The sequence below is a fragment of the Dasypus novemcinctus genome, chromosome 22 (genome assembly GCF_030445035.2).
Source record: "Dasypus novemcinctus isolate mDasNov1 chromosome 22, mDasNov1.1.hap2, whole genome shotgun sequence".
Lineage (NCBI taxonomy): Eukaryota > Metazoa > Chordata > Mammalia > Cingulata > Dasypodidae > Dasypus > Dasypus novemcinctus.
The window spans coordinates 810868-882956 of NC_080694.1; the positions used below are offsets into that span (position 1 = coordinate 810868).

Here is a 72089-nt window from a genome sequence, read left to right on the forward strand (position 1 = left end):
AATGAAATCTTTGAAAAAGATGCTCCATGCTAACAGTAACCAAAAAAATCATGTCCTCTACACAAGTAAAAGAAAAAACTTGCAAACTTTGATGAGTGATTCTGCAGTTCTTTGGGATTTGAGGGTTCTATGACAATGGAAATGAGGCCACTGCCTCTTGTGGTTTAGAAAAGCCTGAGAGAAGAGAGAGAAGAGGCAGGAGGATGAGGGGGAGGAGGGGGAGGAGGAACTGGAGGGAGGAAGGGAGAAATGGGACATAAAGAATGCCAGGGAAGGTTCATGTGGTCAGAGAGGACCCTGCAAGGGCACTAATAGAAGAGGGGAAGCTTAAGTGAGCTAGGAGAAAAACCCTCTGACCAGGTTCTGTACTAGAGCAGAAAAGAAAAATGCTTTAATTGGTTCTAGTAATGAAGTCTAGCAAGAGACTTGCTCAATTGCAAAATTCCTTTTTCCTCCTAATTCATCTTGAGTATGTCTGTGTTGATAACACTTGTTTAACATAATACCCTAGCTTTTAGCCATTTTTAGAACTAGAGAAACCTATTCCTTGTACAGGAACCAGTCAGGATTTTTGTGGCTCCTTTGCAATGTAGGCACACCTTGTCCTTTTGGATGGCATGGAACTCTACCATCAGCAGGTGACAACTCAGAACTGTGCAGGTGAGAGATATAGTAGAAAGAAAAGCATGATAAGAGCATTATAATTATGAGAGTTTCTTTTTCCTCCACTTCACATTATCTGTATATTTTTTGTTAGGTGAAAGCGACATAACATAAAATTAACAATTTTAACAGTACATTCTGTGGCATTTAGTATATTCACTATGTTGCGCATCAAATTTATCTAATTTCAGAACATTTTTATCCATTCTGAAGGAAATCTCATAGACCCAAAAGGAGTTACTCCACCTTTCCCACTCCTCTCAACCCCTGCCAGCCATTAATCCTCGTTCTGTCTCTCTTTATTTGCATAGTATAGTGGGGGATAGGGGGGTGGGAACCTCATATTTTTAATGTAACATTTGTGCTCAAGGTAGCTTAAAAAAAGGCAATTAAATAAAAAATTTTTTAAAGTTTCCATTTATATGATAGTTTTTTGACATTACAGGAATAATCTATTTGGAGAGATTACACAAGTCCCAAAAGATGAATTACTGGTAGTTTGTCACAAGTATTGCTCCAAAATATTCCAAGTGTTGATTCACTTATAACCATAGCATTTCATAGGTCTTAATTTCCCTTGAAGATTTTCCACTTTAAAATCCTGTGTATCTTGGGAAATTACAATAATTCTGTTCATTTTAACTATTTTTATAATCTTGGGTTCTAGAATCACGACCTGTTAGTTGAAAAGGGGCCAGTAACCATCTGTTTACAATGAGACTTCCCGCTCCCCCCCACCCAGCGCACCTCCTGCTGCCCTTTATTGCGCTGCACCCTGAGCTTCAGTCTTCTGTGACAAAGAAGAATATTTATCTCACAAGGGGGGTTGGGGCTGACAACTCCTCCCGGGAGGCGTCCCCATACCTGGTCAGGAGGATCTGCGTGGCTGCCAGGCGCTGGCCGGATGTCAGGGGTGGGGAGACCCTCCTCCCGGAGGATGCAGGTAGGGGCCCCGAAGTCTAGTGGGACTGGAGCGGGCAGGAGCCCTAAGTGCGCAGGCCAGCCTGGGGCCGCGGCAGGGGTGGGGCTTCTGTCAAGGGCGTGGAGGGCGCTCAGCCCCGCCGCTGGCCGCGCAGCGGCTTTCCCCACCGCTCAGCCCCGCCCCTGGCTGTTTAGCCCCGCCCCTGAGGCCCCGCCCAGCACGCGGCGCAGCGGCTGCAGCTTTCAGACCCTCGGGGGTTCCAGTCCCGGCGGTGTCCTGGTTCTTGGGCCTGGCGGAGGCTCCGCGCGCGGCAGCGAGCACTGGCCCGGAACCCTCAGGCGGAGCGCACGGTCCCTTCTCAGATGCCAGCCTGCTCCTGGCCCGGAGCCCAGTACGTGTGCGGACCCCACCAGGGGACGCGGGGCTGCGGGGGCGCGGGGCTGCGGGGGCCGCCGGCAGCGCAGAAAAGCGGACGAGCGGCCGACCCCGCGCTGCGCTGAGGACGCGCCCGGCTGCACGGCCGCCAAAGCTCCCGCTGTGCGGTTGGGGGCTGCCTTCGCGGGGCCCGTGGGCGGCGGGGGACCTGGGGCCTGCTTCAGTCTTTGGCATTTTTCCATACACGGATAACTTGTTTATTCTGTGAAAGTTAGTTGAATGAAATTACCTCGTTAGAACTGCAGAGCTATTTACGATGTACCACCTTCTCTTATCCAAGCCCCGGTTGATAGGCATTTGTATTTTTTTCCCCAGTTTTGGCGGCCATGAACTTGCTGTGGGAATCATGGTACAGCAATTTGTCTTGGATAGATATCTCGAAGTGGAACTAGCAACAATGATGTAAGTTTATATTTTTAAGAAACTGACAAAATGTTTCCCAAAGTGGCAGCACCATTTGGCATTCTCACTAGAAATATATGAGGGTTCCAGGTTTTCCACATCTTCTTTAACAGTTGGTATTATCTGTCTTGATTTTAGCCATTTTACTATGTCTATATGATAAGTCATAGCAGGTTTTAATTTGTATTTCCCTAGTGATGAAAAGAATTGAATGTTTCTTCTCTGGTGAAAGTGTTATTTACATAGTTTCCCATTTTTAAGTGCTGTTTGTTGTTTTTTTTAACAAATCATTTTTATCAATACTTATCAACAAAGCATACAGTTCACTGCACAATCAGTGGTGTTTGGCAGCATCACATAGTTGTGCATTCATCACCTCCATCATTACTAGAGCATTTTCCTAATTTGAATAATAATTTAAAAAGTAAATCCATCACTTCTTCATCTGTGCTTCCCCTACTGTTCACAGCTCCCCTTTTTGGCTATTCTTGCACAGATACTTTTATTTCCCCTCTATAAATTGATTTATATTTATGTTTTATGTAAATGGAATCATACAATATGTTATACATATTATACAATATATTTAGTTCATAGCGATCCTCTGTTTATTGTATTTGTCCTTTTGTGTCTGGTTTGCTTCACTCAACATAATGTCCTCCAGGTTCATTGATGTTGTCAAATGTTTTAGGACTTCTTTTCTTTTTTTTTAAGATTTATTTTTTATTTATTATTCTTCCCTTCCCCACCCCACCCCCAGTTGTCTGCTCTCTGTGTCCATTTGCTGTGTATTCTTCTTGTGTCCACTGGTAATCTTGTCAGCGACACCCAGAATCTGTGCCTCATTTTGTTGCGTCATCTTGTTCTGTCAGCTCTCTGTGTGTGTGGCACCACTCCTGGGCAGGCTGCACTTTCTTTTGTGCTGGGTGGCTCTCCATACGGGGTGCACTCCTTGCACGTGGGGCTCCCCTATGCGGGGGACACCCCTGCGTGCCACAGCACTCCTTGGGAAAATCAGCACTATGTATGGGCCAGCTCATCACATGGATCAGGAGGCCCTGGGTTTGAACCTTGGACCTCCTATGTGGTAGGCAGATGCCCTGTCTGGCCAAATCTGCTTGCCCATTTCTTCTTAAGTACTGCATAATATTCCATTGTGGGAATATACCACTGTTTGTTTATCCATTTGTCAGTTGATGGGCACCTGGGTTCTTTCCAGCTTTTGACATTGTGACTAGCACTGCTATGAACATGAGTGTGCAGATGTGTATTTGTATCACTGCTTTCAATTCTGGGTGTAGACCCAATAGTGATAGTGCTGGGTCACTGGCAAATCTATATTCAACTTTTTTTTTTAAAAAAAAGATTTATTTATTTATTTATTTCCCTCCCCTCATCCCCGCCCTGCCCCAGTTGTCTGCTCTCTGTGTCTATTTGCTGCATCTTCTTCTTTGTCCACTTCTGTTGTTGTCAGCGGCACGGGAATCTGTGTTTCTTTTTGTTGCATCATCTTGTGTCAGCTCTCCATGTGTGAAGCACCATTCTTAGGCAGGCTGCACTTTCTTTTGCACTGTGCAGCTCTTCTTCCGGGGCACACTCCTTGCATGTGGGGCTCCCCTATGTGGGGGACACCCCTGCGTGGCAGGACACTCCTTGTGCACATCAGCACTGCACATGGGCCAGCTCCATATGGGTCGAAGAGGCCCGGGGTTTGAACCACAGACCTCCCATGTGGTAGACAGATGCCCTAACCACTGGGCCAAGTCCGCTGCCCTATATTCAACTTCTTTAGGAACTGCCCAACAGTCCTCCACAGTGGCTGTACCATTCTGCATTCCCACCAATTGTGAGTAAGAGTTCCTATCTCTCCACATCCTCTCCAACATTTGTAGTTCTCTGACTTTTTAATTGTGGCCATTCTGGTAGGCGTGAAAAGATATCTCTTAGTTATGATTTGTATTTCCCTAATCATTACTCATATTGAACATTTTTTCACGTGTTTTCTCACCATTTGTATTTCTTCTTTGGACAAATGTCTATTCATGTCTTTTGCCCATTTTTTAATTGAGTCTTTTTTTATTTTTGAGTTGTAACATCTCTTTACATATGGATATTAATCCCTTATTGGACATGTGATTTCCAAGTATTTCCTTCTGCTGAGGCAGCTGCCTTTTCACCCTTTTGACAAAGTCCTGTGAGCTGTACATGTGTTTAATTTTGAGGAGGTCCCATTTATCCATTTTTTCTTTTGTTTTGTGTGCTTTGGATGTAAGGTCCAAGAAACCACCATGTAGCACAAGGTCTTTAAGATGTTTCCCTACATTTTCTTCAAGAAGTTTTATGGTCCTTTTATATCTAGATCTCTGATCCATTTTGAGTTGATTCTTGTATGGGATGTAAGATAGGGGTTCCATTCCATTCTTTTGGTTATAGATATCCAGGTCTCCCAGCACCATTTATTAAAGGGACTTTCCCCCCATTAACATGGACTTGGTAGGTGTCTGAAAAACTAGTTGACCATGGAGGTGGGAGTTTATTTCTGGACTCTAAATTCTATTATACTGATCAATGAGTCTCTCTTTATGCCAGTGCCATGCTGTTTTGGCCACTTGTAGCATTGTAATATGTTTCAAGGTCTGGCATTGAAGTTCCTCCCATGTTGCTCTTCTTTTTTAGAATGTTTTTGGTTACTTGGGTGCATTTCCCTTCCAAATGAATTTGGTAATTGCCTTTTCTATTTCTGTCAAGTAGGCTGTTGGAATTTTTATTGGTATTACATTGAGTCTATAAGTCAGTTTAGGTTGGATTGACATCTTCATGATATTTAGTCTTAGAGTACATGAACACGGAGTGTCATTCCATTTGTTTAGGCATTTTAAATTTCTTTTACCACTCTTTTGTAGTTTTCTGCATCTAGGTCCTGTACTTCTTTGACTAAGTTGATGCCTACATATTGAGTCTTTTTGTTGCTATTGTAAATGGAATTTTCCCCTGATTTCTCCTCAGACTGTGCAGTACTACTGTACAAGAACACTGATTTCTGCATGTGGATCTTGTATTCTGCCACTTTGCTGAACTCATTTCTTATGTCAGGTAGCTTTGTTGTAGACATTTCAGAATTTTCTAAATATAGGATCATGTCATCTGCTGATAGTGCAAGTTTTATGTCCCCTTTTCCTATTTGGATGCCTTTAATTTTTTTTTCTTCTCTAATTACTCTAACTAGAACTTGTAGTACAATGTTGAATAGCAATGGCGATAGTAGGCATCCTTGTCTTGTTCCTGATCTTAGATGGAAAGCTTTCCACCTTTCCCCACTGAGTACAATGTTGGCTGTGGGTTTTTCATATATGCCTTTTATCATATTGTGGCATTTTCCTTCTATTCATACCTTTTGAAGTGTTTTTTACCAAGAAAGAATGCTGGATTCTGTCAAATGCCTTTTCTGTGTCTATTGTGATCACCATGTGTTTTTTCCCTTCAATTTTTTTTAATGTGGTGTATTATGTTGATGGTTTTTTTTTTATGTTGAGCTAACCTTGTAACCAGGAACAAATCCACCTTGGTCATGATGTGTAAGTCTTCAATAATGCTGCTGGATTCAATTTGTCAATATTTTGTTGAGAATTTTTGCATCTCTGTGTTCATTGAAGAGATTGGTCTGTACTTTTCTTTCCGTGTAGTGTCTTTTATCTGGCTTTGGTGTTAGGGAGATGTTGGCTTCATAAAAAGAGTGGGGTAATTTTCCCTCCTCCTCATCATGTTGGAAGAGTTTAAACAGGATTGTTGTTAATTCTTTTTGAAATGTTTGGTTGAATTTATCTCTGAAGTCATCTGGTCCTGAGCTTTTCCTTGTTGGGAGGTGTTTGATGATGGATTCAGTCTCTTTAAATGTGGTTGGTTTGTTAATTCTTGTATTTCTTGTAGTGTCAGTGTAGGTTGGCTGTGCCTTTCTAGGAATTTTCCCATTTCTAGGTTGTCATTGTTGGCATACAGTTTCTCATAATATCATCTTTTGATACTTTTTATTTCTGTGGGGTCAGTCATTACTTCCCTCCTTTCATTTCTGATTGTATTTATTTGCCTATTTTTCTCCTTTGTTAATCTTGCTAGCGATTTGTCAATTTTACTGATCTTCTCAAAGGACCAGCTTTTGGTTTTGATTTTATCTATTTTTTTTTCTTGTTGTTGTTGTTCTCAATTTCATTTATTTCTGCTCTAATCTTTATTATTTCTTTCCTTCTGTTTGCTTTGAGGATTGGTTTGCTGTTCTTTTTCCAATTTCTCTAGGTGTTCAGTTAAGTCTTTGAGTTTAGTGCTTTCTTCTTTTTTAATATAGGTGTTTAGGGCTATAAATTTCCCTCTCCAGACTTTGCTGTATCCCTTAAGTTTTGGTAATTTGTGTTCTCATTTTCATTTGTCTATATATTTACTAATTTCACTTGCAATTTCTTCTTTGATCTACTGATCATTTAACAGTGTGTTGTTCAGACTCCACATAGTTGCAAAGTTATCTTTTTCCTGTCTATTCTTGATTTCCAATTTTGTTCCATTATGATCTAAGAAGGTGCTTTGTATAATTTCAGTCTTTTCATATGTATTGAGACCTGCAGTGTGCCCTACATGTGGTGTATCCTGGTGAAGGATCCATGGGCACATGGGAAGAAGGTATAACCTGCTGTGTTTGGATTCAGCATTCTGTGTGTCTGTTAGGTCTAACTCATTTATTGTTCTTTAAGTTCTCTGTTTTCCTTGTTGATCTTCTGTCCAGTTGTTCTGTCTCATAATGTGAGTAGTGTATTAGAGTCTCCAGTGATTATTGTACAGATACCTGTTTCTCCCTTCAGTTTTGACAGAGTTTGTCTTATGTATTTTGGGAAACCCTGGTTAGGTGCATAAATATATCTTTCTGGTGGGTCGTCCTTTTAATTAATATGTAATGGCCTTCTCTGACTCATAACTTTTTTTCACTTCAAGTCTGTTTTGTCCAATAATAGTATAGCTGTCCCTGCTCTTTTTTGGTTACTATTTGCATGAAGTATCTTTTTCCAACTTTTTACTTATAGCTGGTTTGTATCCGTGAGTCAAAGGTGGGTCTCTTGTGAGCAGCATATGGATGGCTCATGTGTTTATTATCCATGCTGTCAATCTATGTCTTTTGTTTGGTGCATTTAATCCATTAACAATCAATGATAGGACTGTAAATGCATTGTTTACTTCCTACATTTTATTCTTTTGTTTTCATGTGTCATGTCATATTTTGGTCTGTCTTTTTTCTCTTGATTATCCTTTCTGCTCTTCTTTTTCCTCTACTCTCCTCCAGGCCTTTCTCTTCTTTTTCTTTCAGGCTCTATGGCTTCCTTATTATTTCCTGCAATTTGGATTCTTTTTTACAAACTCTCTTAGTTTCTGTTTGTGGATATTTTATACTCACCTTCATATTTGGAGGACAGTTTTGCTGGGTGCAGAATTCTTGGCTGGCAGTTTTTCTCTTTCAGTCTCCTAATTGCATCATACCACTGTCTTCTCACCTCCATGATTTCTGATGAGAAATCCACACTATTACTGGGCATCCCTTGTATGTGATGATTTGCTTCCCTTACTGCTCTCAGAATTTTCTCTTTATCTTTGACATTTGACATTCTGAAGAATATATCTTTTGGAGTATGTCTATTTGGATTTATTCCAATTAGGATAAGGTGGGCTTCTTAGACATGCAGAGTCATTCCTTTTGTGAGCATTGGGAAATTTTAACTATTTCCTTAAATACTCTTTCTGACCCTTTTCCCTTCTCTTCTCTTTCTGGAACTCCCATGACATGTATGTTTTTGTGTTTTCTGTTGTCATTCATCTCCCTGAGGCTCTGCTCAATTTTTTTTCCCCATTTTTTTCCTCCCTCTGTTCTTTTCTCTCTTCAATTTCAGCTGTTCTGTCTTTGGTATCACTTCTACTTTCTTCTGTCCTTTCAAGTCTGCCTGAAATTGTTGTAGACCTTTAATGTGCTTTTGATGTCGCCTATTGTGTTTTTCATTCCCATGAGCTCTGTTGCTTTTCTGTTCCACATTTCAAATTCTGTTTTTTGCTTGCTCAACGTCTTCTTGATGTCATTCATCCCTTTAGCTGTATTGTCTTTCAACTCATGAATTTAATTTTGGAAATTGGTACACATCTCATTAATTAGTTCTCTCCAATCCTGCATCTCTTCTGGGACTTTGATATATTCCTTTTCCTGGGCTATGCCTTCCATTTTCTTATTCTGGCTCATAAATTTTTGCTGATGTCTAGGCACCTGATTAGTGTGTAGTTTACTCAGATGCTCAATTTCTTTGTCTTTTATTGGGATTTAGTGGCAGGAGGCTGTGTGTTACTGTTGCTCTTTGATTCTTGATGCAACCTGAATCATTAGGGTTGTCCCTGTTAGTTGCTCAAAGGTGTGCTCTGCACCCAGTAATGGGTTGCAGACCTACTTCCTAGGGCCTTGGGAAGAAAGCTATGAAAGTCAGAAAATGCCTCATTTATTTTTTATTTTCTCATATGTACTTCCTAGTTCTGCCAACAGATGGCACTCTTTGACAGTCCTCTCAGTTCAATGCATGTTTAGAGTGTTTTTGCTGTAACACAGCCTGGATCAATCTGAAAGGGTCCTACCTGGAGCCTAAGAGCCTTGTAATTTGAACTTTCTTATAAAAAAGTCTCTAGCCTTCTCTGGCAGCCCCCTCCCATTTTCTGGGTAAGAAATAATTCCACTCCCTTCTGCATCTTCAACAATCAGTCCCCCTTCATAGAGGAAATTGAGAGGGTCAGGTTTCTTTACTCCCTTGCAGCCTCCTAAGGCAAACAATAGCAAGGCCTCCCTGGCCTGGAAGGGCCCATGGGACACAACAGACCAAATTTGTGGGTCAAAACCTGAGTCAGCCTTAGATCTTGTCCCTCTCTTCCCTGTTTTCTGGGAAGGTGCATCCTCAACAGTCAGTGCCAGCTATAAGAGAGGGAGATTGAGAATGTTGGATTTCTCCAGTCCTGTTTAGTGTCCTAAGGTAGACAACAGTGTGGTCCCACTCAGCCTAGAAGGGCTGGTAGGACACAGTAGACCAGAACTGTGGGTCAGAAGCTATCAGCTAAGCAGTGTCCCTCTCTCTCCCCTTTCTGGGGATTGTAGATCCCTGGATACCCCTTTGTAGTCAGCTCAGAGGCCTTTGTGTCCTTTTAAAATTTATTTTTAAAAGATCCTTAGATTACATAAAATGTTACATTAAAAAATATGAGAGATTCCCATATGCCCTACTCCCTACACCTCCCACTGTTCCCAACATTACCAACTTCTTGCACTAGTGTGCTACATTCATTACAATTGATGAACAGATTTTGAAGCATTGCAGCTAAGCATGGGTTATAGTTTACATTGTAGTTTACACTCTCTCACACTCAATTCTGTAGGTTATGGCAGAATATATAATGGCCTGTGTATTAATCAGGCAAAGGGGTACTGATGTATAATACCAGAAATTGTTTTTTTAACAAAGGGTATTTATTTGGGGTAGGAGCTTATAGATAGCAGACCATAAAGCATAAGTTACTTCCCTCACCAAAGTCTATTTTCACATGTTGGAGCATGATGGCTGCTGACATCTGCAAGGGTTCAGGCTTCCTGTTTTTCTTCCCTTCCAGGATATTGCTTCTCTCTGGGTTCAGGGTTCCTTGCTTCCCAGGACTCCAGCTTCAGCATCAAACTCCAACATCAAAACTCCAACATTAAGAACCCTTAACTCTGTCCTTTGCCTTGCCTTTTATCTGTGTGTCCCTGCTCATCAAAGGGTGGGGACTCAATGCCCTTCTGTCACAAGTGATTAACATAATTACCTAATCAAGTAAACCTATGAATCCAACATAATTTAATATGCCTGCCCCAAAAAAGATCAGTTTACATACATAATCCAATATTTCTTTTTGGAATTCATCCATAATATCAATACGCTATAGCCTGTATCTGTCATTGCAATATCATTCAGGTCTATTCCAAGCCCTGAAAATGCCCCTATATTATACCTCTTTTTCCCTCTCCCTGACTTCAGCACCACCAGTGGCCATTGTCTCCACATCGATGAATAGTTTTTCCATTGATAGAACCACAGTAAGTCTGTAGTAGAACACCAGTAAGTCCACACTAATCTATATTTTATTTCCCAATCCTGAGGATTCTGGAATGGTGATGCCTACTCTACCTGAGAGGTGACTTTGAACTAATTTGGCTAATAAATGAGACTTTCTTGCTTGCAGTTGTTGACTTTCTCAGTTCCTTGGTATGGTGGTTGTCCATCCTCACCTCCTTGTTAGTTGTCCTGGGTGAGGCCAATGAACTGGAGAGTAGGTGTTACACCTCCACTGAGACTCAGGGCCCAGCTGACACATGAACCATCCAGAAATTCAAGTCTTTTGGATGTATACCCACCAATTCCAGCATCAACTATAGGTTCAAATAAAAGAGATAGAAGAGGCATGTGTAGAGAAGTCACATTTGAGTCCAACTCTGTCACACTCGGGAGCACAAACTCCAAAGGAGGACCCAGTGGCCAGGCATCAATCTCTGGAGCTATCTGCCCTGAACATATGAGCTGGGTATCTCTGGATCCCTCAAGTGTCCCACTATTTGTGGTAGCATCTGCTTTGGCAGTCTATGACATCCTGCAGAGACATTTTAAGTGTAAATCTCTGATGGCCTCCTGGCTTACTTTGAAGTCTCTTAGCCATATAAAGTCATGTATCTTTACCTTTCCCCTTCTTTAGTTCAGTGTCCAGTCTCATTCCTGGGAGTCATGTCCCACATTGGGGGAGAAAGTAATGCATTTATATGCTGAGTTTGGCTTAGGGAGAGGCCACATTTGAGTAACATGGAGGCTCTCAAGAAATAACTCTTAGGTATCCTACATCACTAGGCTAAGTTACAAATTTAAGAGCAAAAAGTACATAAGCATAGTCATCAATCTCAAGGGTATATCAATGGGCCATCCTTTTTCACTAGTCCTTGGTCCTTGGGGGATTGTTGCTGTAGCATTAGAGAATGTGGCAGAGCTCCCGAATATAGGACTTCAATATTCTTTCAGTTATTGTGTGAATCTCTACCCACTGTGGCAATGCCCCATGAACATTTGAACATATTTATATACCTTGTTTATATCCCCACATGAACTTCCTCCCATGTCTCCCCCATCACAGACACCCCACACCAATGGTCCTCTCCTAACCCTTTTGTAACCCTTTTGTGATCTAAAACTTCTTAAAAAATGAAGCCAAGAATATTTTCAAATTCGCTATAGGAAAATGAAATAATAACGAAAGGTTTAAACATCAGAAATAAAATACATAATAATTTAAGAAAACAAAAACTAAAATAGGATTAAAAAGGGGTATTTAAAAAATGAAAAATAGTTAAAAAATTAAGTTTTGCCTTTCATCACTGTAATATATGTTGTCCTGTATGTACAGTTACATTTTCTTCCATTACTTCCCCAGTATTTTACCTTTTTCATTTTGTCTTCAAAGAAGTGTTAGGTCACAGTAAAGTCATACAGAATATAGGGGACTCCCATATACCCAACATTCCCCCCTTTTTCACCTTTCCTTTTTAAGAACATTTTTTACATATGGATGGTACATTTGTTGCAACTGATGTACAAATATTAAAACATAGCTGCAAACTATGGTCAGTGGTTTCTATTATGGTTTATATTTTAGACCATATACCTTTATGCATTTTTGATTTAATTTAACTTGACCTATATCCATCATTGCAAGATCATACAGAACACTTCCTTTGCCCCCTAAATACCTACTCTTCCATTGATCCCTTTCCTCCCTCTCCCTCCCCTTAGGACCCACTGTGCCCACAAGGCTTCACTCCTTGAAGGACAAGATTTGTAATTCTTGCAACAATGCTGATGGCTTGACACAGTCGTCTGTCCTCCCCTATTGGGAACCACCCATACTCTCCAGAGACACCCTCCCCTGTGTTTGAGAACATATCAAGACTCCCCGGTATGGGAGTTTAACTCCTTTCCACTCATTATGTGGGTCTCCCTCCACTGATCCAACACACTATGACAAAAGCATCACTTGCACCTTATCTAGAAGACTACTCAGGTGTGCCCTGTCCCAAATGTACCTCCATCCAGCACCCTAAACCAGTAGCCCTTCCTTGTCATATTGCCAAAACAATTTTCTCAGGATTGTAGTTTCAACCACATACCTGCCAATCCCCAGTGTTCACCTGCTACCTTCCCCAACCCTTCCCCCATTTTCATGGACCATCCAACCCATCCTCCCTACCCTAGCTCCCTGTTAAGCTTGTACCACCCAACCCAATAGTATCCCTACACCCTTGTCATATCCCTTTACTGCACAACTACTCACACCTTATCATAGATTTCACCCCTGTGGGCATTGGGTCACAATCTTCTTCTCCCTTTCTATTTCCTGTAAACCTATCTTCCAGACTCTAGCTCCCTGAGTTGGCTCACTTAACTTAATTCTTATCAAAGAGGTCATGTAATATTTGTCCTTCAATGCCTGGCTTGCTTCATTCAACATAAGGCCCTTCAGATTCATTCGTGTTATCCCATGTGTTGTACTGTATTCCTTCTTACAGTTGAATAATATTCCATTGTATGTATAGACTACATTTTGATTATCCATTCATCTCTTAATGGGCATTTGGGTTAATTTTCCAGTTTTGGCAATAGTGAATAATGCTGCTATGAACATTGTTGTGCATATTCCATTCTTGTCTTTTGTTTTCAGTTCTTCTGGATATATACCCAGCAGTGGAATTGATGGGTCTTATAACAGAACTACAGTTAGTTTTTTGGGGAAATCCCAAACTGTCATCCAAAATGGCTGGGCCATTCTATATTCCCACCAGCAGTAGATGAGGGCATCCATTACTCTGCATCCTCTCCAACACCTTAGTCCTCTGATTCTCTAATGTCCACCAGTCTGATGGAAGTAAGATGGTGTTTCATTGTAGTTTTGATTTGCATTTCCCTAATAGCTAGTGATGTTGAGCATCTTTTCATATGCTTTTTAGCCTTTTGTATTGCTTCTTTGGAGAAGTGTCTGTTCAAATCACTTGTACATTTTTTTTTAAAGATTTATTTATTTATTTATTTAATTCCCCTCCCCTACCCCGGTTGTCTGTTTTCTGTGTCTTTTTGCTGCGTCTTGTTTCTTTGTCTGCTTCTGTTGTCATCAGCGGCATAGGAAGTGTGGGCGGCGCCATTCCTCGGCAGGCTGCTCCCTTCTTCGTGCTGGGTGGCTCTCCTTATGGGTGCACTCCTTGCGCGTGGGGCTCCCCTACGCGGGGGACACCCCTGTGTAGCACGGCACTCCTTCCGTGCATCAGCACTGTGCTTGGGCCAGCTCCACACGGGTCAAGGAGGCCCAGGGCTTGAACCGCGGACCTCCCATGTGGTAGACGGACACCCTAACCACTGGGCCAAAGTCCGTTTCCCACTTGTACATTTTTAAAATGGGTTGTTGGTCTTTTTACTTTTGAGAAATAGGATTTCTTTACATATGCTGGATATTAGGCTCCTATCGGATATTTGGTTACCAAATACTTTCTACCATTGTTGAGGTTGTCTTTTCACTTTCATCACAAACTCCTTTCTGGTACATATGGTTTTAATTTTGAGGAGGTCCCATTTATCTATTTTTTTCTTTTGCTTCTCATGCTTTGGGTTTGAAGTTCATGAAGACATTTCCTATTACAAGGTCTTATAGACACTTCCCTACTTACCTTCCAAGGTCTTTATGGCCTTGGCTCTTATAATTAGATCTTTGATTCATCTTTAGTTAGTTTTTGTATAAGGTGTGAGATGGATATTCTTTTGGATATTCATATCCAGTGTCCAAGCACCATTTGTTGAAGAGGCCATTCTCTTCTAGTTGAATGGTCTTGGTGGCTTTTATAATTAGATCTTTGATCCATCTTTAGTTAGTTTTTGTATAAGGTGTGAGATGGATATTCTTTTGGATATTCATATCCAGTGTCCAAGCACCATTTGTTGAAGAGGCCATTCTCTCCCAGTTGAGTGGGCTTGGTGGCTTTGCTGAGGATCCAGTGACTGTATATGCCATGATCTATATCAGAACCCTCAGTTCAGTTCCATTAGTTATTGTCTGTTCTTGTGCCAGTACCATGCAGTTTTGACCACTGTAGCTTTGTAGTATGCTTTAAAGTCAGGTAGTGTGATTCCTCCAATTTCATTTTACTTTGTCAATATGTCTTTTAATATTCAGGGACTCTTGCCCTTCCAAATAAATTTCATAGTAAGTCTTTCCAATTCATTAAAAAACACTGTGTTGATTTTTATTGGGATTGCATTAAATCTGTAGATTAGTTTGGGTAGGACAGACATCTCAGTGATATTTAGTCTTATCCATGAGCAGGGAATATTCTTCCTTTTATTTAAGTCGTCTTTGATTTTCTTTAACAGTTCTTTGTAGTTGTCTACATATAAGTCATTTACTTCTTTAGTTAAATTATTTCTAGATATTTGATTTTTTTAAGTTTCTATTGTAAATGGTATTTTTTTCCCTTGATTTCCTCATCAGATTGCTCATTATTGGTGTAGAGGACTGCTACTTATTTTTTTGCATTATTCTTATAACCTTTGACTTTACTGAACTCATTTATCAGTTCTAGAAGCTTTGTTTCTGAGGGCTTTCTATGTATAGGATCATGTTGTCTGTACATAGTGAAACGTTTTTTTTTTTCATAGTGAAACTTTTACTTTAAATATATATATATATTTATTTATTTCTCTCCCCTTCCCCCCCAACCCCGTTGTCTGTGTCTATTTGCTGCATCATCTTCTTTGTCTGCTTCTGTTGTTGTCAATGGCATGGGAATCTGTGTTTCTTTTTGTTGTGTCATCTTGTGTCAGCTCTCCATGTGTGTGGCACCATTCCTGGGCAGGCTGCACTTTCTTTCACGCTGGGTGGCTCTCCTTGTGGGGCATACTCCTTGCACGTGGGGCTTCCCTACACCGGGACACCCCTCCGTGGCATGGCACTTCTTGCACGCATCAGCACTGTGCATGGGCCAGCTCCACATGGGTCAAGGAGGCCCGGGGTTTGAACCTCGGACCTCCTGTGTGGTAGATGGATGCCCTAATCACTGGGCCAAGTCCGCTGCCCCTTTTTACTTCTTCCTTTCCAATTTTGATGCCTTTTAAATCTTGTTCTGGCCTCAGTGCTCATGCAAGTACTTATAACACAATGTTAAATAAGAGCAGTGACAGTGGACATCCTTCTCTTGTATCCAATCTTAGATGGAAACCTTTTAGGAGTTCATGATTGTCTATGATGTAGCTGTGGGTTTTTCATAAATACCTTATATTATGTTGAGGAAGTTTCCTTCTATTCCTATCTTTTGGAGTGTTTTAATCAGGAAAGGGTGTGTTTTGTCAAATGCTTTTCCTGCATCTGTAGAGATGATTATTTGATCATGTGTTTTTTTTCCTTTGATCTCTTTAGGTGGTATATTTTATTGATTGATTTTCATATGTTTAATGCTCATTGCATACCCAGGATGAAACCCATTTAGTCATGGTGTATAATTTGCTTGATGTGTTGTTCAATATGATTAGCAAGTATTTTGTTAAGGATTTTAGCATCTGGTTCATTAAAGATTGGTCTGTAATTTTCCTTTCTTGTATCATCTTCGGGTTTGGTATTAGGGTAATGTTGGCATCCTAGACTGAGGTAGGCGATGTTCCTTCTACTTCTGTTTTTTGGAAGAGTTTAAGCAGGATTGGTGTTCTTTCTGGAATATTTGGTAGAATTCACATGTGAAACTGCTCCTGGGCTCTTCTTAGTTGGGAGGTTTTTGATGACTGATTCTATTTCTTTACCTGTGATTGGTCTATTGCATTCATTTTTCTTCTTTCACCAGTGTAGGCTACTTGTGTGTTTCTAGGAATTTGCTCATTTCCTCTAAATTATTCTTTTTGGCATATAATTTTTCAAAGTATTCTCTTATGATACACTTTATTTCTGTGGGGTCAGTGGTGATTTCCCTTTCCTCATTTCTTATTTTATGTATTTGCATCTTCCTTTTTTTTTTTTCTTTATTAGTGTAGCTAAGGGTTTGTCAATTTTATTGATCTCTAAGAACCAGCTTTTGGTTTTATTTTTTCTAGTCCTTTCTAATTTTCAATTTCATTTAGTTCTGCACTAATCTTTGCTATTTCCTCCATTGTACTTCCTTTGGGGTTAGCTTGTTGTTCTTTTTCTAGTTCCTCCAGGTGTGCAGTTGGGTCTTTGATTTTAGCACTTTCTTCTTTTTAAGATCAGCATTTATGGCTGTGAATTTTCCTCTCAGTACAGCTCTGCTGCATCCCATAGGTTATGCTATGTTGTGTTATTTTTTCATTCATTTCAAGGTAGTTACTGATTTCTTTGCAAATTTCTCTTTGACCCACTGATTGTCTAAGAGTATATTGTTTAACTTCTATGTCTTTGTGCCTAATCTGCTTCTCTGCCCCTTGCTGATTTCCAGCTTCAGGCCTTTGTGATCAGATAAGTTACTTTGTGTAATTTCAGTCTTTCCAAATTCATTGAGAGCTGTTCTGTGGCCTAGCATATGGTCTATCCTGGAGAATGATCCATGTGCTCTCAGAAAGAGTGTGTATTGCACAGTATTTGAGTGTATTATTATGTGTATGTCAATTAGGTCCAGGTCCTCTAATGTATTATTTAGGGTCTTTGCTTCTTTATTGATTCTCATTGAGATATTCTGCCTAATGGTGATAATGGTGTATTAAAATTCCCCAGAGTAATTATAGAGGCATGTATATCCCCACTTAGTTATTTCCCTTGTCTGTCTCATGTATTTTGAGATTCCCTGGTTTGGTGCATAAATATTTATGATTGTTCTTTCTTCTCGATAGATTTCTCCTCTTTTCAATATATAGTGTCATTTTTTTGTCTCATAATAGTTTTGCATTTAAAGTTTATTTTGTGTGTTTTTAGTATAGCTACTCTCACCCTCTTCTGATTATTGTTTGCATGTAAAATTGTTTTCCATCCTTTCACTTTCTGTCTTCTTGCATCCCTGGGTCCTTGATGAGTTTATTGTAGGCAGCGTATGGATGGTTCATATTTCCTTATCCATTCTGCCAATCTGTGTGTCTTGACTGAAGAGTTTAAGCCTGTAACATTCAATGTTATTACTGTCAGGGAATTACTTATATTAGCCATTTTTTTTTTAGACTTATATATGCCATATGTTGTTTTTATTTCACTTCTTATCTTTTTATTCTTACATTCTCCTCCACCTCTCTCCTTTTTTTCCCTTTCATCCTAAAGAACTCCCTTTAGTATTTCTTTCTTTTTAAAGATTAATTTTTTATTTTCTTTCTCTCCCCTTTCCCCCCAATCCCCCCATTGTCTACTCTCTGTGTCCATTTGCTGTGTGTTCTTCTTTGTCTGCTTCTGTTGTTGTCAGTGGCATGGGAATCTGTGTTTCTTTCATTGCATCATCTTGTGTCGACTCTCCATGTGTGTGGCACCATTCTTGGGCAGGCTGCACTTTCTTTTGCACTGGGTGGCTCTCCTTATGGGTGCATTCCTTGTGCCTGGGACTCCCCTATGTGGGGGGCACCCCTGTGTGGCACAGCACTCCTTGTGCACATCAGCACTGCATGTGGGTCAGCTCCACACAGGTCAAGGAGACCCAGGGTTTGAACCATGGACCTCCCATGTGGTAGACAGACACCTTATCCCCTAGGCCAAGTCCACTTCCCTCCATTTAGTATTTCTTGAATGGCAGGTTTCTTATTGACAAATGCTGTTAATTTCTCATTATCTGTTAATATATTGAAGTCTTCATTTTTTGAATGCCAGATTTTCTGGATAGAGAATTTTTGTCAGGAAGTTTTTTTCTTTTAGCACCTTAACTCTGTCATACCACTGCCTTCTTGCCTGTATGCTTTCAGATGGGAAATCAGCACTTAATCTTTTTGAGCTTTCCTTGTATGTGATGGATCTCTTTTCTCTTGCTACTTTCAGTATTCTCTCTTTGTCATGAGCATTGGACAATTTGAAAAATATATGTCTTGGGTAGATGCATTGGGATTTATACTTTTTGGGTTGTGCTGTACTTTCTGGACATGTACATCCCTTTCCCTCAGTAGGATTGGGAATTTTTCAGCCATCATTTCCTCCAGCATTCCTTCTGTCCCCTTTTCCTTCTCTTTTCCCTATGGGATGCCTACAGTGCATATGTTTCTGCAATTCAAATCCTTAAGTTCCAGCTGGATTTTTTCTGTCTTTTCATCCTTCTGTTTTGCTGTCTGATTTCAGATGTACTGCCTTCCTCATCATTGATTCTTTCCTCTGTTTGTTCACATCTGCTGTTTTGTGCTTTCAGTGTATTTTTGATTTCCTGCATTGTGCCATTAATCACCATCATATCCATTGTCTTTTTATGTATGTATGTTTTCAATTTATTCAGTATGTTCTCCCAGTGTCTTTTTTTAAGATTTATTTTTTATTTATTTTTCTCCCCTTCCCTCCCCCCAGTTGTCTCCTCTCTGTGTCTATTTGCTGTGTGTTCTTCTGTGTCCACTTGTATTCTTGTCAGTGGCACCGGCAATCTGTGTCTTTTTGTTGCATCACCTCTCTGTGTGTGTGGTGCCATCCTGGGCATGCTGCACTTTTTTGCCCTGGGTAACTCTCCTTGTGGGGTGCACTCCTTGTGCATGGGGCTTCCCTATGCAGGGGACACCCCTGTGTGGCATGGCACTTATTGCATACATCAGCACTGCGCATGGGCCAGCTCATCCCATGGGTCAGGAGGCCCTGGGTTTGAAATTTGGACCCCCCCCATGTGGTAGGCAGATGCTGTATCTGTTGAGCCAAATCTGCTTCCCCCTGTTTATTTTTAATATCCTCAATCTCTTCCTTCACTTCATTAAGTTGACTCATGATATTTGGACATCTTTGATTAGTTTCATGTTCTGTATTTCCTCCTTTTTTCCAATTTATTCATTATCCTGGGCCATGTCTTCCTGTTTCTTAGTATGGGTCATAATTTTTTGTTGGTGTCTAGGCATCTGTTTATCTTGATGGGTTTATTCAGTTGATTAGCTTCTCTTTTTGCTCTAGTGTTTTATTTTGTTATTGTTTTTGCATGTTGTAAGTTTTCACTTTGACACTTCATTCCTCTTATTGTATAATAATAGCAGTAATAATAATAAGACCTAGGAAAATAAATACTCCACATGAGTAAAAAATCTTAAGGACAGTGGAATAAGTTTTAAAAAGTGGAATAAAAAAATGAAATGAGAAAAAATAGATAAAAGTAATGAGTTAAAAGCCTGGAATGATGAGTAGATAGGTGAAAAGGAAAGCAAAATTAAAAAAAATAATAAGGAAAGAAAACAGAAAAACAGTGTGAAAGAGAAATAAAATTTTTTTAAAAATTGAAGACCAAGGAAAATAGGCAAGGTGCATGAAAAAGAACAGAAAACAGAAGATAGATAAATGAAGGAAAGAAAAGAAATTCTGTAGGCAGAAAAAAATCAGTAAAAGTAAAATTGGGGGGACAAAGAGAGGGGAACACCACAAAAGAAATGAAACAGCAGCAGCAACAACAACAAAACAACTGAGGAAAGACAGCCTTCCCTTTAGGCCCCTAAGGAGCTTCTCAGGCTGCTGGTGTTCATCATTCACCCTGCAGCCTACCTTCTGCAGGCAGGTGATGGACCCAGTTTTAGTGATTAAAATTTAAAAAGTTAAAATAAAGAAGGGGGACTTTTTTAAAGCAAAGAAATAACAGGTCCAAGAGAACTTAAATCAGAAAGAGTGCCAATATATTCCTTGTTGTAAACTACTAACTGATGCCTGATAACCAGTTGGGTCACACCTTAGACCAGGGGCCTCATACATGCAAGGCAGGACTCCCTCCACTGAGCTAAATTGTCTCCTTAAGTTAATGGGTCTTTAGAGAGCTAGGTGCCACCTTTCCCAGGTGTTTGTAGACTTCTGTACTTGCTAGAGTCCTGCTGATGAGGTGGTTGTGCCCAGCCGCTCTCTAGTCTAATGGCTTTCTCTCCTCAGGAGGGCATCTGGGTGTGACAACCTGCCTGAGGGGATCCCACCTCCCCTCTCCCAGGCAGGTCTGGGTCACTTCCAAGATTCAAAGGGACCTGAGCTGGCCAAACTCACCACAAAGAAACCACTGTGCAGCATCTGCCAGACCCCTCTTCCTCCCAGGGAACACACCTTCCCAGTCCCTTGGCAGCAGCAAGCCAGGAGCCATGTGGCTACTTGCTGGGATTGTGGGGTACATGTGCAATTTCCAGCCACAGGGGTGAGCAACTCCTGGTTTTCTTCTTTATCTTTCCAGTACCTTCCAGATGACTCAGAGCACCTTCCTGTTCTATAAATATCTAGAGCACCTCCTTTAGCTAGGTACCTGCCTTCTGGGTGCTTTTTTTTGTAGGCATGTAAGTCTCTACCTACCTTCTTCATCCCTTTTCCTGGCAGTCCTCAAGGTTGTTTTTTTGGGGGAAGTGGGCTTGGCCCAATGAATAGGGCATCCACCTATCACAAGGGAGGTCCACTGTTCAAACCCCAGGCCTCCTTGCCCCATGTGGATCTGGACCATGCCCAGTGCTGATGCACATAGGGAGTGCTGTGCAATGTAGGGGTGTTCCCTAAGTAGGGGAGCCCCACGTGGAGGGAGTGCACCCCATAAGGAGAGCCACCCAGCATGAAAGAAAGTGCAGCCTGCCCAGGAATGGTGCTGCACACACGGAGAGCTGACACAACAAGATGATGTAATAAAAAAGAAACAGATTTCTGGTGTTGCTGCTAAGAATAGAAGAGGTCACAGAAGAACCACAGTGAATGGACACAGCAAACAAATGGGGGGTGGGGAGGGGAGAGAAAAAAATAAATCTTTTTTTAAAAAGTTGTTTTTTGATGTTTGGTCCTTTAGAATATCCTCCCAGTTGTCTCTATTCCCTTGGGGGGAAAAAATGCTAGACCCATAGGAAAGGAAAGAGATAAGAATAATAGTAATAATAATGCAAAAAATGTAAAGAGGAACTGCATAAGAGCTAGGAAACTAAGGAATATAAGTAAAAAACCATAAAAAATACAAAGGAATAAGAATAAAAAGAGTTGGAATAGAAAAAATTAAACAAGAATGAAAATAGAAAAAAAAATAGAATGAATTAAAATGCCAAGCACATCAGAAGACCATAGAAGAAAAGAGAGAAAATGAAAAAATGAAGACCAAAGAAGAACTGGTAGAATGAAAGAAAAGCAACAGAAGTCAGAAGGCAGAAAAACAAAAGGAAGAGAAGTAAAATAGGTTGAAAAATAAGTTTAGAAAAAGGAACAAAGAGCAAAGAAAACAAAAGAGTAACAAAGAAGCCACCCTGGAAGAGCAGCCTTCCTTCTTAGGCCCCCAGAGACCTCATAGGCTGCTGGTGTTCATCATTCAGTCACCTACAGCCTGCCTTCCACAGGTGATGCATCCAGTTTTACCAAGTGAAATAAAGGAAAAAGAAAAAAATCCAAGAAACCATTTAAAAAACAATAGAATCTCAGCCTTATGTCCCTATCATGAGGTGCTCACTGTGTGCCTACTCTCTCTGGATCCCTTCACTCAGGAGGTACCAGGGCTCCAACCAGGCAACTACATACAAGGCAGGGGCTTCCCTCTTGTGCTGCAGGAGCTCTATGAGCTAAACAGGCTTTTGGAAGCCTGTCTGGCTCTTCCTGGCCCTGTTTCCCTTAAGAGTTGGACTTTCTAACAGCTTTCAGGGGCTGGGCTAGTTGGGTGCCCATCCCTCCCCCTCCTTGATCAAGTTCCTCTCTCCCAGGGTGACTGGGTGTGGCAGCCTGCCTGAGCAGATTCCCCCTCTGCTCTCCCCAAGGCCACCTCAGTGCTAGCCAGATGTCCTCCCTGAGATTCAAAGGGGGCTGAGGTTTGCAAATCCACAGAAGGGAAACCACTCCCCATCCTGCAGCAGACCCGCTTCTTTCCAGGGAATGCTCCCTCCCCCTCAGCTGGCCTTTGAGGGCCAGGGGGTCCATGGAGGCTATTTGCCTTGAGAGTGGGGCTTGCCCACCACCTTTTCCAACCACAGGGGTGAGCACCTCATTGTTTTGCCTTGGGCTCTTTATCTCTTTGTCCACCTCCCTCCTGAATGATTCCTGCTGCCTCTTGCTCCTTGGATTCCCAAAACAGCTCACTTAAGTTAGGCCCCTGCCCCCTCTCTGCCATTTTTTTTTTCAAAAGAGATGAGCAGTACCCACTTCCATTGACACCATTTTCCAGATTAGTGCATCTACAGATTTTTAATCTGCTCAGTGAGTGAAAGGAAAACATGAGAATTATGTCTCCCCAAGTAGAGAATATCAATAAAGGGCTAGAAAGTATAAATTTAGTGGAAATAGAAATTCTGGAGTTGAAAAGTAGAATGATATGAGAACTCTAGAGGTGGTCAACAACAGGTGTTTCCCTGATTAAAGATCTAACAACTCCCTCAGCAGCCTGGAGTGTGCACCTTCCTATTTCAGTCCTTCCTCTCCCACATCATGTGCACTCCAGAAGATGTAGCAGTGATGGGAAATGGAATTGGCCCAGTGGTTAAGGTGTCCGTCTACCACAGGGGTGGTCCGCGGTTCAAACCCCGGGCCTCCTTGACCCGTGTGGAGCTGGCCCATGCGCAGTGCTGATGCGCGCCAGGAGTGCCCTGCCACGCAGGAGTGCCCTGCCACGCAGGGGTGTCCCCCGTGTAGGGGAACCCCACGCGCAAGGAGTGTGCCCCTAAGGAGACTCGCCCAGTGTGAAAGAAAGTGCAGCCTGCCCAGGAATGGCACCGCCCACACTTCCCGTGCCGCTGACGACAACAGAAGCGGACAAAGAAACAAGACACAGCAAACAGACACAGAGAACAGACAACCGGGGGAAGGGAGGAATTAAATAAATAAATAAATCTTTAAAAAAAAAAAAAAGATGTAGCAGTGAGACCTTCTAGTTTTCTTATTAATTTTACTGGTCACTACTGATGTTGAGTGAATTTTCATACCCTTGCTCATGCTTAACTCACTGCAGATCCTGAGATTTAGGGTATAAAGAGGAGGGGACTTGGTCAATTATTGTGTTTTCAGAGTCCTCTACTTCCTTCTGAGAACTAAAAACTTCACCCAGCCTGAATGAAAATATGGCAATGGAGACACAGCTCTGTACTCAGAGATATTCCACATCCTGGCCTCTGTGTCCCTATGAAATTTACAGGAAAATATTAGCCTCCATTAACAGGGAGAATTAGGACTCAAATTTCTGTGAACCCCAATATCCCTCAGAGAATCCCACATATTCCTACCCAAGTCAACCAGATCTCAATGAAAGCCTGCCTCATACCATATAAATTAATCTATCCCAGTCTCACAAGGGAGAAAGGTGATTGTTTTCTCATTAAAGATACTTACTGAAGCCATTTAAATTAGAGAATCGGTTTTTCCATTTCTGTAAACAAAAATGGCAGCTGGGATTTTTATAACTATTATATTGAATCTGTAGTTCCCTGTGGATAGTATTGATATTAGAACAATACGGTCTTATCATCATTGAACAATGGATGTCTTGCTATATGTTTAGGTCTTCTTTAGTTTCATTCAGTTTGTTTGCTAGTGTTCATGTGTTTTATCCTTTCATTAAATTCATTCTTAGCTATTTTATTTGTTAGCGGCTGATTGAATAGACTTATTTTTTGTTGTGCTGTTTAAATGAAACTGACTTTTGTGCCTTTATCTCCTACTATGCAAGTTTGCTTAATGCCTTTATTGTTGCATTAGTATTGTTGTGGCTTCTTTGGAGTTATGTAGTTAAAGGAGTATGTCATCTATAGGGATAGCTTTCCTTCTTCCATTCCAGTATGGATGACTTTATTTCTTTTTCTTACCCAATTGCTCTGGCTAGAAATTATAGTACATTGCTGAAAAGCAGTGATGAAAGTGAGTTAACTTATCTTGTTCATGAACTCTTGGGAAAGAGTTTCAGTATTTCACTCTTGAGTGTGATGTTAGCTGTGGATTTTTAAAATGCAGCTGTGAACAGAGTAGAATGACATCCACAAATGACCATCCACGTAGTGAGCAGCAGAAAGTCTCCAGATTATAGGCATCCTGTGAGTGCATTTTTGAAATCCTGGAATGTGAGTTAATTGTTGGATACCTACATTTTTGTGGTTTTGAAGAACTTAATTCTCGCTAATATGTTCAACGTTTAATAAGAAGATCATGATAGGCTATGCCTGAAATATTTTGATGTGTTCTTAAATTTTAAAAATTCAATAAACCCTATTAAATGAATTTTTCTTTCCTCAGGTTATTTATAAAACAGTACTTTAACTAGAGTAAGAACAAGTATTAGCCAGAATCCTTGAGGACTATGTGTGTGTCTGATGATAGGTATCAAGCCATATGGTGGTAATATTGTAGTCCAGATATAAATGGTGCTGAACCTATTGGATTATGAATATAAAGCAATAAAAATGTTTCAGAATTTGCTGAATATGAACCATGATTGCTAACACCAAATATGTATGAAAATAGATTGATTTAAAACTAAATAGAAAATTAGTAACTGTAGTCATAAAGTATAAGAAACTAAAATCTAATGATTGTAGGAATACGATGCATTAAATATACAAAAACAAGATAATTCAGAAATGAAATACAGTATAACATATTGAAATAACATATACATATTGCTTTTGAATATATATAGACTTTCATAGATCATTGATTTTGAAAATCTGTAGACATGTATAGAGAATGACTAGATTTTGGCAACGTGGTAATGTTTCTTAAGAGAGGAGTACATGTAAAAGGAACATTCAGTAGTCAGGTGGAGAAAGAAAATAGACAAGAAAAGGTGCAGTAGAGGTAATGAACTGAGTGAAGACCCTTCTTGGAAGAGTGGTGGAAGTATAGAATCTGAAAATATGAGGAAGAAAGCTTCCATATTTTAAAATATTTCATAAAACATGTAGAAAGAGAAACAGAGCTGTATTGTTAGAAAGCTATTTTCAGTTTCACTTCTGTCTATATAATTTTTTTAATTATATGAAAACCAAGAGAAAAAACATTATTATTTTCAAGTATCAAAGTAATATAGGGAGAAAAGGAGTAGGTGCAGAGTAATCCACATCAAATGAATGAAAGCTCTTTGTCATGATCTATATTATGTACTGAAGTATACTTTCTGAAAAGTAGAGAACAGGCATTAAGAAAATGAAATAATACATGATAAGATATAAATTTAAAAAAACTCAAAAAGTGAATGAGAAGAAATAAGAAAAATGGAAATACAGCTCAAAATTGAAGTATAATCTCTAAGAAATAGGGTGACAAGATAATGCTTAAGTAGATAAAGTGAAAAGCTGAAAGGGCTGAAATATTAAATGAAGAATGTTAAAGATTGAAGAAAAACACTCAGAAGTTGAGGAATGGTTCCGATGATCCACTAGCTGAACCCTGGGTGCCTGAAGCAGGAAGTGGGTGGGGCCATCCCCAGTCTGGAGGCCTTTGGTGGGCCCTGAGGTCTGGGTGGGGTCTGTACACGGGCAGTGCTGAAGGCTGCCCGGCCCTCCCTCCCATGATGTTCAGCTCCAGGCTGCAGGCCTTGGCAGGGTGTCCAGGCTCCTTCAGCCCGGCCTTTGGTGATGACTGTGGTTGCTCAGGTGCTAGGCGGCCTTGAGCTCTGTACCCTGGGGATGTTTGCAGGAGGTGTTAGTCCTGTGCACTGGGGAGGGTGTAGACCTGTGCTTAGTCTCATCCTTTAATACTGGACCTCCTGCTGCCGGAGCAGGAAGTAGTGCATTCATCTGGGTGGACCTGGGGACTCCAGATCACTGATTTGTCAATTAAAGAAAGTCCATGAACTGGGTTTCCACAGAGCCATTTAACAGATGGATGAGCTCTAGGATGACTGTGTGCTCCCCCTTGTTGAGGGCAGTTCTGGTTTATGTCCATTGTCCTTCCTTTTCATGTCACCCCCTCTCACTAAGCGTATCCTGATGTGACTTTATGTTACATGGTCAAAATATTAGGTCTACTTTGGGCATTTCTTTAAGAAAGGTTGACTTAATGACTGAATGATTTAAGTTAAAAAAACTTGTAAAACATAGGGTTTGCAATGAGACACAGGCATATATACTTGTGTCTGGATGGCCTATCCAGGAAGGAGGTGTGTGAAATTGGTAATTAGGTGTCTGAGCAGAGGTAGAACAGAGGGAATGGGCTGAATGAGAGGGAGGCTTACCTTTAATTGTGTAGCTTTTTCAACATTTGATTTTTATTAAAATGAGTGTTTTTCCTACAAAATACACAATAATAAGATTCTGGGAAGGAATCATTATAGGCATTTGACATATGTCCTGTTATGTGAATTTTCCTTCTAGGAGATGCCTAGTCAGCTGGAAAATCCCAGGAAATGGGACAAAATTTTGTTTTTATATTCATGAGAAATATTGGTATGTGTTTTTCCATTCTTTTAATATCTTTTTCTGGTTTTGCCATTGGGGTAATGTTGGCCTCATCTCATGAGTTAGGAAATGTTCCCTTTGCATTGTTTCTGAAAGAGATTGTGGGGAATTGGTTTCATTTTTCCTTAAATGTTTGGTAGAATTTGCTTTTGAACTGTCTGAGCCAGGTCCTTTGTTTTTTGGAATGTTATTAATTATTGATTCAAAATTTTAATGGCTATAGGGCTATTCTGATGATCTATTCTTGTGTTCATTTTGATCATTTGCACCTCCCAAGAACTTTTGAGTCATTACATCTAAGTTATAAAATTATTGGACCTAAGGATGTTCATAGTCTTGTTTGATTATCCTTTTACTGTCTGTGGAAGCAGTAGTGATGACCCCTCTTCCATTCCTGGTAATGGTAATTTTTATCTTCTCTATTTTATGTTTGCTTAGCCTAGCTAGAGATTTATCCATTTGATTAGATCATTTCAAACAAACTAAGGCTTTAGTTTGGGCATATGTTTTGATTTCTATGTGATTAATGTGCAGGAGTGCACTTGCTGGGCTGTATGATAAGTTTATGTTTAGTTTTATAAGAAACTGCTAACTAGTTTTCAGAGTGACTGTACCATTTTACATTCCCTTATGCAATGTATGAGTGATTCAGTTTTTCTGCATTCTCACCAGCATTTGGTATTGTCACCTTATGTTTTAGTTGTTTTAATAGTGTGTAGTTATATATCATAATGGTATAGTTTGCATTTCCCTAATGACTAATTATATCCAGCATCTCTTCCTGTACTTATTTCCCATCCATTCATCTACTACGGTGAAATGTTTGCACATATATAGTGCCCATTTTCTAATTGGATTGTTTTTTTTTTTATTTTTAAATTTCCCCTCCACCCTTGCAGCTTGCTTGCTGTGTCCATTCTCTGCACACTCTTCTGTGGGTTTTTTTGCTTGTCTTCCTCCTTTGTTGCATAACCTGGCTGAGTTGGCTCTCTGCAGTGCCTGTGGGCTGGGCAGTGATCCACAGCCTGTGGGTGAGCCTGCCTTCACAAGGAGGCCCTGGGATGAGAACCCAGGGCCTCCCATATGGTAGACAGGAGCCCAAGTGATTGAGCCACAGCCGCTTCCCAGGATTGTTTTTTCATGGTTGAATTTTGAGAATTTTGGAAATTCTTTTGATTTATTCTAGATATCTGTGTTTTTATGGGCTTTTTATTTTTTTGGTATTTGGCACAGGGGTTGAACCCAGGACCTCATTAGTGGGAAGTCAGCCCTCTACCACCAAGCCACATGGGCTCCCCTGAAATTTTTTTGTTTACTTGTTTTTTATTTTTGTTTATTTTAGCAAGTACTTGGATCTGAACCCAGAACCTCTTGTGGGAAGCAGGTGCTCAACTGCTTGAGCCACATCCACTCCCAATATTGTAGATAGCTGTTCCAGATATCAGTTTCAGATAGTCTAGGTATGTGTTCTTTCTTTGTCATAGTTAAGTTTGTAAATATTATTCTCTGTCAATAGTTTGCCTTTATAGTTTCTTATTTTCAGATCTGTAGTTTTAAAATTTGGTGAAGAGCTGTGTATCATTTTTATTTTTTATGGATCTCATTCAGTGCACTCTCTCTTCAGAATCTGTTTCCATGTTTTAAAATATCAGCTAGTTTTGATGATACCCCAGTCTTTCTCTTGCCTAACATCACAACTCCATTGATATTTCTGCTTCAATGTCACAATTTAAAAAAATTTTATTTTCATTATTTTTAAAGGAGCTTTAGTTGCCATAGATGTTCCATCAAAAATATAGGGGGTTCCCATATACCCTACTCCCTCCCCCTAACACACTTTTCCCCATATACATTATCCTTCATTAGTGTGGTCCATTTGTTTCATGGGATGAGCACATATTGAAGCATTGCTGTTAAGCATGGTCTATAGTTTGCATTGTTTCACACTTTGCACAGCACATTTTTATAAGTTTTGAGAAAATATATAATGACATGTATCTGTTATTGCAGTATCATGCAAAATTATTCGTGTTTGAAAAATGCCCCGCATTATACCTATTCTTCCCTCTCCCTCCCCTCAGAACCTCTTGTGTCCACTGTCTTTATATCAATGTTATGTTCTTCCATTATTAGAATAATAATAGTCTACTTAATCCATAGGTGCATTCCTCCTGTTTGTTCATTTCTCTGTCTTTTAGAGTTGGGATTGTGTCACTTTCTTACCCCACAGTAATCCAGCAACAGCTACTTCAAATAAGTGTGGAACCCGACCACCTGGTTCCCCTAACTGCTGCTGCTCTGTCTAATCCACCATATCACTTGCCTGGACTACTGTGGTAGCTCCCTAACTGGTCTACCTTTGACCTACTTGCCACTGTGGTCCGTTCTTTTTTTTTTTTTTTTTTTGATTTTGTAAAAATATTACATTAAAAAAATATGAGGTCCCATTCAACCCCACCACCCCCACCACCCCCCTCCCCCCCCAGCAACACTCACTCCCATCATCATGACACATCCATTGCATTTGGTAAGTACATCTCTGGGTATCTCTGCATTCTTACCTAGCAGCCAGAATGATCCTGTTAAAACCTCAGGCAAGTCTTGGCCCTTGTTTTTCTTTACTGAAACCCCCATGCCTTCCCAGCTTACAGTAAAATGCAAGACTATTACACTGGACTACAAGAAACTCCACAATGTGTGCTCCAAGTTTTAAAAGCAGTTTTATTGAGATATAGTTACGTACCATATAAGCTATCCTAAGTGTACTTTAGTATAATTACAGATGTGTGCATTCCTCACCACAATCAAGTTCAGGACATTTTCATTACTCCTAGAAGGAAAGCCCTATACTCCTTAGAAGTCACCTCTCAATCCCTCTATCATTCTCCAGCCCTACATAGCCACTATAAATTTCATCTCTATAAATTTATCTTTCCATTTTATATTAATGAAATCATAGAATATATGGTACTTTGCATGTAGTTTCTTTCACATAGCATAATGTTTTCTTAAATTACTACAATTTTTTAAAATGAGGGAAGTTTTATGTTTACAGAAAATTCATGTAAAAAATACAATGTTCCCATGTATCCCTCTATTGTTGACTCTTTGCATTAGTGTGTCAGCTTTGTGAGGATTAATGAAAGAATATAAGATATTACTGATAACTATAATCCTTAGTTTACATTAGGTGTATTTTTTCCATCTACCTTCCTATTATTAACAATGTGTAATAGTGTCATCCATTTGTTATAATTCATGAAAGAGCAATCATATATTTGTTAACCTCAGTCCATCATCCATAACAGATTCACTTAGTTAAACAGTCCCATCTTTAGGCTTCTAGCTTTCCTTCTAGTAACGTACATGACCTTAAACAAATTCTCTCAACCACATTCACAAACATGTAATTTACAGTAAGGTTCTGCCATCACCACTATCCATTCCCAAACATTTATAATCAACCTAAATAGAGATTCTGCACAATTTAAGTATCAGTTTTCCATTCTCTAACCCATTGTATCCCTTGGTAACTTATATTCTAGATTCTAAATCTGTGAGTTTGCTTCTTATCCTTAGTTCATATCAGTGAGATCATACAATATTTGTCTTTTTGTGTCTGGCTTATTTTACCAAATGTAATGTCCTGATGGTTCATCCATGTTGACGAATGCATCAGGACTTCATTCTTTCTTAGAACTGAATAATATTCCATCGTATGTATTCACCACATTTTGTTTATCTATTCATCTGCTGGTAGTTATTTGGCTTCTACCTTTTCTTTATTGTGCTGTGAACATTGACTTACAAATACCTGTCTGAATCCTTGCTTTCAATTCTTTTGGATATATATGCAGAAGTGGGATTGCCAGTTCATTCAGTAATTTTAGTTTAACTTTTTGAGTTACTGCCAAGCTGTTTTCCACAGCCAATACACTATTTTATATTCCTACCAACAGTGTATGAGGTTTCCTATTTATATGCATCCTTACCAGCACTTGCCATTTTCCAATTTTAAAAATAATAGCCTTTTGAGTGGGTGTGAAGGATAGCTCATCATGCTTTGATGTGCCTTTCCCTAATGGCTAATGGACTTGAGCATCTTTTCATATGCTTATCATTTGTATATCTTCTTTGTAGAAATGTCTGTTTAAATACTTTGTACATTTTTAATGGTTTTTTCTTTTTTTGTCATGCCCAACTCCCTTGGAGATAATTGAGTGATCAAGCTCTTTCTTCCTTCTCCACTTGTCACTGGCTATATCCTTGATGTGGAAATAGCCCCTCACCATTTGCCTGCTTCCTCCCCCTCCTTTGATCCCCAGCTCCAGTCTTGTCTTCTCTGACTTAGGTAACCTTTTTTTTTTTTTTTTTTTTTTTTTGAGGTACCAGGACTGGGCATTGAACCTGAACCTGGGACCTTGTATGTGGGAAGCTGGCACTGAACCACTGAGCCCACATAGGCTCCCTTGAGTTGGTTTATTCATTTGTTTGCTTGTTTGTTTTTAGGAGGCACCAGGAACCAAACCTGGGACATCCTATGTGGGCAGCAGGTTGAACTTCATCAACTCACAGAATCTTTCTTACCTGCTCTGTTATCCTACCATTGACCCCTCTTCTTCAAGTTGTATTTGCTGATTCTTTATCTCTTGCTCACTGAATTGTAAATCACTCCCATAAGGTTTACATTCATCTCTACCTGCCCTGTGCCTAGCACAGGGTCACCTAAACAGTCACCATGCACTCACTTTATTTAATAGAGTGTAAAGAGTGGAGACGGTGGCTCTTTCCACCAATCTATGATGACCCTCCTTGTTGGGTAGGTGGTTTCAGACCATCATATTTGCAGCCCTTGAATGTAGTTGAGGCTCACTATGGGCTTTGAGGGTGGCCCAACTTGGATGGAATTGTGACTCTTGTGAAGTCATTTCCACAGTGGTTTACCTTAAGTCAGACTTCCCTGTACTTAGATCTTGACATGTACTTGGTGGGTCACTTCAGGAAAACTACTTTGAGATCTTTGTACCTATTCCTCATCTGTAAAATGGTGATAAAAAAATACCTAATTTTTCAACTTTGTTTTATAATTGAATCTAATTTTAGCTTGCCTGACTCCCTAGACAGTCTCCTTCCAATCCTGTTCCTCAGAAAGGAGAGTGATGGACTCAGTGGGTCCCATGCTTTTAAAAAATTTTTTTTTAAATTTATTAAAGTATACCACTCATACATAAGCATACATAAACATGAAGTGTATAATAATAGTTGTGAATTTACAAAACAAATATATATAACATCATACAGGACCCTCATACCTCACCCTATCACCAATACCTTGAATTGTTAAACATTTTACATTTATGATTAAAGAGCATTGTCACAATATTGCTACTAACCAAAGTATTTTCCCCCAACCCACCCTATTATTATCTTTATATCATTATATATGATCATTCATAAATAATAAGTATGGTAAAAATTGTGAAGTTAGAAAGCAAACATGTGTAACATCATTCAGGGGTCCCATACATCAATCCTCCACCAACACCTTGTATTTTTGTGAGATGTTTCTTACAAATTATGAAAGATTTTTGTCAAAATCTTATTGTCCTTATCTTACATTTGGTGTATTTTTCCTGCAACCCACCCTATTATTATTTTTTAAGTATATTTTTATGGCAGAAGTTGTAAACTTATAAAGCAATCATGCACATGTACAGAATTCCCAAACAACATGCCTCTATCTGAACATTTGTTACAGATAAGATAATATCATCTGATTGTTACCATGACCATAGTGTACATTTGGCACACATTTTCCATACTGCCCCATTATCAACACAGTACATCTTTGGCATAGATGCAACAATATTATATTATTACTGCTAATCAGAGTCCATAGGTCACTCCAGTTGTATTTTTCCCATACTTCTCCACATTCCCACCACCTTACAGTAGTGATGTACATTTGCTTTAGCTAGGGAAGGACACTCTTACATCTGTACCATCAAACACAATTCTCATCTACTTCTTGGTTTACTGTGCTATTCATTTCCTAGATTATTCTTTAGCATTCTGTCAATTGGCATTTCATATCTAGATTACCATTTTCAACCACATCCCCATTTATAAACTAGCTTTTACTCACTATGTGTTACCATCCACTCTATACATTTCCACACTTTCACAGCAAAGCTAATTAAAACTTATGTACATTAACCATCAGTAGTCCATCTCAGTCCTCCTCTTATCTCCTTTAAGAATCCACCATGTACCACCACATCTTGAAGATACTTTCCTACCATTTTTTTCTAGAAGTTTTATGGTTCTTGCTTTTATTTTTAGGTTTTTGGTCCATTTTGAGTTAATTTTTGGATAAGATGTGAGATAGGGGTCCTATTTCCTTCTTTTGGCTATGGATATCAAGTTCTTTCAGCACCATTTGTTGAATGGACTATTCTGCCTGAGCTGTGTGGGATTGACAGGCTAGTCAAAAATGGCTTGACCATACATGTGAGGGTCTGTTTCGGAACCATCAAATTGATTCCATTGGTCTATGTGTCTGTCTTTATGGCAGTACCATGCTTTTTTTAAACCACTATACCTAGGAAATGTTTAAAGTCTGGAGGTGAGAGTTCACTTTTCCTTTTTAAGATGTTTCTGGCTATTCAGGATCCCTTACCCTTCCAAATAAGTTTGATAATTGTGTTTTCAATTAAAAAAAAATTCTGGTGGAATTTTCATCAGGCTTGCATTGAATCTGTATATCAATTTGAGTAGAATTGACATCTGAATGATATTCAGTCTTCCAATTCATGAGCATGGAATATTCTTCCAGTTATTTAGAACTTTTTTGATTTTTTTTTAACATTGAGTTGCAGTTTTATGAATACTGTAAGTGCCTTAAATCATTGGTTAAGTTTTTTCTTGACTTTTTGAGTTTTATCTGCCATATTTTATTTTCACCCTTCTTTTCCTCTTTTAATTTTATTGACATAATCTTCATTTCTAGACTCTCTTCCAGGCCCCTCTCTCCTGTCTTTTCTTGTCAGGGTCTAGCATAACCTTTAGCATGTCTTGAAAATCTTGCCTCTTGGTTAGAAATTTTCTCAGTTTCTGTTTATCTGTGAATATTCTAATCTCACCCTTAATTTTGAAAGACAGTCTTGCTGGATATAAGATCCTTGGCTGGAAGTTTTTCTCATAGTATCTTAAATATATCAGGCCACGGTTTTATTGTCTTCCTGGTTTCTGAAGAGAAATCAGCACTTAATCTTATTGGGTATCCCTTATGTCATGCTTTGCTTTTCTCTTGTTGGTCTCAGAATTCTCTTTGTCTTTGGCATCAGATATTCTGGTTAATATGTGTGTCAGAGTTGGTTGATTCAGATTTTTTTGGATGGGAGTACATTGTGCTTCTTGGACATGGATATCTATGCCCTTCAATAGGGTTGGGAAATTTTCTACCATTGTTTCTTCAAATATTCCTTCTGCCCCTTTTCCCTTCTCTTCTTCTCTGGGTCACGCATGACATGTATGTTTGTACATCTTTTGCTGTCATTTAGTTCCCTGATTCCTTGTTCAATTTTTTCCATACCTCATTTGTTCTTTTGTATGTTCACTTTCAGAGGCCATTTCTTTCAGCTTACCAATCCTTTCTGCTGCCTCCTCAAAAATGCTTTATATGATTTCAATGTTTTTAAATTTCATTTATTGCACCTTTAATTCTGAGATCTGCTAATTTGCTATGTATACTTTCAAGTTCTTTGTGCTCCTCCAATGTCTTCTTAATATCCTTAATCTCTTTAGCCATCTCATTGAATTTATTAAGGAGATTTGTTTGAACTTCTATGATTAGTTGTCTCAAGTCCTTTCTGTTACTTGGAACATTATCTTGTTCCTTTAACTGGGCCATATCTTCCTGTTCTTTGGTGTGGATTATAATTTTTTGTTGTCTTGGCATCTGGTGTAGTATTTATTCTGGGTGTGGTTTTTCCTCTTTAATTTATGGCTTTCTGCCCTTTCTCCTTTACTGGTTGTGCAGTAGGAACCAAGGATATAGTTGGTGCTCTAAGCTGTGGAGGATTAAGCTGCCCTCATTACCCAGGGACCTATGAAGCTTCTCTCAAATTTCTTCTTTGTAGGGGTAGGGACAGAATCATAGCTCTGTGGAATAATTCAAGTCATGCAGGCCTAGGCTGTGGCTGCCCAGCGAGACTGCTGAAGCTTCATGCCCCTTTCACCCCTGCCTGGGGCAGGAACAGCGCTGCAGGTGTGGGCAGCTATCTATGCATTGCAGGTCCAAGATGACTGCAGTTGTCCTGGTAGACTTCTGATTATTCAGCCCATGTCAGCTAAAGGTTCCTGCAGTTACCTGGATAGGCTGGTGCAGGGCCCACTAGGTTCCTCCCTGCCAGAGGTGGGGCTGAAGCCTAGGATAAGACTGCAGGCTGATCTGGGTGAAAGAAACAGGTCCCTATATTCACCATGATTTTTGGTCAGCCTGGCTTCCCCTTCTGCTGGGGGTGGAGTTAAAATGGTGGCCACCAACCTCTTTCTGACTTGGACAGGTTCATCCTTTTAGCTGTTCTTAGGGTTAGACTCTAGCAAACTGAATTTACTAATCATTAGCTGAAATCAATGGCCAACTCTCTTCCTCCCCTGTTTTTGGGAAAAAGGAGCTTCCATTTCTAGCCAGAGGATAGCTCTTGGGCAGCTTGTGCTGCTTTAGTAGGATATTCACTGGCATCTCAACTTGGCTGGTAATTTCCCACAGAGGCTAATGCAGGTCCCCCAGCTTTCTCCCTGCTGGAGGTGAGGCTGGGTCCTATGCTAGAGCTGCAATCTGATCTGGATCAAAAGGTGCTGGTCCCTACCAGCACTGGGATTTTTATTCTGTCCTGCTTCCCCTTGTGCCTGGCATGGAGTTAAGATGGCGACTCCCTGTCTCTTTCTGACTTGGTCAGGTTCAAACTTTAGCTGTTCTTAGGATTATATACTGTTGCCCTCTCAATTTACTCATCAGTAGCTGAAGTTGGTGCCCAATTACGTTTTCCTTCCCCATTTTTGGAAAGTGGAGCTTCCTATTCCAGCTGCAGAATAGCTCCTGAGTTGGCTTGTGCCTCCATTGGATGATGGGCACCAGCTTCCAGGTCATGGGGTGCTCTACTTCTGAATCTTCTCTGCAGATGGGCAGTCTCCTTCCTTCCATTCTTTCAAGGATGTTGCAGGATGCTCTTCTGGCTTCCTGGAGCACACAAACAGGTGCTTTAGATAGCACCATGTGATTACTAACTGCCCTGTAGCAGGAGCTGACTCTAGGAGCTCCTTACTTTGCCACATCTTGTTAGTTGTCCTTGAATTTTGGATATTTTATATATAGATCTAAAGTTTCCTTTTACATTTTTGTTGTTGTTTATGTTTCTTTGTTGAGAACTATCTTTTCTTTCACTCCAAGAGGATTTACCTTTCTTATTGAGCAGAGACTGCTTTGATGCATAATTCCTTCTCTGGTTCATTTGGGACTGTATTGGCTGATTTTTTCCCCTGGAGAATAAATGAGATTTTTCCATTTCTTTTTATGTTATGTTGTATAATTTGGGATGATATCTTGGTTGTGTGTGCTTATTATATAGTTAGAGACTTCTGAAAGATTGTTTTGGCTAGTTGGTGCCTTGGTATTCCATATGAATTTGAGGATCACCTTTTTCCATTCCTAAAAAAAGGTTGCAGAGATTTTGGTAGGTATTGCATTTATTATTTTTTTCATTTTTTTGGTCTTTAAATTTTTTTTTAATGTTACATTAAAAAAATACAAGGTCCCTATAAACTCCCATCCCCCTCACCCCACTTTCCCCCCCATAACAACCTCCTCCATCATCATGAGACATTCATTGCACTTGGTGAATACATCTCTGAGCACCACTGCACCTCATGGTCAATGACCCACACCATAGCCTACACTCTCCCACAGTCCACCCAGCGGGCCATGGGAGGACATACAATGACTGGTAACTGTCCCTGCAGCACCACCCAGGACAACTCCAACCCCTGAAAATGCCCCCACATCACATCTCTTCCTCCCACTCCCTGTCCCCAGCAGCCACCATGGCCACTTTCTCCACACCAATGCCACATTTTCTTCAATTACTAATCACAATCATTCATGAATAGAACATCAGTAAGTCCACTCTAATCCATACTCTATTCCTCCATCCTGTGGACCTTAGAATGGTTGTGTCCACTCCACATCTATATCAAGAGGGGGCCTAGATTCCACATGGATGCTGGATGCAAATCTGCTTTCACTTGTAGGCACTCTTGGCTCCCTGGTTTGGTGGTTGACCTTCTTCACCTCCATGTTAGCAGAGTGGGGTAAGTCCAATAAACCAGAGTGTAGGAGCTGCAAGTCTATTGAGGCTCAGGGCCTGGCTATCACATGGTCAGCCCAGAGATTCAGGTCCCCTGGGTATACACTAAACCCAAGCACCAACTACAGATCCAGTAAAAGTAACAGGGAAGGCTTGTGGACAAAGATCAGATCTGAGGCCAGCTCCATCACACAGAAACACAAACTCCAAAGTGGGGCCAACTGACATGGCACTGAACTCCATCTGCCATGACCATAGAAACTGTTGGTCCCTGTAGCCCTCAGAAGAACCAGTACCTGGGTTTGTATCTTCTTTATCTGTCTCTGGGACTCTGCTGAGGTTTGCATAAGGGCGACCACTCTGATGACCTCCCAGCTCTTTTTGGAGACTCATAGCCACATAAACTCATTTGTCCTTTCCTTTTCTCCTTTTATTCAAGGTCAAAAAGCATTTTTATCTCCTGGTATTATATGTAGACAGATATTCTGCTGGTCTGAGTTGACCCTTTTATTCAAGGTCATTTTCTAGTTACATCTTCAGCTGGTACTTGGTAGTAATCCCTTGGTGGAAGAAGTTGCCTTGCCAGTTTGCATACAGGGCAACACTTATTGCAGTGACGGAAGGCAAAACATCAAAAATAAAGCTTTTGCATTTTAAAATTTTTTGGTACCCCAATTTATTTTTACCTTAATTTTTCTAAATTAATATGTATTCTATATCTAACCTTTAAACTCATCACTATATTTCATTTTATTACTAATGGAACCTGGCAATAGAGGGCTTCATTTTTGAAGAAGTTTTGGATCACAGAGAGGTTCAACAATGTCAGGGGAGGAACGCTGGTGTGGGATGTTATTGACAGGGGACACATGGTTTCCCAGGAGTTCTACAGGGCATATATCCATATATCCAGGGTACATAAAGATGTTTGGATATTTTCATAGTTGTTACAATTAAAAACAACTGAGGGAGTGCTGAGTTCCTAGCCAGGGGAGCTCTATCACAGTCCCTAAAGGAACAGCAACAATCCCCCAAGTGCAATAGCAAAGACTATAAAAGAAGGAAGATCCAACAATGAGCCCTTGATACTAATGACTATGCTTGTGAGCCTGTGCACCTGAAATAAGAACAAGGCCTAGAGCTGCAGGGTGCCTAAGAGTTACCTCCTGAGAGCCTCTGTGTTGCTCAGATGTGGCCAGTCTTAAAGCCAAACTCAGCATGTAAATATTTGCCTTCCCCCCATTTTGGGTATTGCATTTAAACTGCAGATCACTTCAGATAGTACTGATGTTGTAACAATATTAAATCTGAAACAAGGACACAATGTCTTGCCATTTATTTAGATCATCTTTAGTTAATTAAAATTAATTAGGTCATAATTTAGGTTAAATTTAATTAAGTGCTTTGCAGTTTTCAGTGTACAGGTCATTCATCTCTTTATTTTTATTTTTTATTTTTTATTGACTTTGTAATAATATTACATTAAAAATGTATATATATATGAGGTCCCATTCAACCCCACCACCCCCATGCCACCTCTCCCCCCCCCCCAGCAACACTCATTCCCATCATCATGACACATCCATTGCACTTGGTAAGCACATCCCTGGGCACCTCTGCACCTCATGGTCAATGGTCCACATCATGGCCCATACTCTCCCCCATTCCATCCAGTGGGCCCTGTGAGGATTTACACTGTCTGGTGACTGCCCCTGAAGCACCATCCAGGGCAACTCCATGTCCCAAAGATGCCTCCACTTCTCATCTCCTCCCACCTTTCCCCATACCCATCAGCCACCATGTCCACTTTTCCCAATTGAATGCCACCTTTTCTTTGTGGACACTGGATTGGTTGTGTCCATTGCACCTCTATGTCAAGAGGAGGCTCAGATTCCACATGGATGCTGGATGCAATCCTCCCACTTTCAGTTGTAATCACTCTAGGCTCCATGATGTGGTGGTTGTCCCTCTTCAACTCCATCTTAGCTGAGTGTGGTGAGTCCAATGAATCAGACTGTAGGTGCTGGAGTCTGCTGAGGCTCAGGACCTGGCCATCACACTGTCAGTCCAGAGATTCAAATCCCCCAAATATATCCCAAACCCTAACACCAACTGCACCTCCAGCACATTAGCATGAAAGTCCCATGAAGAGAGATCCCATCTGAGTCCAGATTCATCACACATAAACACCATTTCCAAAGACGGGCCATCTGACCTGGTAGTTATTCATCTCTTTATTTAAATTCATTATCAGGTATTTTATTCTTTTAGAGGCTATAGTGAATGGAATGTTTTAAAGATTTTTTTATTTTTTCAAATGTACTTAGGTTACAGAAAATGTTACACAGAAACTATAAGGGATTTCCAAATGTCCCATTCCACACCTCCCACCCTTCCCCATATTAACAACTTCTTTCATTAATGTGGTACATTCATTGCAATTGATGAACACATTTGGAGCATTGCCACGAAGCATGGATTATAGTTTACATTCTTCCTACTCACTCTCACTCAATTCTTTAGGATATATAGTGGCCTGTATCTGTTTTTGCAGTGTCAGTGAAGACAATTCCATGTTTCAAAAATGCCCCCATATTACACCTCTTTTTCCCTTTCTGTGCCTTCAGCACCTCCAGCAGCCACTGTCTCCACATCAGTGATATAATTTCTTCCATTGCTGGAATACCAGTAAGTTCATAGTAGAATATTAGTAAGTCCACTCTCATCCATATTTTATTCCCCAATCCTGATGATTCTGGAATGGGGATACCTACTCCACCTCTAATTGAGAGGAGGCTTCAATCCCTTATGGCTGATGGATGGGACTCTCTTGCTTGCAGTTGTAGACTCTCTCGGTTCCTTGGTATGGTGGTTGTCCTTCCCAACCTCCTTGTTAGTTATCCTCGGTGACGCCAATGAACTGCAGAGTAGGTGTTGCAGCTACTGGAATTGATGTTTAATATCCATATCACAGTGTTTTTTCCTGGTATGGAAGAACAAAACTGATTTTTTTTTAGTGTTTATCTTATACCCTGTAACTTTTCTGAATTTATTTCCTCTAGTAGATTTCTTGTGAATTTTTTGGGATTTTCAATATGAATGATCATACCATCTGTGAATAGTGGTAGTTTTTGATTTCTGATTTGAATGCCTCTCTCTTTTTTTTGCCTAATAACCCTGGCTAGAACTTCCAGTTAATTTTGAATAGAAGTGGTAACACTGGTCATCCTTGTCTTGTTCCTGACCTCAGGTTTCATTCTTTCATTGCAAGCTTTCATTGTTTCTCACATTGACTATGATGTTAGCTGTGAGTTTTTTGTATTTACTTGTGGTTGTTACCTTTCATTCCTATTTTTCTGAGCAATTTTATTATGAAATCATGGTAGATTTCATCAGAAGCCTTCTCAGTGCTATTGAAGTGATCATAGATTTTTCCCACCATTGTTTTTTTTCTTTTTTTTTTAATATTTATTTATTATTTTTTAAAATTACATTTAAAAAAATATATGAGGTCCCATTCAACCCCACCGCCCCCGCCCCCACCATTGTTTTTTTTTTAATTAAAATTATTTATTTTTACGAATTACATTCAAAAAACACGAGGTCCCAATCAACCCCACCGCCCCCACCCCCCACTCCCCCCACAGCAACACTCTCTCCCATCATTGTGAGACATCCATTGCACCCAGTAAGTACATCTCTGAACATCACTGCACCCCATAGTCAATGGTCCACATCATAGCCCACACTCTCCCCCTTTCCATCCAGTGGGCCCTGGGGGGGTCTACAATGTCCTGTAATTGTCCGTGAAGCACCACCCAGGACAACTCCACGTCCCGAAAATGCCTCCACATCTCATCTCTTCCTCCCATTCCCCAAACCCAGCAGCCACCATGGCTACCCTTCCCACACCCATTCCACATTTTCTCTGTGGACACTGGATTGGTTGTGTCCCCCACCATTGTTTTAATGTGGTGTTACTACAGTGAGTGATTTTCTTAGGTTGGCCCACCACTGCATTCTGGGGATAAGTCACCCTTGATCATGGGGTATAATCCTTATAATATATGTAGTTTGATTTGATTTGCCAGTGTTTTGTTGGGAGTTTTTGCTTCTATATTCATATGGAAGTTATCCTTTGTTTTCTTTTGATGTGTCTATCTAGTTTGGGTATCAGAACAATAGTAGCCTTATGGAATAATGAGTTAGGAAGAATTCCTACCACTTTAGTTTTTTGGAAGAGTTTGGGAAGGATTGGTGTTAATTCTTATTTGAATATTTGGTACACTTCTCCCTGAAGCCTTCTGGACTTTGACCTTTCCTTGATGGGACATTTTTGATTATTATTCAATCTCTTTGCTTTTATAGGTCTGTTAAGATCTTTTATATCTTCTTGAGTCAGAGCAGGTTATTTTTATGTTTTAGGAATTTGTTCATGTCTTCTCAATTATCTAGTTTATTGACATATGAACGTTCATAGTATTCTCTTATAATCCCTTTAATTTCTGCCAAATGAGTGTTAATGTTCCCACTTTCATTCCTTAAATAGTTATTTGCATCTTCTCTCATTTCTCTTTGTCTGGATAAAAGTTTGTCAATTTTATTAATCTTTTTAAGGAACCAAATTTTGGTTTCATTGATCCTCTCAGTTGTTTTTCTGTGCTTTATCTCACTTGTCTCCTTCCTTTTTTTTATTTTTTTATTTTTTTATTGACTTTGTAATAATATTATGTTAAAATATATATATATATATGAGGTCCCATTCAACCCCACCACCCCCACCCCACCTCTCCCCCCACCAGCAACACTCATTCCCATCATCATGACACATCCATTGCATTTGGTAAGTACATCTTTGGGCACCTCTGCACCTCATGGTCAGTGGTCCACATCATGGCCCATACTCGCCCCCATTCCATCCAGTGGGCCCTGTGAGGATTTACAATGTCCGGTGATTGTCCCTGAAGCACCATCCAGGGCAGCTCCATGTCCCAAAGATGCCTCCACCTCTCATCTCTTCCTGCCTTTCCCCATACCCATCAGTCACCATGTCCACTTTTCCCAATCCAATGCCACCTTTTCTATGTGGACATTGGATTGGTTGTGTCCATTGCACCTCTATGTCAAGAGGAGGCTCAGATTCCACATGGATTCTGGATGCAATCCTCCCACTTTCAGTTGTAATCACTCTAGGCTCCATGGTGTGGTGGTTGTCCTTCTTCAACTCTATCTTAGCTGAGTGTGGTGAGTCCAATGAATCAGATTGTAGGTGCTGGAGTCTGTTGAGGCTCAGGACCTGGCTATCACATTGTCAGTCCAGAGATTCAAATCCCCTAAATATATCTTAAACCCCAACACTAACTGCACCTCCAGCACATTAGCATGAAAGTCTTATGAAGAGAGATCCCATCTGAGTCCAGATTCATCACACATAAACACCAGTTCCAAAGAGGGGCCATCTGACCTGGTAGTTAACCCCATTGGCAATGACCATAACTCCCATGGGTCTCTTTAGCCCTCAAAGGAACCGATATCTGGGGGTTGTATCTGCTTTATCTGTCTCTCAGACTCTGCTCAGTTGTGCATAAGGGGAATCCTTCTGACAGCCTCCAGACTCTTTTTTAGAGACCTGTAGCCATATAAACTCATTTCTCCTTTCCATTTCCCCCTTACATTAGGTCAAACAGCATTTTAAAGTCATGTTATTTTATGTAGACAGGGATATTCTGCTGATCCGCCTTGAACCTTCCGTATAAGGTCATTTTCCAGTTGCATCATCAGTTGGTAGTTGATAGTGGTCCCTCGGTGCCAGGGAGGCTCATCCCCGGGTGTCATGTCCCACGCTGGGGGGAAGGCATTGCATTTACATGCTGAGTTTGGCTTCGAGACTGGCTGCATTTGAGTAACATGAAGGGTGACAGGAGGAAATTCCCAGGCACAATGCTGCTCTAGGCCTTGTTCTTATTTTAGGCTTATCAGCTCACAAGCATAGTCATTAGCGTCAGGGGCTCACTGTTGAACCCTCACTCCCTCCTGGTCCCCACCGCTGCACCTGGGAGACTGTTGCTGCTCCCCTAGGGACCACAGTAGAGCACCACTGGCCAGGAACCCAGTACCCCCCCTGCTGTGGTTTTTAATTGTTGCCACTATGAGTATATCCAAACATTACCATGCACCCTGGACATGTGTTCTGTACAGCTCCCTGTCAGCCATATATCACATGTCAATGGTATCCTATACCAGTATCCCTCCATTGCCATTGTTGAACCACTCTGTGATCCAGAACTCCCTGAAATTTGAAGCCCAATATAATGTCAGGGTCCCTTACTAGGAAATGGCATATAGCGATGGGTTTAAAGGTTAGATAAAGAATACGTGTTGACTTGGAAAAAAATTCTACATCCTATCTTTTTCTTTTCTGTTTTGCCCCCTAATTATTGAGCTTCTCTTCACAGGAGCCCTAGACCACAGCAATGCATATATATAATATACAGCACTCCCATACATCCACCACAAAACCTTTTCCCTTCCACAGCGATACTCTTACACCCTATTCACATCATATTTACTTACCGTGATGTACAGAGTCTGAGACAATAGCTTTCTAACAAGGTGACATCTGTGCTTACATTGTGGTGCATACTTTAGGATACAGTTTTTTACATTCTTAGTTATCCTATGTTTTACATTATGGTTTACATTATCAGTCTGTCATCTCCTATATGTTATGGTGTAATATTACATGTTTTATATCCATCCTTGTGTACTCTCATGAAACTCGTCTCTTACCCCCCATTTACCTTGGTTCCACACATTTAACGTCCATTTTTCCTTCCACCTTGGTGCCCACAGTGACAGCCAACCTCCGTTTCCTGAGGAGCCACTTCCAGATATAGATGGAATAGTGTTCAGGGCCTAACTTGTTCAACTGCCCCAATGCCCTGGGAGCCACCCTTTCTCTTGAGGGATACAGTTCCCTCTATTTGATGGCATTAGTCCTCCCCAGGATGTGGGTCCACCCCCACTCTCACTACTTGGGTTTCTACCCCATGGTGTCACCCACTCTGGCAGAATGAGCATTTAGACATTCCCCAGGAGCCCGTCCTGCATCAGACCCTCCCCTCCGAGCATTCTAAACAGGTAACCCTCTTTATTATATTTTGATATGATTTTCTTGGCATTTTACTCTCCACCAACACCTGACCCTCTCCTGTGTTTGTATGCTACCCCTCCCTCCCCCCAGTTTTGGGCAATGTTACCCATCCGCCCCTCCCCAGCCACCCTCAAACCCGCAAAGCCCCAACCAAAGGCAACCCCTTGCCCCCCTTTTATCTCTTCTTTGTGTTCATACTTACCACCAGGTCGTCTTAAATTCCACCCCTGCAGACATCGGCTCACATCCTTCCTCCACCCTCCGATTTCCAGTAAGCCTATCATTCAGTCTCTTGCTATCTAGGGCAGCTTGGTTATTTCATATCATTGAGGTCATGTAGTATTTGTCCTTCAATGTCTGGGTTGCCTCACTCAACATAAGGTTCTCAAGGTTCATCCATGTTATCACATGTGTTTGTAGTGTGTTTGTTCTTACAGCCGAGTAGTATTCCATTGTGTGTATATACCACATTTTATTGATCCACTCATCTGAAGATTGCCATTTAGGTTGATTCCAACTTTTGGTGATAGTGAACAATGCTGCTATGAACATTGGTGTACATATATCGGTTTGTGTCCTTGTTTTCAGTTCTGCTGGGTATATACCCAGCAGTGGTATTGCTGGGTCATATGGCAAATCTATGGCTAGTTTTTTGAAAAACCACCATACTGTCCTCCAGAATGGTTGGATCCTTCTGCATTCCCACTAGCAGTGGATGAGTGTTCCCCTTTCTTCACATCCTCTCCAACACTCGTATTCTTCTTTTTCATAGCTGCCAATCTTATGGGTGTAAGATGGTATCTCATTGTGGTTTTGATTTGCATTTCCCTGATAGCTAGAGATTTGGAATATTTTTTCATGTGCTTTTTTGCCATTTGTATTTCTTCTTTGGAGAAGTGTCTGTTTAAGTCTTTTTCCCATTTTTTAAATGGGTTATCTTTTTATTTTCAAGATATAGGAATTCTTTATATATGCAAGTTATAAGTTTCTTATCAGATATATAGTTGCCAAATATTTTCTCCCACTGTGTGGGCTCCCTTTTTACTTTCTTGACAAACTCCTTTGAGGTGCAGAAGGCTTTAATTTTGAGGTAGTCCCATTTATCTATTAGTTCTTTTGCTGCTCGTGCTTTTGGTGAGATATTCATACATCCATTTCCTATTACAAGGTCCTGTAAATGTTTCCCTACACTGCTTTCTAAGGTTTTTATGCTCTTGGCTCTTATATTTAGGTCTTTGATCCATCTTGAGTTGATCTTTGTATAAGGTGTGAGATGGTAATCCTCTTTCATTCTTCTACATATGGCTATCCAGTTCTCCAGACACCATTTGTCGAATAGGCCACTCTCTCCCAGTTGAGAGGGTTTGGTGGCTTTATTGAATATTATGTGGCTGTATATGTGAGGTTCTATATCAGAGCTTTCAATTCGATTCCATTGGTCTATGTGTCTCTCCTTATGCCATTACAATGCTGTTTTCACCACCGTAGCTTTGTAGTATGTTTGAAGTCAGGTAGTGTGATTCCTCCAATTTCGTTTTTCTTTTTCAGTATGTCTTTGGCTATTCGGGGTCTCTTTCCTTTCTAAATAAATTTCATAGTTAGTTTTTCTAGTTCCTTAAAGAAGGCTGTGTTGATTTATTGGGATTGCATTGAATGTGTAGATCAGTTTTGGTAGGATAGACATCTTAATAATGTTCAGTCTTCCTATCCATGAACAAGGAATAGTCTTCCATTTATTTAGGTCTTCTTTGATTTCCTTGAACAATCTTGTATAGTTCTCAGTGTATAAGTTCTTTACCTCTTTAGTTAAATTTATTCCTAAGTATTTGATTTTTTTATTTACTATTGTGAATGGTATTTGTTTCTTGATTTCCTCCTGATCTTGCTCATTATTGGTGTACAGAAATGCTACTGATTTTTGTGCATTGATCTTATAACCTGCAACTTTACTAAACTCATTTATGAGTTCTAGAATCTTTGTTGTAGATCTCTCAGGGTTTTCTATGTATAGGATCATGTCATCTGCAAATAATGAAATTTTGACTTCTTCCTTTCCAATTTGAATGCCTTTCATTTCTGGTTCTTGCCTCAGTGCTCGAGCAAGTACTTCTAAGACAATGTTAAATAGGAGTGGAGACAGTGGGCATCCTTTTCTTGTTCCTGAGTTTAGAGGGAAGGAGTCTAGGATTTCTCCATTGTACACAATATTGGCTTTAGGTTTTTCATATATACTGTTTATCATGTTCAAAAAATTTCCTTGTATTCCAATCTTTTGGAGTGTTTTTATCAAGAAAGGGTGCTGTATTTTGTCAAATGCTTTTTCTGCATCAATAGATACAATCATGTGATTTTTTTCCTTCAATCCGTTTATATGGTGTATTACGTTGATTGATTTTCTTATGTTGAACCATCCTTGCATACCCGGGATGAATCCCACTTGGTCGTGGTGTATAATTCGTTTAATGTGTTGTTGAATACAATTAGCAAGTATTTTGTTAAGTATTTTTGCGTCTAGGTTCATTAGAGAAATTGGTCTGTAATTTTCCTTTCTTGTAATGTCTTTGTTTGGCCTGGTACTAGCGTAATGTTGGCATCATAGAAGGAGTTGGGTAATGTTCTTTCTGTTTCAATTTTTTGGAATAGTTTCAGCAGGATTGGTGTCAGTTCTTTCTGGAATGTTTTGTAGAATTCACCTGTGAAGCCATCTGGCCCTGGGCTCTTCTTAGTTGAGAGATTTTTAATAACTGATTCTATCTCTCTGCTTGTGATTGGTTTGTTAAGATCATCAATTTCTTCTTTTGTCAATATGGGCTGCTTATGTGTTTCTAGGAATTTGTCCATTTCCTCTAGATTGTCATTTTTGTTGGAATATAGTTTTTCAAAGTATCCTCTTATGATAGTCTTTATTTCTGTGGGGTCAGTGGTGATATTGCCTTTCTCATTTCTATTTTGTGTATTTGCATCTTCTCTCTTTTTTTCTTTGTTAGTCTCACTAAAGATTTGTCAATTTTGTTGATCTTCTCAAAAAACCAGCTCTTGGTCTTGTTTATCTTTTCAAGTGCTTTCTTATTTTCTATTTCATTTATTTCTGCTCTTATCTTTGTTATTTCCTTCCTTCTTCTTCCTGGTGGGTTACTTTGTTGTTGTTTTTCTAATTCCTTCAAGTGTGCAGTTCTTCAATTTTTGCTCTTTCTTCTTTTTTGATATATGAATTTATGGCTATAAATTTTCTCTCAGTACTGCTTTTGCTGCATCCCATAAATTTTGGTATGTTGTGTTATCATTATCATTTGATTCAAGGTAGTCATTGATTTCTTTTGAGATTTCCTGTTTGACCCACTGTTTTTCTAAGAGTGTGCTGTTTAATTTCCAAATCGTGGTGTGAAATCTGGGCTTCTGTCCATTGCAAATTTCCAGCTTGACTCCACTGTGGTCAGAGATATTGTTTTGTATGATTTCAATCTTTCTGAATTCATTCAGCCTTTCTTTGTGGCCTAGCATATGATCTATCTTGGAGAATGATCCATGTGCACTTGAGAAAAATGTATATCCTGCTGTGTTTGGGTGCAGCGATTTATATATGTCTATTAGATCCACCTCCTCTAATGTACTGTTCAGATGTTTTGTTTCTTTGGTGATTCTCTTTTGAGATGTTCTGTCCAGAGTTGATAGTGGTGTATTAAAATCCCCCACTATAATTGTAGATGTATCTATTGTTTCACTTAGTTTTTCCCCCGTTTGCCTCACGTATTTAGAGGCACCCTTGTTAGGGGCATAAATATTTATGATTGTTCGATCTTCTTGACAGATTTTCCCTTTCACTAAAATGTAGTATCCTTCTTTGTCTCTCACAATTGTTTCACATTTAAAGTCTATTTTGTCTGATATTAATATAGCTACTCCTGTCTTTTTTTGGTTATTGTTAGCTTGTATGATTGTTTTCCAGCCATTCACTTTCAATCTCCATGTGTCTCTGGGTCTACGAGGTTTCTTGTAGACAGCATACGGATGGGTCATATTTCCTTATCCAGTGTCCCAGTCTGAATCTTTTGATAGGTGAGTTTAATCCGTTGACATTCAGTGTTATTACTTTCAAGGAATTATTTGTGTTAGCCATATTTTGATTGGATTTGTGTTTGTCATATTTTGTTTGTATATTTTTTGTCTTTTTTGTTGTTGTTGTTACTCTTATACTCTCCTCCAACTCTGCCTTTCCTGTTTTTTCCTTTCTTCCTGCAGAACTCCCTTTAGAATTTCTTGAAGGGGAGGTTTCTTGTTGGTATACTCTTTCAGTTTCTGTTTGTCTGTGAATATTTTGAACTCTCCATCATGTTTGAATGCTAGTTTAGCTGGAAAGAGTGTTCTTGGTTGGAAATTTTTTTCCTTTAGTACCTTGACTATATCATACCACTGCCTTCTTGCCTCCATGGTTCAGATGAGAAATCAGCATTTAATCTAATGGAGCTTCCCTTGTATGTGATGGTTTTCTTTTCTCTTGCTGCTTTTAGGATTTTCTCTTTGTCTTGAGCATTGGATAATTTGACAAGTATATGTCTTGGCGTGGGCCTGTCGGGGTTTATGACTAGTGGAGTGCGCTGTGCTTCTTGGATATGCACATCTGTCTCTTTCAGTAGATTTGGGAAGTTTTCAGCCAGTATTTCCTACAACACTCCTTCTGACCCCTTTCCCTTCTCTTCTCCTTCTGGAATGCCTATAATACGTATGTTTGAGCATTTTGCAATGTCATTCAGGTCCCTAAGTCCTAACTGGATTTTTTCTATCTTCTTATTGACCCCTTCTACTATCTGTTTGATTTCTGATGTACTGTCTTCCACATCACTAATTTTCTGCTCTGTCTCTTCTAGCCTGCTGATATTTGCTGCAAGTGTATTTTTGATTTCTTGAACTGTGGTGTTCATTCCCATTATATCTGTTATGTTTTTGCATATGTCTACAATTTCCCCTCCAAGTGATGTCTTCAGGTTGTTAACCTCTTTCATTACTTCATCAAATTTGTTGGTGATAAATGTTCTGAGATCTTTCATTGCTTGTGCAAAGTTTTGCTCCCCTTCATGATTTTTGGTTTGTTGAATGGATTCAGCCATGTTTTCCTGATTACTGGTTTGGTTTGTAGATTTTTGTTGCTTTCTGGTCATCTCTTTATCTTGACGGATTTAATCAGTTCCTTAGCTTCTTTGTCTAGTCTTGGAGGTTAATTAGGTGTTATTTTTGCATAGGTGTTATATCTTCTCTTTGTCACTTTTTTCTTCTTATTCTAATTTCTTGTTGTTGGTTAAGTTCACTTTAAAGGAAAGTATTAGTGTTGGGGAAAGGCAATTGTGTACAGAAGGGAAAAGTGTAAAGTAGTATTGGTGATATATGTTAACATAGGAAGAATATGAGATCTGGGAGGATGGAGGTTAGATTCATGTAAATTGTGTAGAGTTATAGCAGTAGGTAGCGTACTTATTATGGGGTAGATGATTGAATATGGGAGGAATATGGTATGAGCTAAAAAGCTATTGTTTTTGTGAGAGAGGGGAAGAGAAAATAAAGGTAATAGTTTCAAGAGTGAATAACAGACAGAAAACAAAACTAAGGTATTAGGAATTAAGACTTAGACCCTTCGTGGATCGAAGAAAGGGAGGTGGGAGGTGGAATATAGGAGAGACAGTAGATGGTGGCGGATATCAAGATGGAGGGGAAAGAGGATAGTGTAGGTAGCCCAATTCAGTTCACACAGAAATGAGGCAGTGGAGGATGAGAAAACCCAGCAAATGTGAGGTGTTTCCTGCTGCACCTATTGTATAATTGAGTTAAAATAAACTAAGTAGAATATGAGGGACAAGAGGGAGAGAGACAACAGAAAAAAAGAAAAAAAAAGGGGGGGGGAAGGGATGAGAGGAAGAAAGGAAAAGAGGGTGGGCAAATGGTGGGGAACAGGTAGGGGAAAGAAAAAAAAAAAAAACCAGATATACACGAACCAGAATTTAAACACCCACTACACAGCACCTACCACACACACAAAAAAAAACCTGAAATAACTGAGTAAAAAAAAGACTTTGGGGGATACGCTGTGAGAGAAGACTAGGGGATAATGCGGTGTTAGCAATCAGGAAATTGAAAAAAGTAAAGAATAAGTCAAAATGAAAATAAAAACAAAACAAAATGAAATGATAAAAAATGCCAACGTTGAAGGCTAGGGCATTTAAGGACCTCAGATGGACCTCAGTGCGAGATGGATTCAGGGATGGAAAGTCTGAGATATTGAGGACTCAAGAGGTGTGAGTCTCTGTGGTGTGGGCCACCAGAGTTTAGGGACCTGGCAACCTCCAATCTGGTCAACAGGAAGCCTGGGAGCCCTGCAGTGTAACACAGCCCTCAGGGATCCCCACAGCTGGGTGCCAGCCCTATGGGGGAAGTCAGACCTGCAAACTCTATATTATGACTGAACCCTGCAATTCACTTACTTAGCTGGTCTCATTAGTATGGGTATATCTCACTTCAGCTTTTGGACAGCTCCCGTCCTGTGATTCCAAACCACTGCCACTAGAGGGCGCCTCTACACTGCAGCCACTTTACTAGTACAGATGCAAAGCCCGGCCTGTGACGCTGAAAACAGATTCCAAAACCGGAATTCCCAAGCTTCGCAGAATATTCCCTAATCAGCTTCCAGACGTGTCCCCCTCCCTTGCCGCAGCCTAAAACAATTTTCCAATTATGTCTCTTTATTGCCTACAGCCTATTTGGGTTGGAGATCGGCTGCTGGGCTTTTGGGGGCGGGGCTTCAGGCAGAAGCACTATTGTTTGTATTCACAATCAAAAGTTTCTCCCGCTTCACAACAAAACACCGTCTATCTTCCCAAATCAATCCGCAAAAACGACCCGTTGCATCAACCCACCAACAGCTCGCCCAGAACTCGCGAACTCCTTAGCACCTCAGAGTCATCTAAAAGTGGAGCCGCCGGGCAGGACCGTGGTTCCCCCCACCCCCAATAGGGAGGAGCCTGTGTGTGGGTCTCACCTGCGGGCAATAGAACCCAAATTATATCTACTAGACCAATCCTCTCCATTACCTTTCCACCCAATCGATGTCCAGGCACTTCTACCCTGCAAAAATCCCGAAAAAGCCCCGCCTTGGAGAACCTGCAGCTGCGCCCAGCCGTCTCTTCCCGCGACAGACCGCAAAGGCAAGTTCACTGAGCGACCATCTTGCCTCCTCCCTGTCCACTTGTCTCCTTTCTAATCTTTATTATTTCCTTCCTCTTACTAATGTTAGGTTTAGTTTTCTCTTTCCTCAAGATATGAAGTTAGGTAATTGATTAAATATCATTCTTTGGTGGGTGAGGACTCAATGCCCTACTGGCACAAGAAGTTTATGTAATTCCTTAATTAAGTAAACCTATGAATCCAGTATTATCTAATATGCCTAGAATTGGAATTCATCAATAATATCAAACTGCTACAGTCAATATCTAAAAGGGGAACAAAAAAGTTGGAGCCTTTATTTACCTGTCCTATACTTATTTAAATCCAAGGTCGGAGTTAATATATAAAAACTCAAGGATGTGGGCTGCTTAGAAAAATTTTTGCTCCTACTTGCTTTGTGAATCATGTTGCCTTACAAACTGGGTCCCCTATCTAATGTCTGCTGTGACCTAATTAAAACAACAGGCAGCTTCAGAGTCTTTTAAAAAATCCAAATTTTATAAAGAACCAATTAGAAAGTACTGTGTGTGCACCAAAAAGATACATTTTCAACTGCCTTTTGAAGGCTTAGAAGGAGGACTGCTTAATCCCCAAGTCTGAATGTGTAAACAATGTTTGGATAAGGAGCCAATATGCAATAGGATATCTGAGTCATGGTAGCTCTATTTACCAACCCACTAGCCATACCAGAAATAAACATGCCCTAGATATGAAGTAGCTGGGCTAGGGTTAACCATAAGACTATCAGCTCCCTATGGAATGTTTGCCCATCATGAGGCAACCTAACAGCCACAGTAGAAGAATGTGTCAATATCACTGATGAAATTCTCAAAACAATTTGAGTTTCTATAGACACAGCAAATGTCATGGATAGTGAGATGGCCCTAGATCATCTTCTGGCAGAACAAAGAGGGGTATGTGCAGTAGCCAATATCTCCTGCTGCACATGGGTAAATACATCAGGGCAGCTAGGGCTAAACACCCAAGCCATTTAGCTTCATAACATTACCAATCCTCCTGCATAATCGATATGAGAATCCATAAAAAACTCTATGCCTAAATTATCATCGTTCTTACCCATAATAAGTCCCCTAATAATTGGTATCATGCTCTTAAAATGTGGTCCCTGCCTTCTTAACTGCTTGGTGTACTTCATGAGTAAAAGTTTAGAAGCTATTAAACTGCAAATGATCATAGCACAGAGCTATGAACGATTCTGTTGTCAGTATGCTGACAGTCAAGTATACCTTACCATAGCTAGGGAAGGATTCTGCTCCTCCACTGGGACCTGTTACAACATCCACACTCAGCAGGAAGCAGCTCCAGAAGCTAAAGCTCCTCAAGAGTAAGGAGAGTGTATAAACAGAGGGGGAATTGCTACAAGGATGGAGTGCCCCCTGGATGATTACACACGGAAAATTTCACCTGTCCTTTTGTTTGAGCTATGCTTATTTTCAGGAACTAAGGGTAGGTTGCCAGTAACCACAAGAGCAGCCCACCTAGGGCTGCCAAAGATGGCAAATGGGCTCCCTGTGCAAAAAGTATTATAAAAAGTGCCATGCGCAAGAAGAGACCATTTGCATATAACAGAGTAGAGTTAACAATAATATTGTAATATTTGCAGCAATGGCAAAGATATTATATCAATTCTAAAGGACAATAATAGGGGGTATAAAGGGATATGGGATTTTTCCTTCTCAAGTAGTGAAAATGTTCTAAAATTGACTGAGGTGATGATAGCACAACTTTGCGATGGACGTGAGAGCCACTGACTATACACTTTGAGTGGATTGTAGAAAACAGGAGACTGTATAACACAATGAATCCTGTGGTAGAAGATGGACTGTGGCTAACAGAATATGAAAATGTTCTCTCATGAACTATAATAAGTACATAATTCTAATTCAGGGTGTCATTAACTGAACCCTGGGGGAAAAGTACACCAAATGTAAGATATTGGCTATATTTAGTAGTAATATTTTTACACTGCTTCTTCATAGTTTGTAACTATTGTTCCATAACAGTGCAAGGTACTGCTGTTGGGGTAATATATAGGAGCCCTGTATGATGATATTCATGTTTGTTTTGTAAGTTCACAACTTATACTATACACTTATTATTTATGGATATTCACATATGAATGATAATCTTCAATAAAAACTTAAAAAACAAAATAAAACGTTGTAAAACTAAAGATAGGAGGTAGCATGATTGTAAAAGAAACATAATTATTTCAAAACTGAGGCTTATTCTCTACAACAAGAAAGGGTGATAAGGTAAATACAGAGCACAGGTGATACAGAAAGTTTGCCTTCTAAACAAGACACTCAGTTAAGGAAAACCTTCTATAACTTCTTATTAAGAACAGACAAATAATACAAGAAAACTTTAACTGAACAGAGAGAAAACCATGGTATGAAGTGATTTTGTATGAAGCACTGTATGAAGATATTGTCTGATGGGAGAACTCTTAAAAATCTATAAACCTATCAAATTTTAGCCACCCTGTCCCATGACAAATAAAATTCATTTTCTGCAAACCTTCAACTTTCTATATCAACTCATGATTGTCCTACATATTCCCGTTTCTTTCTACAATAACCAGTTTTTTTACTTTAAATTTTAAGACAAAACTTTATTTTCCTTTAACAAAACATATCTTGCAAACGTATTTAAATGATCAAAAAGATCTTGGAAACTCTCTTCAATGTAGCAATCTTGAAAACATAATTTTTCTTTCAATATAATCATGGAGGTGAAGAAGGTCAACCACCACAACAGGGAGCCAAGAGTGCCTACAACTGAAAGCAGGAGATTTGCATCCAGCATCCATGTGGAATCTAAGCCCCCTCTTGATATGGATGTGGAGTGGACACAACCATTCCAAGGTCCACAGAATGGAGGAATAGAGTATGGATTAGAGTGGATTTACTGATATTCTGTTCATGAACTATTGTGATTAGTAATCGAAGAAAATGTGGCATTAGTGTGGAGAAAGTGGCCATGGTGGCTGCTGGGAGTAGGGAGTGGGAGGAAGAGATGAGATGTGGGGGTGTTTTGGGGACTTGGAGTTGTCCTGAGTGGTGCTGCAGGGACAATTACTGGATATTGTATGTCCTCCCATGGCCCACTGGGTGGACTGTGGGAGAGTGTGGACTATGATGTGGACCATTGACCATGAGGTGCAGTGGTGCCCAGAGATGTATTTGCCAAATGCAATGAATGTCTCATGATAATGGAGGAGATTGTTGTTATGGGGGAAGGAGTGAGATGAGGGGGATGGAGGGAATATGGGGACCTCATATTTTTTTAATGTAGTATTTTTTAAAAAGCCAAAAAATAATAAAAATAATAAAATCAACTTAAGCTCTAATAGATATAGTTCTAGTTTATTTGATCAGTAATTACATAGAGTTGGGAAGAACACACCCATGTAGAATGAAATTATATGCTTATATTGTACTTATTTTTTTTTAAGATTTATTTATTTCTCTCCCCTCCTTCCCCGTTGTCTGCTTTCTCTGTCCATTTGTTGTGTGTTCTTCTGTGACTGCTTCTATCCTTATCAGTGGCACCGGGAATCTGTGTCTCTTTGTTGAGTCATCTTGCTGTGTCAGCTCTCCATGTGTGTGATGCCATTCCTGGGCAGGCTGCACTTTCTTTTGCTCTGGGTGGCTCTCCTTAGGGAGTACACTCTTGTGCACGGGGCTCCCTGTAACATTAGGAGTGTTAATTTATATGTAAATGCTTACTTATCTCTAAGTCAATTTGAATAGAGCTCTTTGCAGGAGTTTTATAAGTTAATTTGGAAATAATATTCAGATGTAGGAAAATATCATGCATCAAACATAGACAGATACACTTACAGAGTTTATTTATACTTTCAATTTAAGCTACTAATCAAACATAAAAAACAGATATACAGAAAACAGATATCTCATGAGCTTTTAATTTCTCATTTGCCTTTTTCAAAGAATCATTTAATGAAACTTTAAAAATATTGCTAACATACTCTGAGCATCCGTTGAAATAGGCATCCCATTTGACTGTTTGGCTGGGATATCACATTTGGGAGCACATCTCTAAGATGAATAATTTTGTCTACTTGGAATGTTTCTCATAATTAACATTAAAATTCTAGGTTGTCTTTGTTAGATATTGCCAATTTGTTCGATACGTACAGCTTCCAACTCCATAATATTTGAATATATATAATATGCCAGTGTGCCATAGGATAGAGAATTAAAATTTTAAGAGAATGGGGATCCATCTTTATCATTTTGCTTCTTAACTTGTGCACAGGTCAAAGAAACCAGCCACAGCAAACATGAAACTGTGGACTGAACCATAAGGCTAGAGATTTAGGATCAAAACTTGAATTTTCTCATTAAAAAGATTGACCCACTGACCTTTGGACTGAAAGCTAGTGAGACTGGAGAGCACAGACACAAATAAGTGGAACTCAGATCCAAGAGGGGCTCACTCATGAACCTTAGAGATGGTGGAGAGGAGAGCATGCTGAAAGGTTTCAGCATGAACCTTCTGTCTTCTTATCTCCAGAGCCCTTCACAGTGGCATTCAGATTCTGTTCTCATCACTGAACCTGTGCAAAAAAATACCCAGGTAATTAACATTTTGGATTTCACACCTTTATTAAGTGATTCATGAATTAGGCAGCATTCAACCCTAGAGTAAGGCTCATATAGGCAGAACAAGGTAGTCTTAAAGAAAATACAGTCAGGAAGTGGACTTGGCCCAGGGGTTAGGGCATCCATCTACCACATGGGAGGTCCACAGTTCAAACCCAGGCCTCCTTGACCCTTGTGGAGCTGGCTTATGCACAGTGCTGATCCGTGCAAGGAGTGCCATGCCACACAGGGGTGTCCCCTGTGTAGGGGAGCCCCACACGCAAGGAGTACACCCCATGAGGAGAGCTGCCCAGCACGAAAGAAAGTGCAGCCTGCCCAGGAATGGTGCTGCACACACAGAGAACTGACACAAGATGACGCAACAAAAAGAAACACAGATTCCCTTGCCGCTGACAATGACAGAAGTGAACAAAGATGCAGCAAATAGACACAGAGAACAGACAACTGGGGTGGGGGGAAGGGAGAGAAATAAATAAATAAATCTTAAGAAAAAAAAAGGAAATACCGTCTTACAGAGTGCCTTACTTGGCTTAATATTGACTTAGAGGAAGTAGGCTACAGAACAAAAAAGGGGAGCAACCAGCTCCCCAATTTCAGGTTCAGGGAGAAGGACCCTTTACAAGAGACAGGAACTTAATTAGGCTTTGGTTTCTGATATGGACTTAGCATGAAAGTCTCCATATCAGGTCTAGTAAACTTATCTGTTGTGCTTGTATCTCCTATTTATTTTGACAAGGGCAGTTCTTATACTTTCTCAAAAAAAGTAGAATGAATTTCACAAATTTTCAACAAATGTATAAATGAAAGCACAACATCCTAAAAAATGAAAATTTATCTATAAGGGGCTCATGGGCCTGCATACAAATGATTCATAAAATAAGATGGAGAGAAACTGCAAAAATTTGAAAGATATAACAGCATTCCCTATCACGGAGTCCCCAGGACCTGGGGGCACAGGGACCCCCAAGGGGAGATCATGGCCACTGCACCTAGAGAGCCCCAAACTGGAGGGGGGTGCATGCAGGGCACAAAGAGGAAGTCCTCAGTAACACAAAGCAAGGGAGCTATGCAGCCCAAAAGAACAGGATCTGTATAAGCCAGCACCCAGTTTTCCACAGGAAACAGTTGCTGGCAGCTACAAAACATTTACAGCTTCTTCTCTGAAAGAAAAAAAATGTAATTAATTGAAATTTAATAGCCAAATGTGGCTAGGGCTTACACTAGTGAACACCAAAGACCTGGGATCTTGGATGAGGCAATTAAAAGCAATGAAATTTTTCTTTCATGTAAAAGTTGCATGTTTGAAATGTCTGCAGGTGGGTCCCACTATTGGATGGATTAGTTGGTGAATATATATTACAAAATAAGATCAGGGAGGATGTGCAGCTGGAGAGGAAGATGCTTCCCAAAACTGGGGTTCAGTTCAGACATGGCCCATGCCTGCCCCTTCCCTGGCTTCACCCACACCTGCCAGGTAAGGGCTGACTGTGTAAAGGGAAACAAATCATCTTGATAGTGCCTGTCTGTAGAAGGTGATTTTCATGATCTCCCCATCCCAGGCACCCAAGAATCAAACCACAGCCAGGGCTGCAGCACTGAGCCATGGAATGTGGTAACTCCTAGAGCCAAGAGGTGTCTTTTAAAGAGCCACAGGTGGGTAATCTCCTCAGCCATCAGTTAAAGAACAGACACTGCTCCTCACTCACCATCCTCCTGCAGTGCGTCACCACAAGAGCTGGCCTCCTGCCCCATCTGGGGACTGCTCTGCTGGCACTGGGCACTTCTGCTCAGACCACCACAAGCTCCTGGGATGGGGGGCCCAGCAGGCCAGGTGCCCTGGTGCTCTGTGGGTGGGCACATGGGCTGTCCTGAACTAAGGAAAGGTCTGCAGCCTCCCCTACTGCTCCCTCCAGCTTATGGCTGATGGTGACCTGTGGACAGACCTGATGACAGATGTGAACCTGCCTCCTGAACAGGTGCGAGTGGGCTATCTTTTGGAAGTTAAAGGCAGCATTAGTATTTGCCTGTGCTACAGAGGAGACACCTAGGGCTTCTCAGAAACATAGGGAGAAACTTAGTTTGCACAAATCTAGGGCCCTGTGTGCACAGTGGCACTTTGCATACATGCACATGCAGGCAAATGCATGCACAGTGGCATTCAGCAGAGGGGGGCAAAGATGGGAGGCAGGATGGGAAGGAAGAGAAAAAGTCTGAAATGAAGGAAATCACAAAAAAGCAATGAAGTAAACTAACACCCCCCAGAGACAGTACTGTGAGTAAACCAGCAACTCTACACACACTCTTTAATAAAGTGACACATTCTGGTCCATAGCTGGCAGGATGTACCAGAGGGGCATTCACCTGACATTTCACAGGTCTCCTCCCCTCCATATACAGAAAAAACAAAAGAGCAGGGGAAGGAGCCCACATTTTCTCCTTGATAAAACCTGGTTGAAAACCCATAATGGACTCAGTCACAAGGTTGTCTCTTTAAAAAAATCTGCTAGTGAAACATGTCTTGGATTGTCAATCTCAGCAGGGAGTGATTTTTAATAAGGATGGAAAGAGCATCTGCTCTTGAAGATGCTTCCCTAGAGGAGAAAGAAACTCTGTGGAGCAGGAGGAGAGCCGCAATCTGCCCCCCAGGAGGTGCCTCTGCCCTCTGCACCCCGAGGGCCTCTGGGGGGGCCTCCAGGGATGCTCCTGCCTGAGGGGAGCTGCCAGCACTGGCACGAAGGCCTGATGAGCCAGAGGAGGAGCTGACCTGGTCTCACCAGGTGGGGCAAAGCGGGAGGGAGGCCCCAAGCCTGGAGAGAACAGCAATGGCCTTTCAGGCACCCAGTGAGCAGCAGGAGCAGCAGTGGGAGCTGCCAACCCCACCCAGGACAGGAAGCTCCTCCACTCTCCTCTCTCTGAATTAACACACCCAAAAGCTACTGCTGCCAGCTCAGGAAAGTTAGACTCTCTTCCTCCATCTTCCCCAGGGCACACAGGCAGGAGAAGGGACACAAATGGAGCCCTGTAGGAAGGCCTCCCTGACCAGAGGCAGGTGCTGCCTCAACCCACAGCTGACAGGGGGCTGGGAAGGAGGCGGAGGTGTGTACCAGGTCTGGAGAGCTGCAAAGGGAGCCCTAGAAATCAACAGCCCCAGGGAGTGCTTCCTACCGTCAGTGAGCCTCAGGATGGCTGGTGTGGGTCAGGAGCAGAGCTCTGCACCCTGAGAGGTGCTGGAGGGAGAGTGATGATGACAACCAGGATGTCAGACCTGCTGAGTGTCACACCACAGACTGGGGGGATCTGACACATTGGGGTGCACAGAGCAGTTTTAAGTAGGATGTCAGAGAGGTCTAATGGGGAAGGGGACCTGTGTACAGAAGTGGGAAGGAGGTGGGGGTTCTGGGTAGCAGCCTGTTTGGGGTGCAACAGGACAGAAGAGACCCTGAGGACCAACTCGGGGGACTTGTAGGGAGGGAAGTGAGGAACCAGGTGTAGCCACGTGTCCAGGCCCGACTGCCACATAACCCCTGCACTCCACCCCAAGGTTTTTACCTGAGAGAAATGAGATCAAATGTGCTGCCACCACTAATGTGTCCCTGGGTCATAGCAGCTTTATCTGCAAAGGCCCAAAGTTGGAGCCAACTCAGAGGTCTGACAGGGTATATAGCATGAGCCACATATGGCCTGTCCACACCGTGGAATCCTACTTAGCAATAAGGATACACACCCCATGATGGATCTCCAAATAATTATGCTGGGTTAATGAAGGCAGACCAAGGGGGCAGGGAGAGAAGAGAGAGAGAGCAGTGCTGTGCAAATCCCCCCATGCGATTCTAGAAGGTGCAGGGGACTCTGTTGTGAAAGGAAGCACAGCAGTGATCCCTGGATAGGGGGCAGGGAATGAGGGTGGAGAACGGGCAAGTGGGGACTCCAGGGGTGGACATGTTCCTTATGTTAGTCTTGGCTACATAGGTGGACACATGTCAACACAAACCATAACAACTGTAGCCTCTAGACTTGCAGTTTAAGTAGGTCAATATGCCCCCAAAGGAGGAGGGATTTTTTTTTAATGTAACATTAAAAAAATAAAGTCCCATATCCCCCCACCCCCATTACCCCACTTCTCCCCCCATAACAACAACCTCCTCCATCATCATGAGACATTCATTGCATTTGCCGAATACATCTCTGAGCACTGCTGCACCTCATGGTCAATGGTCCACATCATAGCCCACACTCTCCCACAGTCCACCCAGTGGGCCATGGGAGGACATACAATATCCAGTAACTGTCCCTGCAGCACCACCCAGGACAATTCCAAGTCCACAAAACGCCCCCACCTCACATCTTTTCCTCCCACTCCCTACCCCCAGCAGCCACCATGGCCACTTTCTCCACACCAATGCCACATTTTCTTCGATTACTAATCACAATAGTTCATGAATAGAATATCAGTAAGTCCACTCTAATCCATACTCTATTCCTCCATCCTGTGGACCTTGGAATGGTTGTGTCCACTCCACATCTATATCAAGAGGGGGCTTAGATTCCACATGGATGCTGGATGCAAATCTCCTTTCAGTTGTAGGCACACTTGGTTCCCTGTTGTGGTGGTTGATCTTCTTCACTTCCATGTTAGCTGAGTGGGGTAAGTCCAATAAACCAGAGTAGAAGTTGCAAGCCTGTTGAGGCTTAGGGCCTGGCTATCACATGGTCAGTCCAGAGATTCAGGTCCCCTGGGTATACATTAAACCCCAGCACCAACTACAGTTCTGGTAAAAGTAACAGGAGAGGCTTGTGGACAAAGATCAGATCTGAATCCAGGTCCATCACACAGAAACACAAACTCCAATGTAGGGCCAACTGAGATGGGACTGAACTCCATCTGCCATGACCATAGAACCTCTGGGTCCCTGTAGTCCTCAGAAGAACCAGTACTTGGGGTTGTATCTACTTTATCTGTCTCTGGGACTCTGCTGAGGTGTGCATAAGGGCAACCCCTCTGATAACCTCCTGTCTCTTTTTGGATACTCATAGCCCATATAAACTCATTTGTCCTTTCCATTTCCCCCTTTTATTCAGGTCAAAACATATTTTTAACTCCTGGTATTATATGTAGACTGAGATATTCTGCTGGTCTGAGTTGACCCTTTTATTCTAGGTCATTTTCTAGTTACATCATTGGCTGGTACTTGGTAGTAATCCCTTGGCACCAGGAAGACTCATCCCTGGGAGTCATGTCCCATGCTGGGGGGAAGGCAACACATTTACACACTGAGTTTGGCTTTGAGACTGGCCACATTTGAGCAACACAGAGGCTCTTAGGAGGAAACTCTTAGGCACCCTGCAGCTCTAGGCCTTGTTCTTATTTCAGGTGCACAGGCTCACAAGCATAGTCATTAGTATCAAGGGCTCATTGTTGGACCTTCCTTCTTTTTTGGTCTTTACTCTTCACTTGGGGGATTGTTGCTGTTCCTTTAGGGACTGTGATAGAGCTCCCCTGGCTAGGAACTCAGCACTCCCTCAGTTGTTGTTTTTAATTGTAGCCACTATGAAAATATCCAAACATTTTTATGTACCCTGGGTATATGCCCTGTAGAACTCCCTGCCAACCATGTGTCCCCTGTCAATTACATCCCATACCAGTATTCAAAGGAGGAGTTTTTAACAGAAAGAAACAAGGTCATCAGGTCAGGTTGGGGGGGAGGAAGCTAGAGGTTCTGAGGAGCAAAAGAAGGTAAGGGTGGGTGCAGAGACACGCAGGAATTGTCCACAGGACATGGGGCCCAGAGAGGCTGATGGGGACAGGTGAGGGGAGTGCAGGCCACAGGGTCCTGCTGGTCCCACAAATGGTTGCTCTTATCAAGAGCTTGTGATTTGGGGCCCACCCTCTCCCTCTCATGTCCCATCATCCTGCCCTCCCAGGGCAGTGCCCAGCAGTGGGGTCTTTGGCTCCACATTAGGGAGACCCTGCTCCTGGGGGACGTGGTCCTGCTGGCACCTGATGTGACCACAGGATGTGGTGTCCACTGTGGTTTGGGAGATGGGGCAAGGTCCCCAGCAGAGCCCCTTGGCACTCTCAGCTCTTGGTGCCCTCTCCTCTGTCTCTCCTGCCTCCTGCCATGGCCCCCAGCCCTGGGATTTTTGGTTTTCTCCTCTCCATTTCCTACACCATCAACAACAAACTGTCACTTGGAATGTGCAAGACCCTCTAGAGCCTTTCAAACTACAAATGGGAATGTAAAATAAGGAGGTCATGGTGCTTAGGAACCCTGGGAGCAATTTATCTGGTGTAAAGAAAATACCAGATAGAGGCTTTGGGGGTTCAGGGTGATTGCAGGGAAGAGAAGACCCTTGAGCTTAGTTCCCAGGTCTAGTTCAAACATAGGAGAATGTATTGTATCTATTCCTTCCAAGAGAAAGGCAAGCACACAGCCATGAACCCACAACTGAGAGGTGAAGTGTGAGGTGAGCAGCAGGTGGGAGATGTCCACAGTTCTGTAGACTCAGGAAGCAAGTGTAAGGGCCATGGCCAATGGTCATCTGAGATCTTCAGGACAGGGCAGGGGACAGGGTGGGGCAAGAGCAGGGTAACTCACTTTTGTAGTTTGGAGATACATTCACCAGAAAAGCATGTTCTTAAACCTAATCCATCATGTGGGTCTACTGACGAGGTGACACCAGCTGAGGCCTGGCCCAGCTAAAGTAGAATGGGTCTCAGTCCTGTTACTGAAGGTCTTATAGGGAAGATCACGTGGAAAGAGAAAGCCAGGAGCAGCCAAAGGTGAAAGTCAACAAAACCTGGAATAATAGAAAGAAGCCAGCAGAGGCCACCATGTGCACTGGGATATGACAGAAGAGCTAGGACCAAGGGTCCTTGGCTGCCAGCTCCAGGGTGCTTCAGTTTCTGGGAGGAAGCGTCACTCTCATGACACTCTTGATTTTGGTATTCTCCTTGAAAAAACTATGAGTAAATAAATTCCCACTGTTCAAGCCAATCCACTGTTTGGCACTCAGGAAACAGCCATTGTCCAAAGGTCCTTATTTATCCCAGTGCTTGGGCATTCAGCAGGAATACCCGGACAGGGAATTCTACAAACCTGGCAAAAATAATATTGGAAGAACAAGAAAGCTAGTGGTTTACCAGTGAAATCCCTCCTCACATTTGCTGGTCCCTGGCAGGTGGTAACAGGTGAGGCCAGATGGCCCTGGAGGGGGAAGTAGAGAGGCAGCAGCTCTTTCCTTTCATTTTAGTTCTTTCTACACTGCCTTACTCTTTAGCAATGTGCATATTTTCTGTCCAAAATAAATAAAATCTATTGGTAGTAACTGTGGGAAGAGTGTCTGTTTCAGTGGCACAGGTTCTGGGTCTAATCAGATGACAATGGGGGAAGGTAAACATCCTGGTCCTTCCATCCTTCTGCCCCCTCAACAAAGAGGTGAGGAGGCCATGGCATCTGGTACAGAACTAATCATCCTGCCGAGAGGAGACCCACCTGTAGGGCTGGAATTGTCCAAGGCAATGATGGACACAGCTGCTTTGGCATCCAGATGGATCCAGATGGGGCATCATGAATTCCAGCTCCTGAGTGGGGACCAGCTGCCCACTTCCATGGATGACACCAGGACATAAGCCACGATCCTGATGTGGCCAGTGTGGATCCATCAGGTTGCTGCCAGCTGCCAGTGGGCAGAGGCCAGGCCCAGGCCAGGCAGGGGTCCAGGAGGCAGCATGGAGGCCAGAACCCTCCACCAACATATTGGTGCCCTGAAGAGACTTGAAGGACAAGCAAACACCACCCCTCAGTGGGCAGAGGTTCCTGCAGGCAGGGGCCTGGGAAGGGACTCCAGTGACTTTGGGAATCTGGGTTTCCATCTGGGCACATCCCTGACCACCTGTGGGACCCACACAGGAGTCACACTGGGATACCCTGTCCTCCTGCACATGTGAGATGAAGGGGCTAGAGGCTGGACCTGAGGGGCTGGCCCCAGGGACACCTAATTGCAACTTATTAGCAATTGTGTTTACAGTGGCTGCAATGGAGCACGGGTACAAGACTGAAAATTGAAAAGGCTGAGCAAGGGCCTCAGAGTGGAGCATGGCTTCCCACATCGAATAATGGCTCCTGAAAGGAACACCAGGCAGCACTAACTAGTAATTTACAAATTAATATTCATCATACTTTCAGTGTCTCTCAGATTGAGCTCCGAGCCTTTGGTTAAGCCCAGATAATCTCTGCAGCAACTCAACATGAAAGTCCTATCACTAAGCCCACTTCACAGATGGGAAAACTGAGGCACAGAGAGGTCAGGAGAACCTGCTCAGGGTCACACAGCAAGGTGGGGCCAGGCCTGGAAGTGAACCAGCTGGGAGCCATGAGAGATTTGATGTCAGATCATTTAAAGGACAAGGAGGAATAGATGCACTCAGGGTCAAGGGCAGGCCAGGATGGGCCTTGGCCCTGGCTTGGGCCCCAGCCCTGCCCCAGCCAGCCACCTGGGTACCAGCAGCATCCTTACAGCTCCAGGGGCTGTGAACTCTTGAGAGGAGGAGCAGAGTGGCAGGGGCAGTGCTTAGAACAGCACCTGGGGCAGAGGAGGGACTCAGAAGGGGCTGGTTTAAGCAACACAATGACATTTGAAAACTCAAAATACTACAAAGAGATGAAGGTGACAGCAGCACATTATACTTCTAAGTCTGCCTCTCCTGCTGCCAGATGGAAGCTGCCCCCACCTGCGGCCATGGGGGCTCCTTCCATCCCCGGCAGCTGTCTCTGCTCTCAGCCTCCAAGGAACACCCTCTCCAAGCCCCACTCTTTTGCCCTGAGAGCAGAAGATTGGTCACATTAGCCATCGAGATGACAGGACCTGGGCTCCAGTGGCTTTGAAAGGTTCTCATCTCTAGGAAATTCCAGGACCAGGGCCAGTGGTTCCCACAGTCCTTGAGTGGCCTCTGGGGACCACAGAGGGTCAGTTCCTTGACTTCCTGCTGAAAGCAGGGCAGAGTCAGAAGGAGAGGAGACTAGAAGCTCCATGACCCTGCCTCTTTCCCCTGGCAGAGTTAGGTCATCTGAGCAGGGAAGAGCATCCACTGGTTGGAAGAGGGCGTTGCCACTGCTTCAATCCACTGTCCTTTACTGCATGGTCTCTCTTCAGTCTTAACCAACAACCAGAATTATGAATCTTGGACACCCTGAAACTAGGACACATGGTTCACCAGCTCCCTACCTCTGACCACATGATGGCCCTTTCTCCACCTGACTCCCGGCCCTGGCTGCACATTAACCTCTAAACACAGAGTGGCTGCCACAGCCCCACCTGGCCAATACTTGGCCACATAGGAGCCTCAAAGCCCAACCTCTTGCCAGCCTCAGCTGCATCATTCTCATTCCCTGATAACAAACTGACCCCACAACACCTGAGGGTGAGCTCTAGCCACCAGGAGAAGCTCTGAACCTGCAAATGGCACACTGCCCCTGTCTAACCAGAAGGGCACAGGTGAATGTGAAGCTTGCTGGAGGCCAGCAGCCACCACAAACCATGAGGAGTCTGGGCCCTCACACCACTCACCTGACAGCACAGGCCTGTCCCCAAACTGGGCATGAGCTTGGGTGCTGCCTGATGGTCCTGGCAGGCCTTGCATGGAACTCAGGAGGAGAGACCTTCAGCACCCCTGGAAGCTGGCACAACAGTTGTAGATGTTTGACTGCCCAGCTCATCTCCAATGCCACATGCTCCTGCCCAGGAAAACAAGCCCCCCAGTCAGTCCAAGTCCACTGTCATCTCTCCAAGGGCAGTCATGGATTATTCTGTGGTTAAGGTTTCAAATTTTGCTCATGACAGAGACAGATTAGTGCCAAGTTGCTCAAGCAAGTATATCAAACACTCAGTTAAGTACAAAAAATGTGCTTCAGAGTTAAGAACTGGATCATACAAAGCTCAGGATGTACTGAAAATTGCCAAAGAAAAGGCACAAAAGAAACAAATTGAGACCTGACTCTTCCAGTGCATCAGTTGTAGCATTGATTTGAAATCAACCCATGCAGACCCTAGTTCTTCTGAAAGCTTTGATTTTCCACCAGGAAGCATGCATGCATCTTCTGCCTCCACTACTTCCTCCTCTTCAAAGGGAGAGAAAAAGCTCAGGAATTCCTGATAATGAAAGCCTGTTCCAAAAACATCTCTGAATCTTTCACACCAGATAGCAGGATCATATGTGTAGGGAACATTGTTTGCATCCACATTTACAGCTTCCATTGGCCATTATTCATATCATAACTGTGGGACAGAAATTTATAATGGCCTTTCAATCCAACAGGAGACCCATATTTCATGGTTTGAGTCTCCAACATCTTTCCTTGCTCTCTTGCAACCCTCCCCCTTTATAGAACACTTCCAGTAACACTTTAGTAAGAGAAAGGGCCTGTGCCACAAGCCTGTCACAAAGGCAGCTAAGACTGCCAAGCAGCCAACCCCTGAAATGTGGGCTCTGTTGGTGCAGTTTGAAATATGAACATGGACAGTAAGGTAGGTGAGAAAAATTGGAAAGCACCACAGATTTTCTAATCTAGTTAGCAATGACTTCTACAAATTGCCTGTTCAAATTGTAGAGAGAAATTGTACTGAATTGGCTGGTTTGTTTGTATGTTTTGGTTGGCCTTGGTTTTTTACTTCCATATAGCCATTTTTTGACTGAGCAACTTGTTGAACAAGCAATGAAATTTTGTCTTAAGGAAGTGAAATGTTAGTAGTATTTTTCAGTTGTGAAGTCAAAAAACCCCAAGGCATAGGAACCATAACCTCAATTGAAAGTGAATTTTTGCACTTTAAAAAAATTTTTTTTCTTCTTTATTTTCTTTTAAATGTTACATTAAAAAAATATGAGGTCCCCATATACCCCCCATCCCACCCACCCCACCCCTCCCATATCAGCAAACTCATTGTGGCACATCCACTGCACTCGGCAAATACATTCTGGAGAACCGCTGCAGCACATAGACAGTGGTCTACATTGTAGTCCACACTCTTCCCCAGTCCACCCAGTGGGCCAAGACAGGACACACAATGTCCAGCATCCATCCCTGCAGTAACACCTAGGACAACTCCAAATCCTGAAAATGCCCCCACACCATATCTCTTCTTCCCTCTCCCAGTCATCAGCAGCTACCATGGCCACCCTCTCCACATCACTACTACAGTTTTTTCCCTTATCACAATAGTTCCCCAGCAGAACACCACTAAGTCCACTCTAATCCATACTCTGTTCCTGTGTCTTGTGGACCTGGGATGGCTATGTCCAGTCCCCTCTACCTCAAGAGGGGGCTTAGATTCCACATGGATGATGGAAGCAATTCTCCTGCTTGCAGCTGTAGGCACTCTTGGCTCCCTGGTGTGGTAGTTGACCCTCTTCACCTCCCTGTCAGCTGGCTAGGGTAAGTCCAAGAAACCAGAGGGTAGGAGCTGCAAGTCTCCTGAGGCCCAGGGCCTGGCCATCACTTGGACAGTTCAGAGTTTCAGGTCTCCTGAGTATACACCAACCCAAATGCCAACCACAGGTCCAGTAAAAGTAACAGAAGAGGCATGTGTAGAAAGGTTGTATCTGAGTCCAACTCCATCACACTCAGGAACACAAACTCCAAAGTCAGGCCAACTAACATGGTCCTGAATTCCAGAGCCATCTGCCTTGACCATAGAACTGTGAGTTCTTGCAGCCCTCAGGAGAACCAGCACCTGGGTTTCCATCTACCTTGGCTCTCTCTGGTACCCTGCTGAGGCATGCATAAGCATCACCCCCTGATGACCTCCTGACTCTTTTTTGGAGACTCTTAGCCATATAAACTCACTTGTCCTTTCCATTCCCCCCTTTTTATCCAAAGTAAAAAAGCAGTTTTTAACACCTGATATTATATGTAGGCTGAGATATTGTGCCGGTCTGAGTTGACCTCTTTGTTCAAGGTCTTTTGGTAGTTACATCATCAACTGGTACTTGGTAGTAGTCCCTCAATGCCACAGAGCCTCATCCCCAGGAGTCATGTCCCATGCTGGGGGGAAGGCAATGCATCTACATGCTGAGTTTGGCTTAGAGAGTGGCCACATCTGAGCAACATGGAGGCTCTCAGGAGGTAACTCTTAGGTACCCCACAGCTATAGTCCTAGTTCATATTTCAGGCACACAGGCTCATAATTGGAGCCATCAGTATCAAGTGCTCATCATTGGACCTTCCGTCTTTATTGGTCTTTACCATTGCACTTGGGGGATTGTTTTTGTCCCACTGGGGAGTGTGGTAGAGCTCCCCTGGTCAGGAATTCAGCACTATCTCATCTGTAGTTTCCAACTGAAACCACTATGAAAATATCCAAACCTTTCTATGTACCCTGTATACATGCCCTGGAGAACTCCCTCCCAACCGTGTGTAGCCCTCCAATGACACCCCACATGAATGCTCCTCTCCCACCATAGTTGAACCTCTCTGTAGTCCAAAACTTATTCTAAAAGGAAGCCCAATATATTGCCAGACTCCATTAATAAGAAAATGGAATATAGTGATTGGTTTAAAGGTTAGGTATTAGAATATATAGAAATTTAGAAAAATTAAATAAAGGAAAAATAAATTGGGGCATCAAAAAAATGAAAAATGTTTTGACATTTTGCCTTTCATCACTGCTATAGCTGTTGCCTTGTATGTACAGTGGCAAGGCAATTTCCTCCATTTCTTCCTCAGTATCTACCTCCTTTTTTTTTTCCTGATTATTAATTTTCTCTTGATGTAAGTTTTAGGTCACAGTAATTCACATATACAGTATATGGTACACCCACATATCCAACATCAAACCCTTTGTCCTTTCTCAACAGTGATCTTTTTACATGTTCATATTATATTTGCTGCCGCTAATGTACAGATATTGAAATGAGAGCTTTCAAACATGGTTTCATTTGGGTTTACATCATGGTTTATATTTTAGACTATACACTTTTCTAAATTTTTAGTTATCTTATGTTTTACATTATGGTTTACATTTTAGCCTATAGACTTTTATACATTTTTGGTATAATTTAACATGACCTGTATCCATCATGGCATGATCTTGTGGAACACTTCCATTGCCCCACAGTTACCCTGATTCCATGTATTCAACACCTCTTTCCCCCTCCCCTCAGGGCCCACCATGACAACCAATCTTCATTACTTGAGGGACCATATTCAGAGATACTTGCAAAAATGTTGAGGGCTTGATCTACTTGACTGCCCTAACCTATTGGGAGCCACTGATTCTCTCAAGAGTTACAATTCCCTTTGTTTGAGAACATCAGTCCTCCCCAGGATGGGGGTATACCTTCACTCTCATTGTATGGGTCTCCACCCAATGATATAATCCACTATGACAATATGAGCACTCACACACTCCCCACAAGCTTGCCCTGTGTCAGATGCCCCCTGCCCTTAAGCATCCAAAACAGGCAACCTTCCATATTACATTCTCTAAAGAGTTTTCTCTGCACCACAATTTCAACCACATACCTGACAATCTCCCATGATCAAATGTTCCCCTCACCCTCTGCTCAATTTCTTGGGCAATCTGACCCATCCTCCCATCCCTAGTGCCCCTAATGCCCATGCAGCACCACCCTAAGTTACCCCTATGCCCCCATTTTATCCCTTCCCTGTACAAATACTTACCTCCAGCTTATCATCAATTTCACCCAAGTAGCTGTCAGCTCAAAACCTTCCTCTACCCTCCAACTACCTTAAAGTTTATCATCCAGTCTCTAGCTCTCTGAGACAGCTTGGTTTACTTATTTCATATCAGAGAGTCATGTAGTATTTGTCCTTCAATGCCTGGGTTGCTTCACTCAACATAAGGTTCTCAAGATTCATTCATGTTATCACGTGTTTGTACTCTATTTGTTCTTATAGCTGAGTAGTATTCCACTGTATGTATATACCACATTTTACTTATCCATTCATCTGTTGATGGGCATTTGGGTTGATTCCAACTTTTGGCAGTAGTGAACAATGCTGCTGTGAACATTGGTGTGCATATATTGGTTTGTGTCCTTGTTTTCAGATCTTCTGGGTATATACCCAGCAGTGGAATTTCTGGGTCATATGGCAAATCCATAGCTAGTTTTTTGAGAAACCACCAAACTGTCCTCCAGAATGGCTGGATCCTTCTGCATTCCCACCAGCAGTGGATGAGTGTTCCCATTCCTCCACATCCTCTCCAACAGTTGTAGTCTTCTGATTTTTTGATAGCTGCCAGTCTTATGGGGGTAAGATGGTATCTCATTGTTGTTTTGATTTGCATTTCCCTAATAGCTAGGAATTTTGAGCATTTTTTCATGTGTTTTTTAGCCATTTGTATATCATCTTTGGAAAAGTGTCTGTTCAAATCTTTTTCCCATTTTTTAAATGGGCTGTTTGTCTTTTCACTTTCAAGATATAGGAGTTCTTTATATATGCAAGATATGTCTCCTATCAGATATATGGTTACCAAATATTTTCTCCCATTGTGTAGGCTCTCTTTTCACTTTCCTAAAAAACTCCTTTGAGATGCAGACAGCTTTAATTTTGAGGAAGTCCCATTTATCTATTTGTTCTTTTGCTGCTCGTGGTTTTGGTGTGAAGTTCATAAAGCCCTTTCCTATTACAAGGCCTGTAGATGCTTTCCAATTGCAGAGAGTTTTAATAGCCAGTTTGTACATAGTATTTTTGTGTGTGTGTATGCGGCGGCTTGCTCGGTCAGTAGAGGTGGGGATGGCTGCGGACGAGGGGTCGGTCCAGCTCTGGACGAGGGGTCGGTCCCGCTTGGGACGAGGGGTCGGTCCCACCTGGGACGAGGGGTCGGTCCGGCAGCAGACGAGGGATCGGTCTCACAAGGGGTTGCGCGGTTCGGCTGACGGGGTCGCCCGGCGAAGCCGGCGATGAAGGGGTCGCCCGGAGAAGCAGGCGACGAACTGGGGACAAGGGAGGCCAGGCCCTTGTCGGGGGCTCTCAGGACTGGAGGGCGCACGGCAGAAGAACTACCGCGGAGACAAGGTAAACACGCAAGTCCACTTTACTGAGGGAGAGGCAACAGTTTTATAGGGGCTGGGGAAGGCTGATTGGTCGAAGCCACGCCCTGTTCTGATTGGTTGCCGGCGAAAGGTCAGTGGGCGGTACTGGACGGGGGAGAGGTGGTGGTTAGGGATTGGCTGTCGCTGTTGCTGGGGGAAGGGGCAGGGTTTAGGGATTGGTGGCTGCTGTTGCTGGGGTGGAGGGCAGACTTGAGTTTCCCGCCCACGCCTGGCTATTGCTGCTGTCGGGGGAAGGGAAAAGGGCGGGCTGGATTTTTCCGCCCACGCCTGGCTGTTGCTGCTGTCGGGGGAGGGGAAAAGGGCGGGCTGGATTTTTCCGCCCACACCTGGCTGTTGCTGCTGTCGGGGGAGGGGAAAAGGGCAGACTGGAATTTTCTGCCCTGCGCCTGCGCAGGGAGAAAGAAGGCATCGTGTGGCACCATCCGGGAGCAGGGGCGGCCGTGGAAGCATGGCTGCCGAGAAGGGGAGACCCGAGGGCACTCTGCGCCCATGCCGAGCTTCCTTCAGGGGTGGCGGTGAGTTCGACCAGCCACCCTATTATGGGGGCAGCGGCTTGGCCTACCGCGGCCGCTCCCCCGCCAGGCCAGCAAACCACGCTTCAGCCCGAGGGGTGACCGCATTTCCCCCTTCTTTTCAAATAAGGACCA

At 41.9% G+C, this 72089-nt stretch overlaps 1 long non-coding RNA gene across 2 annotated transcripts; it reads left to right on the forward strand.

Annotated features, from left to right (window-relative positions):
* Positions 1–1518: 1518 nt before the first annotated feature.
* LOC139437289 (uncharacterized) lies at positions 1519–51731 on the forward strand. 2 transcript variants are annotated; one of them, XR_011647014.1, is made up of 3 exons: positions 1519–1606; positions 2336–2422; positions 51611–51731. It is a non-coding gene; the product is annotated as an uncharacterized lncRNA (long non-coding RNA). The 2 variants fall into 2 exon arrangements; XR_011647015.1 differs by lacking the exon at positions 1519–1606 and adding an exon at positions 1679–1976.
* The last annotated feature ends 20358 nt before the right edge of the window (positions 51732–72089 follow it).